At 44.1% G+C, this 72089-nt stretch overlaps 2 protein-coding genes across 2 annotated transcripts; both read right to left on the reverse strand.

Moving 5' to 3' along the window:
• Window positions 1-20605: 20605 nt before the first annotated feature.
• LOC137318129 (probable G-protein coupled receptor 139) lies at window positions 20606-22043 on the reverse strand. The gene is made up of 2 exons (XM_067981102.1): window positions 21974-22043; window positions 20606-21525 (listed from the first exon to the last, which is right to left on the reverse strand). The coding sequence occupies exons 1-2, from the start codon at window positions 22041-22043 to the stop codon at window positions 20606-20608; spliced, it is 990 nt and encodes a 329-aa protein (XP_067837203.1).
• Window positions 22044-34405: 12362 nt separating this feature from the next.
• Window positions 34406-35395, reverse strand: LOC137318130 (probable G-protein coupled receptor 139). Its single transcript, XM_067981103.1, has one exon. It carries the CDS (start codon window positions 35393-35395, stop codon window positions 34406-34408), a length of 990 nt encoding a protein of 329 aa, XP_067837204.1.
• Between the last annotated feature and the right edge of the window lie 36694 nt (window positions 35396-72089).

Raw genomic sequence — 72089 nt, forward strand, 5'->3', positions numbered from 1 at the left:
AGCTGCCAAAGGCAGTAGTAGTGTCGGGTACAATTTTGTCTTTTAAAAAGCATTTGGACAGTTACATGGGAAAGATGGGTATCGAGGGATATGGGCCAAGTGCAGGCAATTGGGACTAGCTTAGTGGTATAATCTGGGCGACATGGACATGTTGGGCCGAAGGGCCTGTTTCCATGTTGTAACTTCTATGATTCCATGCAATCAGTCGGGACCAGGTGACTTACCTACTTTAAGTACAGCTAGCCTTTGTAGCACCAACTCTTTATCAATTTTTAGCCCATCCAGTTTCTCAACGAACCCCTCTTTTACTGTAACTTTGGCAGCATCTTCTCCTTGGTAAGGACAGATGCAAAGTACTCATTTAGTACCTCAGCCATTCCCTCTGCCTCCATGTGGTGATCTCCTTTTTGGTCTTAATTGGCCGGACACCTTCTCCGACTACCCGTTTACTGTTTAAATGCCCGTAGAAGGCTTTTGGATTCACTTTTATGTTAGCCGCCAGTCTATTCTCAGAATCTCTCTTTGCCCCTCTTATTTCCATTTTCACTTCTCCTCTGAACTTTCTGTATTCAGCCTGGTTCTCACTTGTATTATCAACCTGACATCTGTCATACGCTCCCTTTTTTTAGCTTCATCTTACTCTCGATCTCTTTCATCATCCAGGGAGCTCCGGATTTAGTTGCCGTACCATTCCCCCTCTTGGGAATGTACATAGACTGGACCCGAACCAACTCCTCTTTAAGGGCTGCCCATTGTTCGATTACAGATTTGCCTGCCAATCTTTGATTCCAATTTACCCGGGCCAGATTCCTTCTCAAGCCACTGAATTTTGCCCTCCTCCAATTAAGTATTTTTACTCCAGATTGGTCCTTTTCCTTTTCCGTAGCGACTCTAAATCTTATGATACTATGTTCACTGCTCCCTAAATGTTCCCCCACTGACACTTCCTCCACTTGACCGCTCTCATTCCCCAGAACCAGATCCAGCAATGCCTCCTTCCTCGTTGGGCCGGAAAGAGTGGGTAACCAGACGACACATGAGAAATTTACGCAGAGAATTGTAATGATCTGGAATGCACTGGATGAAAGGGTGGTGAAAACAGCTTCAATGGTAACTTTCAAAAGGGAATTGGAAAATACTTGCAGGCAACATTGTGCAGGGGTATGGGGAAAGAGCCGGGGAATGAGACTTATTGGATAGATCTTTCAAAGAACCGGCACGACGGGCAGAACGGCATCAACCTGTGCTGTACAATACGATGAATCTGCGATACTATGATTTTAATGTTAGGAAGATATGGTGGGCTGTCTTCCCCCTCAAGATTAAAATGGTTAAAAATGGAGGGGGAAATGTTTGTATTTATCACCTGGTCTTTAAGCCTCGACGGGGCGGAGCGCAGTCTGAAAAATTTTACGATATATTAAAGGGAAGAAAATCAGTGCCCAGCGCTGACGTCCAGCAGTCTGATAAAAGCTAAAATAATTAAATAGTAAATATTTTTTAAGCGATTTATTTGTTATCTTTGAACTGTAAAATTAAAATCAAACTGCTGAACAAACAAACTTCAGGGAGTGAAAGATGCACGAGCTCCTGAATAGAATTGGTGACGCGTCACAGAATCCCTGAACTTTGCACCAATTAGGATAAATCGGGAAACAGTTTCATCCGAGACACAGTAACTGGCGGGCGGAAAAATTGCCAATTAATTGGCACAAGTCTTCATCTGATACCTTTGCACCGAGCAACGCTCTCAAACCCCGGTCTGCAGTGTTACCGGTCGGAACTCCGAATACACAGCCTCGCACTGGGATGCCCAAACAACACCATTGATAAAAGGGCAGGGGGTATTACATGTTACACTCTGTGCATCAATACACAGAGCGGATTATTCCATTCCAATATACGAGAGCATTGATTGCAGAACGATGCATCACATTTCCTGATTATGAATGTTATTTTACATTCTTGGTTCTTACATTATTTTATCAGTTTTACCGAGTCGCTGATTCAGATTAGTAACAGTCAGATACATTTAGTAACAACAGGTAAAGACTTTATTTTTAATGTTGCTGGACAGCCTTCAAATATTCCTCATTAATCGAAATTTCAGAAAAAGCAGATCAAACAAGGCAACAACTGTTAACATTCAAAAATGGTGAAACCTCGCAGCACTGCGAATGATACAGCCGCTCCGCTCCTAATTCCCAGGAGAAGGGATGAAGCGGCCGGTGCAGCTGACGTCAGTCCAGGCACCGAGTTCATCAAACCTCCGAGAAAAAGTAAATTCAGCAGGAATTTTAAACAATCGAATCTTTACCTAAAACTGATGTATCTTCATGCCAATTACACGGTAGAATTGCATTACATTCCTTGCACAGTGATATTAAACTCGTTGATTAAATATTCTATTCCACTATTAACGTTCACTTCATCACTGACACTTTTCATACTTAATGGGGACTGTTCTTATTTGTCAGGAGTCACTCGACCAATCAACTGCAGAAACCCGCGGTCAAAGTTAGCGCTAGATTCTATAAAGTGCAGGAAATATAGTCGCGTACCTGTGAGTTTTTACAAGAAAGATCATTATGGATCTGTGAGGAGAGGGAACCCCAGTCTAAGATAGAATCGGTGCTAAAACTGAATCCTAATGTTCGAAAGGGAGGTCTAGTTCGGAGTTCGTGTTCTAACCAATCTTAGAATCAGTGTCCAGGGAGATTTCAGCAGCTTCTTCAGTTCTTCTCTGAACTTCCTCTGGGTAGCTGCATAAATACACGTGTTTGGGCAGGAACTCAAATGCTTCAGCACAGCTCCGGCTTCGGTGGCGATATATCCTGGGTTTGTGCGGTCACCTCGGTAATAATTGGAGTTTGTCAGTCCGGTACTTACATAACTCACGAAAGCTGTCAGCCACAACAGCATAAAACTGCCCGACACAGTGAAGAGTAAAATGATGGATTTCCTTCGGTTCTCCATCTCTGGATCACACTGATTCACACTGCTGTGACCCCGCAGACTCCTGCGCTTTCCATTAGCCACTAAAATCCGTCTGATGGTCAAAGAATTAAACAAGGCAATCAATGTAAAAGGAAGACAAATGAGCGAGATGAGGTGAAACCAGGCGTACGTTGCACCTTGAGGGGAGGAGAAAAAGGCCACTCTTGACCGGCAGCCCCACTGCACTTTGTTAATTATTTGGTGAGGCTCAAATGCAAAAAAAAACGGGGATGTCCTTTAAAAAGATCAGAATAGAGACGCCTGTTGGAACCGCGGCCGCAGTTCTCTCGGTGCAATACTTGTTTTTAAACTTCTGGCAGCAGAGAGCAACAAAACGGTCAAATGTGAAGGAGACGGTGAACCAAACAGACAAATTGAGTGCGACAACAGTCATGTATAAAATGAACGTACAAACGGGAGTGAGTGAGAGGAATGAAAGTGGGAAGTGATAACTGAAAATATGATAAACTATAATATTGATGATCATGACCAGTAGATCCCCTGTTGCCATGGCCACCATGTAGACAGAGATACACTTGGAAAGGCCGCAGTTTTCTCGGGAGAGAATCACAACTGTCATCAAGTTCGCTGTAAGAAAGAGAGAGGAGAGAAATAATATTCCACTGTTTGATATACATATGGAGATACCTGTTGAGAGCATTTTGCTCCATTCCGTGTGATTATCAACACGGAGCAGTGTGAGAACAGGATTAATATTCGAGTCACGACCCGGGAAACCGACCCACACAGTGGAATGAGCTGCTGCAGCGCTCACTGCACGGGGTGACGAAATGGTTCGTAAATCCAATGAAACGCTTACGTTGGAGCTTCAGAAACATTGTAACAACGTGAATATTAACGGATCAACGGAATCGTAGAAAGTGCAGACCCGCGGTTCACGGCATGTTCCTGGGTAATGCTGACATCTGGGAAACACGTTACCTTATCGATCATGCAGTAAGAACAGTGATAGAGTTAACACAGATGAACAAGGAACAGGTCACAACGGCTCACCTGGGACACCGACGGCTGCGAGAATCGGGTAGTAAATCTGTTTTATCAGCAGAATAGTTGGTTGCCCCATTTTCTGTGAGAATGGATAAATTCTCGAGGACCTGACACGACTCTGAGCAGTGCATGTCTGAGGAAATGGAAGGGATTCCAACATTTATGCACACATCAATTGTCCAGGGAGTCAATCATGTTGCACCATAACTAGCATTAGTTACAGTCATTTAACAAATAGACTCGGGGAAGTTGTTTTTTTTTGCATGAGACTTCGAATTCAGAGAAATAGTTGAATTAGTTATTGGACAGTTTAAGAAATCACACAATTTAAACATTCTTGACAAATGGAAAGTGGAATCTCCCAGTAACGGTCCTGACCCGATAACTACAGGACTGGTGGAGGCAGATACCCTTGAACTGATCGCCCTGACCCTGCCTTTGACTCACTCCGAGTGCCCCAACTCGATCAGTGCAGTTGCGGAAAATAATCCTGCAATTTTGGTGATGACCCCAGTCTTGCAGCATTAGACCTAAGCGGGCGTGTCTGGTACTAGTGGCACCCGTACACTTACATTCGAGGCAACTGTGCTCCGCCACATATAGTGATGCCCTATAGTTACATTAGATGTGACGGTGCTCCTCCGGTTCATGTGATACCCCATATTTACATTAGATGTGACTGTGCTCCTCCAATACTAAGGATAACCTACACTTACATTAGATGTGACTGTGCTCCTCCAGTACTAAGGATAACCTACACTTACATTAGATGTGACTGTGCTCCTCCAGTACTAAGGATAACCTACACTTACATTAGATGTGACTGTGCTCCTCCAATACTAAGGATAACCTACACTTACATTAGATGTGACTGTGCTCCTCCAGTACTAAGGATAACCTACACTTACATTAGATGTGACTGTGCTCCTCCAATACTAAGGATAACCTACACTTACATTAGATGTGACTGTGCTCCTCCAGTACTAAGGATAACCTACACTTACATTAGTTGTGACCGTGCTCCTCCAATACTAAGGATAACCTACACTTACATTAGATGTGACTGTGCTCCTCCAGTACTAAGGATAACCTACACTTACATTAGATGTGACTGTGCTCCTCCAATACTAAGGATAACCTACACTTACATTAGTTGTGACCGTGCTCCTCCAGTACTCCTGATATCCTGCAATTATATTAGATGTGACCTTGCTCCTCCAGTACTAGTGAAACCCGACATTTACATCAGTTGTGACCGTGCTCCTCCGGTAATAGTGACACCCTACACTTACATTAGATGTGACCGTGCTCCTCCGGTACTAGTGATACCCCATACAAACATTGGATGTGACCGTGCTCTTCCAGTAGCAGTGATACCCTTTACTTGCATGAGATGTGACCGTGCTCCTCCGGTACCAGTGATATCCTACACTTACATTAGTTGTGGCCGTGCTCCTCCGGTACCAGTGATACCCTACACTTACATTAGTTGTGGCCGTGCTCCTCCGGTACTAGTGATACCCTACACTTACAGTAGTTGTGGCCGTGCTCCGCCAGTAGCAGTGATAACCTATACTTGCATGAGATGTGAACTTGCTCCTCCAGTACTAGTGATACCCTACATTTACATTAGATGTGACCGTGCTCCTCCGCTACTAGTGACACCCTACACTTAGATTAGTTGTAAGGAATCTTACAACACCAGGTTATAGTCCAACAATTTAATTTTAAAATAAAATTGTTGGACTATAACCTGGTGTTGTAAGATTCCTTACATTTGTCCACCCCAGTCCATCACCGGCATCTCCACATAATTACATTAGTTGTGACCGTGCTCCTCCGGTACGAGTGATACCCTACACTGGCATTAGTTGTGTATGTGCTCCTCCAGTACTAGTAATACCCTACACTTACAGTAGATGTTACCTTGCTCCTCCGGTACGACTGGTACCCTAACTTACATTAAATGTGACCGTGCTCCTCCGGTACTAGTGATACCCTATACTTACATTAAATGTGACCGTGCTCCTCCGTTACTACTGGTGCCCTATACTTACAATAGTTATGACGTTGCGCCTTTGTTGATACCCCACACTAATGCTAGAATTTGCCGTACTCCTCTGGCACTCGTGGTGCCCCAACACTTACACTACAGATAACTGTGCTCCTCCGGTGCTAGTGGTATCCTACACGTACCCTATAAATTATTGTGCTTTATATTACTTGTGGTATACTACAATTACACAAGAGAATGCTGTGCTTTGCATTACTTGTGGTATACTACATTTACACTCGAGATATCCGTGCTTTACATTACTTGTAATATACTACACTTACCTTGGAGATAACTGTGCTTTACAGTACTTGTGGCAGACTACACTTAAACTAGAGATAACTGTGCTTCACATTACTTAAGGATATCCTACAATGACACTGGAAATAACTGTGCTTTACATTACTTGTGATATCCTACACTTACACTGGAGATAACTGTGCTTTAGATTAATTGTAATATACTACACTTACCTTGGAGATAACAGTGCTTTACAGTACTTGTGGTATACTATAATTACACTGGAGATTATTGTGCTTTAGATTACATGTGACACAATACATTTTCAGTGGAGATAACTGTGCTTTGCATTATTTGTGGCATCCTACAGTTAAACTGGAGATAACTGTGCTTTGCATTACCTGTGGTATCCTACACTTGCACTGGAGATAATTGTGCTTTGCATTACCTGTGGTATCCTACACTTACACTGGAGATAACTGTGCTTTGCAGTACCTGTGGTGTCCTACACTTACACTGGAGATAACTGTCCTTTACGTTACTTGTGGTGTACTACACTTACACTAGAGATGAAGTCCCCCACAGGAGACTGGTCAAGAAGGTACGAGCCCATGGAATCCAGGGTGCCTTGGCACTTTGGATACAAAACTGGCTTAGTGGCAGAAGGCAGAGGGTGATGGTCGAAGGTTGTTTTTGTGACTGGAAGCCTGTGGCCAGTGGGGTACCACAGGGATCGGTGCTGGGTCCCTTGCTGTTTGTGGTCTACATTAATGACTTGGATATGAATGTAAAAGGTATGATCAGTAAGTTCGCTGATGATACAAAAATTGGTAGGGTGGTAAATAGCGAGGAGGATAGCCTCAGTCTGCAGGACGATATAGATGGGTTGGTCAGATGGGCGGAACAGTGGCAAATTTAACCCGGAAAAGTGCGAGGTGATGCACTTTGGAGGGACTAACAAGGCAAGGGAATACACAATGAATGGGAGGACCCTAGGCAAGACAGAGGGTCAGAGGGATCTTGGTGTGCAAGTTCACAGATCCCTGAAGGCGGCGGAACAGGTAGATAAGGTGGTAAAGAAGGCATATGGGATGCTTGCCTTTATTAGCCGAGGCATAGAATATAAGAGCAAGGAGGTTATGATGGAGCTGTATAAAACACTGGTTAGGCCACAGCTGGAGTACTGTGTGCAGTTCTGGTCGCCACACTACAGGAAGGATGTGATCGCTTTGGAGAGGGTGCAGAGGAGATTCACCAGGATGTTACCAGGGTTGGAGCGCTTCAGCTATGAAGAGAGACTGGGAAGATTGGGTTTGTTTTCCTTTGAGCAGTGGAGGCTGAGGGGGGACATGATTGAGTTGTACAAAATTATGAGGGGCACAGATAGGATGGATACTAAGCAGCTTTTTCCCTTCGTTGAGGGTTCTATAACAAGGGGACATAGATTCAAGGTAAAAGGCGGGAGGTTTAGAGGGGATTTGAGAAAGAACTTTTTCACCCAGAGGGTGGTTGGAGTCTGGAACTCACTGCCTGAAAGGGTTGTGAAGGCAAGAACCCTCACAACATTCAAGAAGCATTTGGATGAGCACTTGAAATGCCATAGCATACAAGGCTACGGACCAAATGCTGGAATATGGGATTTGAGCAGAGAGGGCTTGATGGCCGGCGCGGACACGATGGGCCGAAGGCCCTCCATCCGTGCTGTATGACTCTATGACTCTATGACTTTACAGTACTTGTGGTATACTACATTCAAACAAGAGATAACTGTCCTTTACGTTACTTGTGGTGTACTACACTTACACTGGAGATAACTGTACTTTAAAATACTTGTGGTATACTACATTTAAACTTGAGAAAACTGTGCTTTGCATTACTTGTAGTATACTACATTTACATTGGAGAATGCTGTGCTTCTCCAGTACTTGTGGCATGCTGCACTTACACTTGAGATAACCGTGCTCCTCCGGTACTAGTAGTACTCTACACTTACACTAGAGGTGTCACAGTATCATGTTGTCATGGTAGATGCAGCATAGGATGATTCCATTCTGTGCATCGTACGTATGCCAGTTCTCCGAAAGGGCGACCCAATTACTCCCATTCCCCTGCTCTTTCACCATAGCAATGTAATTTTCCACTTCAACTACTTTTTCCAATTCCCTTCTGAATGTTAATATTGAACTTGCTTCCACCACCCTTTCAGGCAGTGAATCCCAGATCATAACAACTCACTGCGGAAGAAAATGTTTCCTCACACTGCTTCTGCCTCTTTTGCCGATCACCTTCTGGTTCTCGACCCTTCTATCATTGGAAAGATTTGCTCCTTATTTAATCTATCAAAACTGTTCATGATTTTGAACACCGCTATCAAATCACCCCTTCATTTTCTCTGCTCCACGGAGAATAACCCCAGCTTCTCCAATCTCTCCACATAACTGAAGTCCCTCATCCCTGGTACCATTCTAGTTAATCTCTTCTCCATTCTCTCGAAGGCCTTGACATCCTTCCTAAAATGTGGTGCCCAGAATTGGACGCAATACTCCAGCTGAGGCTTAACCAAAGTTTTATTAAGGTTTAACATAACTTCCTTTCTTTTGTACCCAAGACTCTATTAATAAAGCCCAGCTTCCCATTTACTTTTTAAACTGCCTTCTCAACTTGTCCGACCATCATGAAGCTTGATATATGTGTAACCCCAGGTCTCTATGTTCCCGCACCCCCTTTCAAATAGTGTCATTTAGTATATATTGCCGCTCCTCCTTCTTCCTACCAACATGTATCACTGCAAACTTCTCTGCTGTAAATTTCATCTGCAGTTCACCAGTCTATCTATTTCCTTCTGAAGTCTGTTCCTATCCTCCACATTTCATCCGACATTTCCGAGTTTAGTTTCATCTGCAAACTTAGAAATTCTGTTCTCTATACTCAAGACTGGGCCATTAATATATATCAAAATGAGCAGTGATCCTAATACCGACCCCTGGGGAACACCACTGTACACGTCCCTCCAGTCTGAAAGCAACCATTCACCACTATTCTCTGCTTTCTGTCCCCTAACCAATGTTGTATCCATGCTGCCACTGCTCCTGTAATTCCACGGGCTTCAATTTTGCTAACAAGTCGATTATGTGGTGTTTTCCAAATGCCTTTCAAAAGTCCAGCACACATCAACCGCACTACCCTCATCAACTATCTACGCTATTTCATCAAAGAACTCAATCAAGTTAATCAAACGCGATTTAGCGATAATAAATCCGTGATGACTTTCATTTATTATTCCAAAATTTTCCAAGCTCTAATTAATTTTGACCCGGGTTATTGACGCTGAAGCATTCCCCACCACCAACGTTAGGCTGGCTGGCCTGTAAATGACAGGATTAGCCCTTTTGGGAGGTGTAACATTTGCAATCGTCCGGTCCTCCGGCACCATCCCCATATTGAAAGAGGATTGGAAGATTTGGCGCAGACCCGTCCCAATTTCCATCCTTACTTCCCTTAGAAAACCGAGGATGCATCCCATCTGGACCGGGTGACTTTTCTACATTGACTCCTGCCAATCTTTTAAGTACCTCCTCTTTGTCTATTTTTATCATATCCAATATCGCTAGTCCTTCCCCCTTTACTGCTACAATGGCAGCATCCTCTTCTCCAGCGAAGACGGATCCGAATTGTTCATTTCGTTCCTCAGCCATGCCTTCTGCCACCACAAGATGATCGCCTTTTGTTTGTCCCTAATCGGCCCCACCCTTCCTTTGACTAGCCTTCACCATTTATATGTTTATAATGGACTATTGGTTTCCCTTTTTTTTAGCCGCTGATGTATTCTCATGCTCTCTCCTTTTTTGATCTTCTCTGTGCTTTCCATATTCAGCCTGGTTCTCAACTGCAATATTATCCTTACATTCGTCATAAGCCTCATTTCTCTGTTTCATTTTCGTCCCCATATTTTTCGTCATCCAGGAAGCTGTAGCTTTCGATAACCTTCCTTCCACCCACCCCATGCATCAACCCACTCCCCCGCCCCCACTACTGTAGAAATGTGCCTGCTCTGTACCCGAACTAACTCTTACATGATTGTTGATTTACTGTTCTGCCAATTTTTGATTCCAATCCACCTGGGGAAGGATCATTTTTAACTTACTGAAATTAACCTCCTAGAGTTAAGTATATTTACGCCTGATTGTTTCATGTCCTTTTCCCTAACTATTCTCAACCTAATTATATTATGATCAATGATCCCCAAATACTCCCCCACTGAAACATACTCCACCGGCTCCGCTTCATTACACAGAACTAGATCCAGCACCGTCCCCTTCCTGGTTGGGCTGTAAGCGCACTGTTCCAGTTCGTTCCCGAGGTGACCATGCTTCTTCGGTACTAGTGCTGTCCCTAGACTTCCACTAGAGTTGAGCATTCTCCTCCGGTACAAATGGCAAGCTACAATGACACTAGGGGTGACCTTGTTCCTCTGTTCTTTTGGTACCTCTGCACTTCCAGTAGAGGTGAGCGTGCTCCTCCAGTTCTAGTGGTAGCCTGTACTTACACAAGGTGTGACTTTGCTCCTCCTATATAAGTGGCAGCCTGCACTTACACTAGATGTGACTGTGCTCCTCCTGTACTAGTGGTAGCCTGCACTTACATTAGAGGTGACCTTGCTCCTCCGGTACTAGTGGTACAATACACTTACACTGGAGGTGTGTGTTCTCACCTGTTAGTAGTGATACCCTACAGTTATACTCGAGCTGACCTTTCTCCGGTTCTAGTGATAACCTAGACTTACAGGAGAGGTGTCCGTGCTCCTCCAGATCGAGTGATGCACTAAAGTTACTCTGAAGGTGACCGTGCTTCACCGATAATAGTGGTACCCTACATTATAGTAGAGGTGACAAATGCTCCTCCGGTACTAGTGGTATCCTGCACTTACACTGGAGGTGAATGTTCTGCTCTGGTACTATCTGTACTGTACACTTACGCTGGAGATGACCGTGTTGCTCTGGTATTAGTGCTACCCTGCACTTGCACCAGAGGTCACAAAGCTCCAACTGCGCAAGTGCTGATCCTATTCCTACAGTGCTCTTCGAGGCACTACACTTACTGCACTGCCGATGTCTCAACTCCTCTGGTACAGGCGATGAGTCCACGGTTGGAGAACTGCTGATATACCTAGTACTGGGCACTAGTGCTTACTTTTGCAGGACTGGACGAATAGCTACTGCTTTGACACCAGTGCTGACACTACATGTGCAGCACTCGTGGTATATGTACTGCTGGGGCCCCAGGGCTGACCCTACTTTTGCCGCACTGATGGTATACCTATTGCTGTGACACCAGTGCTCCGTCTACTTTTGCAGCACTGGTGATATACCTCGGCTGTGACAACCATGCTGCTCCTACATTTGTTGCACTAATGTTATACAATTGCTGGGACACCAGTGATCAATCTACTAGTGTCATACTAATATTATACCTGCTGCTGTGACACCAGTGATCACTCTACCAGTGTCGCATTAATGTTCTATATACGGCTGTGACACTAATGATCATTCTCCTCGTTGCAAATGCGATCGGATGTACAACGGGCGACCAACCAATTACTGCCATTGTGCGCCCGGCCGAAGTTGAATTTTAGAAAATTATCTTTCTTAAACGTCATTGTAATATTGAAAGTGTTCTTGAAATTACATAGAATTCACAGCACAAAAACAGGCCATTCGGCCCAAACAGTGTCTAAGGTCATTGAATGGTGGACCAGGCTCGAGGGGCTGTATGACCAACTCCTCTTCCGATACGAATAATAATATACAGTGTTTATTAATTATGCTCTTATTGATACCAATCATAACGTTTGACGTCCAGTAATTATAAACACAATCTCACACAGTCTTATACTCACCCCAGTTTCTGCATTTTACAGTCTGGGTTCCTCAGAACCGCAGACAGTAGTTTCACTCCTGAATCTCCCAGTTTATGATAATCCAGGTTCAGTTCAGTAACCGAGGATGCATCGCATCAGGACCGGGTGACTTTTTTTACTTTGAGTGCTGCCAATCTTTTAATTACCACCTCTTTATCTATTTTTATCATATCCAACTTTTCTACTACCTCCTCCTTTACTGCTGCAATGGCAGCATCCTCTTCTCCAGTGAAGACAGATGTGAAATATTCATTTCGTGCCTCAGCCACGCCCTCTGCCTCCACAAGAAGATCTCCTGTTTTGTTCCTAATCGGCCCCACGCCTCCTTTAACCCTTTTACTGTTTATGTGTTTATAAAAGAATTTTGGGTTCCTTTTATGTTAGCAGCTAATTTATTCTCATACTCTCTCTTTGCCCCTCTTATTCCCTTTACTGGAACTCCTCTGAACTTTCGATATTCAGCCTAGTTCTCGACCGTATTATGCACCTTACATGCATCATAAGCCTCCTTTTTCTGTTTCATTTTAATGTCTGTATCTTTCGTCAACTAGGGAGCGCTATCTTTGGATGCCCTTCCTTTGCCCTTCGTAAGAATGTTGTCTACTCATTGCCAGAATCAACCCCTCTTTGAAGGCCTCCCACTGTTCAATTACTGTTTTGCCGACCAATCTTTGATTCCAATTCACCTGGGCAAGATCCCTTTTTAACTCACTGAAATTTGCCCTGCTCAAGTTTTAGATTTAATTGTTCCTTATCCTTTTCTATTACTATTCTAAACCTAATGAGATTATGATCACTGTTCCCCAAATGCTCTCCCACTGAAGCATGCTCCACCTGGCCCACTTCGTTTCCCCAGAACTAGATCCAGCGCTGTTTCCTTCCTCGTTAGGCTGGAAACAAACTGTTACCGAATATGATCTTGAACACATTTTAAGAATTCCTCCCCCTTTTTGCCTTTTACACTGTTACTGTCCCAGTCAATATTAGGATACGTGAAGTCCCCCATTATCATTGCTCTATATTTCTTGCATTTTTCTGTAATTTGCCTGTAAATGTTCTCCTCTATTTCCTCCCCACTATTTGGTGGCCTATAGAATAAACCCCGATGTGTAATAGCTCCTCTATTATTTGTCAATTCTAAGCAAATGGATTCTGTCTTTGACCCCTCAACTACATTATTCCTACCCGGAGATATAAAGGTTTCTTTGATCAATACTGCCATCCCCATCCTTGCTTTCCTTCCCTATCTTTCTTGAATACCTTGTAGCCAGGAATATTAAGTACCCAATCCTCCCCTTCTTTGAGCTAGCTCTCTGTTTTTGCCACTACACTATAGTATGTGGCGACTTGAGCCTGCAGCTCACTAACCTTATTTACCACGCGATGTGTATTTACACACATGCACTTCAATCTCATCTTAGACTGCCTCGCAATTTCCCCCTGCCTGATCCCTCCTATTTCTGAACTAATCTTTACTCTAACGCTACTTGTTCCTCCCAATCCTCTGTGCAACTTGCTTCTCCTTTTTAAAGTTTCATCCCGGAGTCCATCCTCCTGCCAAATTAGTTTAAACCCTCCCCCACAGCACCAGTTAACCTCCCCGCCAGGAGATTGGTCCCAGCTCTGTTGAGGTGCAACCCGTTCATCTTGAACAGATCCCTCCTTCCCCAGAACAGATCCCAATGCCCTAGGAATCTGAATCCGTCCCTCCTGCACAATTTCTCCAGCCGCTCATTAACCTCTCTTAACCTAATATTCCTAAACTCACTAGCCCGTGGCACTGGGAGTAATCCAGAGATTACTACATTTGAGGTCTCGTTTTTTGCTTCCTCCCTTGCTCCTGAAACTCTGACTGCAGGACCTCGACCCTTTTCCTTCCATATCATTGGTTCCCACAGGAACCACAACTTCTGGCTGTTAAACTTGCCGCCTCAAAATGTTCTGCACCCACTTGGTGATACCTTTCATCCTGGCATCAGGGAGGCAACACACCACGCGGGAATCACGTCAGCGGTTGTAGAAACGCCTGTCTATCTCCCTGACTATCAAATTCGCTAAGAACTGCATCTATAGCGTGGTCTATCCAAGATTCTTTACAAGTTTCACATAATTTTCCTGCTTTTCAATTGTATTCCTCTCGAAAAGAACCCCAGAGCTTTATTTGAATTTCATAGTCTGAGTTTTCTCTGTTTTCTGATTTGTAGCCAGCTTGCTACCGTTCTGCTACTTGCCCCCTGAATCCGCATGCTCCGACTTAAATCCTGAGTGTACTAAGGGGTACTTTATCGAAGCATTTTTGAAAATACAGGTGTATTTTATCCACTGGATTACCCCACATACTCTTTCTGTTACTTCTTCAAAAAATTCAATTAGGTTGGTAAAGTACGACCTTCCCTTTTGAAATCCGTGCTGATTATCCTTCATTATATCTTCGGTTTCCAGATGTTTTTCTATTACATTTACCGACGTGAAGGTCACTGGTCTGTAATTCCCTGGATTGCTTCTATTTCCGTTTCTAAATCTGAATAACATCAGCTGATCTCCAGCCATCTCGCACTATTCCCTTTTCTGCTGTCTCTTCTCTAGATTCTTTTATTATGCATGGATACAATCCACCCAGACCCGACGTTTTATCCTCTCTCAGTTTGTTTATTTTATCAACGATCTCCCCCATTCCTGCATTGGTGCCAAAGTCCCACGACATGGAATCCCTCTTTCCCAGACCACTCTTTCAACCACGCATTCACCGTTCTAATCTCGATATCCCCATGCCAATTGGCGCATCTCTCGGGTAGTAGTCCTGAGATTACCACCCTTGGGGTCCTACGTTTCTGATATTCCCTCCTGATGCTCCCTTAGCAGGACCGCCTCCTTGTTCTTCCCTCTTTCATTGGTCCCGATATGGGACACAAAAACTGAATCTTCCCCCTCCCTTTCTTAGTTTCTCACCAGTTCCATCAAGATATCATTTACCCTTGCATCGGGTAGGCGACCCCCCTCGACTCTGGGTGGTGGCAGTAGAGCGTGCAATCTAACCCCCTACGCATCGAATGTCCTATGACCACAACCTTTCTTTTCTGCTCCTCCTCCCTCCACCCACCACCCCCCGCCCCTACACCCCACCCCCACCCGTCCCCTTGGACTGCCTCCTACACCACGGTGCCTTGTTTGGGATTCTGGTCATTCTCCCTGCAGCCTTTATCCTTATTCTCACAGGTAGCAATTACATCGTGCCTGTTGGATAGCGCACGTTTCTGTCGTACTTCCTTCTCTACCAACCCTAAGCCCCCACCCCATACCTGCTGATTGACAGTCACACTCTCCCCTTCATACACCTTGTTTTTACTATCAGGTGTGACTGTACTTTGGAGTAAACTATCCAGATATTCCTTCCCCTCCCCTATATGACTCTCACTAGCACTGCAGCTCAATGACTCTGAGCCATAGTTTCTCAAGGCAGAGGGGTTACCCACAGGTGTGGACAACCGGCTCAGTCTCGCTGTCTACAAATTCCCACATACTGCAGTCCCGACACACTACCTGTGCTATCGGTTCATACTGCAGTCCCCACACACTGCCTGTACTATCAGTTCGGACTGCAGTCCCCACACACTGCCTGTACTATCAGTTCGGACTGCAGTCCCCACACATTGTCTGTGCTATCAGTTCATACTGCAGTCCCCACACACTGCCTGTACTATCAGTTCGGACTGCAGTCCCCACACATTGCTTGTGCTATCAGTTCATACTGCATTCCCCACACACTGCCTCTACTATCAGTTCATACTGCAGTCAACACACACTGCCTGTACTATCAGTTCGGACTGCAGTCCCCACACATTGCTTGTGCTATCAGTTCATACTGCAGTCCCGACACACTACCTGTGCTATCAGTTCATACTGAAGTCCCCACACACTGCCTGTGCTATCGGTTCATACTGCAGTCCCCACACAGTGCCTGTGCTATCAGTTCGTACTGCAGTCCCCACATATTGCTTGTGCTATCTGTTCATACTGCAGTCCCCACACACTGCCTGTGCTTTCAGTTCATTCTGCAGTCCCGACACACTACCTGTGCTATCAGTTCATACTGAAGTCCCCACACACTGCCTGTGCTATCGGTTCATACTGCAGTCCCCACACAGTGCCTGTGCTATCAGTTCGTACTGCAGTCCCCACATATTGCTTGTGCTATCTGTTCATACTGCAGTCCCCACACACTGCCTGTGCTTTCAGTTCATTCTGCAGTCTCGACACACTACCTGTGCTATCAGTTCATACTGAAGTCCCCACACACTGCCTGTGCTATCGGTTCATACTGCAGTTCCCATACAGTGCCTGTGCTATCAGTTCGTACTGCAGTCCCCACATATTGCTTGTGCTATCTGTTCATACTGCAGTCCCCACACACTGCCTGTGCTTTCAGTTCATTCTGCAGTCTCGACACACTACCTGTGCTATCAGTTCATACTGCAGTCCCCACATATTGCTTGTGCTATCTGTTCATACTGCAGTCCCCACACACTGCCTGTGCTTTCAGTTCATTCTGCAGTCCCGACACACTACCTGTGCTATCAGTTCATACTGAAGTCCCCACACACTGCCTGTGCTATCGGTTCATACTGCAGTCCCCACACAGTGCCTGTGCTATCAGTTCGTACTGCAGTCCCCACATATTGCTTGTGCTATCTGTTCATACTGCAGTCCCCACACACTGCCTGTGCTTTCAGTTCATTCTGCAGTCTCGACACACTACCTGTGCTATCAGTTCATACTGCAGTCCCCACATATTGCTTGTGCTATCTGTTCATACTGCAGTCCCCACACACTGCCTGTGCTTTCAGTTCATTCTGCAGTCCCGACACACTACCTGTGCTATCAGTTCATACTGAAGTCCCCACACACTGCCTGTGCTATCGGTTCATACTGCAGTCCCCACACAGTGCCTGTGCTATCAGTTCGTACTGCAGTCCCCACATATTGCTTGTGCTATCTGTTCATACTGCAGTCCCCACACACTGCCTGTGCTTTCAGTTCATTCTGCAGTCTCGACACACTACCTGTGCTATCAGTTCATACTGAAGTCCCCACACACTGCCTGTGCTATCGGTTCATACTGCAGTCCCCACACAGTGCCTGTGCTATCAGTTCGTACTGCAGTCCCCACATATTGCTTGTGCTATCTGTTCATACTGCAGTCCCCACACACTGCCTGTGCTTTCAGTTCATTCTGCAGTCTCGACACACTACCTGTGCTATCAGTTCATACTGAAGTCCCCACACACTGCCTGTGCTATCGGTTCATACTGCAGTCCCCATACAGTGCCTGTGCTATCAGTTCGTACTGCAGTCCCCACATATTGCTTGTGCTATCAGTTCATACTGCAGTCCCCACACACTGCCTGTGCTATCAGATCATACTGCAGTCCTCACACACTGCCTGTGCTATCAGTTCATACTGCAGTCCCCACACACTGCCTGTGCTATCAGTCCATACTTAATCGAAACATTTACTGAGCTTTCCTCTGTTGATCAATGGATCGTTAACACTGTTGAAAGTTAATGGCCAATGTTATGAGAATTTTATATCTTAATAAATGGACACAAATTTGAAAAATACAGAAAATAAATAATCCTAAGAAATGTTATCACTTCATCTCTATTGATGGAATTGTGACGATAATCGCTAGGAACATGAGAAGATTTTCCACTTTGCGGGGTTGCGGTATGTCATTAACTTTCGCAACCCTAGCCTGTGACATTGGGCAGCTGAATATCGACACTCCAAGATATTCCCGTAACTCCGCTGTCTGGGCCTTAAGTGTGCAGCCGCTGCCTGGGGTCGTCAGTGATGCGGCTAATGGAAATGGTTAACAGAAAGGAACTTTTCAACTGCGAAATAAATGCTGGAAATCCCCGCGTTTGTAGAACGTTTTCCTTCATTTCTCCCAGTCTCCCTCTTTCTCTCTGCATTTCCGAGACTAACGTCGATTCTGATTCATGCTTCTGCAGATTGAAATGGAACAAGCGATAAATAGTCTCAGCACAGTCACAATTTTAACAGAAAAGGTAGACGATGGAATGATGCATTTTTAAAAGCTGGGGAGAGGATCTGTGAATGTTTATTATTAACTCTGTGGTGATCTTTTTCTCCTCTCCTGTGAAAAATAAGCGAAATAATATACCACAGCTTAAGTGAATGAGCAAAAATTGTTACCCTGTCTCTGATCTCTCAATACCTGGGCAGCTGCTCATTCCCAGTCACTGACATGCTGCACACGTGTAGAGCTTTTACAACCCGCACCTTTAAAAAGCATGAGATGAAATTATCTGTGGAGCCTTTTTCAGAGACCTGGTGTTCTGACCCTTCCCAGTGCTCCTGTCAGGTGGAAGGAAAGGTGAAGCGAGTGTAATTTCCTTTCACAGTCATCAGGGGGCGCTGTATATCTGGTGAGCTGCGGCTTCGCATTGCTGAGTCGATGAGACTCAGCCTGATTTTACCGTTAGGTTTTTGCCCCGTAATAAACCAAATATACATTGGGCCGGATTTTGCTGTGAATGACGCCAGCCTTTCGTTCGACTTGCTCTTAGTTAAAGGCTTTATCTGGGGTTTTGACGGCAAGTTGCTGTCAACGGGGCAGCCAAATGGCGTGGCCCCCTCTAATGGACATCTTGGAGCTTTGTGAACAGCGCAAGCAACTGCGTATCTCCATAATCAATCAGATTGAAGAATCGTTGATGATGAGCAGAACAGAGTCTCGACCAGGAAGTGTCAGTTGGAATAATGAATTCAATATCAAATTAGGTGCAGTGAGTGAAGTAAAGAGAGGGATAGAAAAAGTTTTAGAAAAATGATTCAAAATACTTTTTAAATGTCCGACAATAATTAGAAGCTGAAGGAAAGAGACTCCATACTTGTAAATTAAATTTTCATGGCCAGAGAGGTTGTTTGGCAGTCATTAAGACTTACCACGCTGTTAAAAAAAGAACTTACACTGGAATGGACAAGCCCGAACGTTTTGTGACGAGTTTAGTCCCTATCTATGAGGTAAGTATCGGAATTTCACGCTGTTTATCTGTCCAGTCGATGGAATGCATCTCGCTAAAATTATAAACCGGCTGACCAAAATAAAACACATGTATGTCAATAAATTTTAAAGGAAATTTGAAACAACACAGCAATCAATATTTGCGGTGCCCATCAATCACAGAGTTTGTAAAGATCGAACAAAGCGCTGTCTGTGTGCCATGTGCAACCGGGTGTACTGAATAGAACAATGGAAGCAGTCAGAGACATCTCCTCCGATGATCTCACACATGCTGCAGTGTGAGCGGTGGATTTGACCAGTCCCAGGGGCAGCCTCTCCTCGACATCTTCCAATCTGTAACCCCTATACTGCAGGAGAAATTCGGAAACAGTTTCATCCGAGGCACAAAAACTGGCGGGAGGACAAAGTTTTAGTTAATTGCCTCAGGTCGCCATCTGATGCCTTTGCACCGAGCAACGCTCTCAAACCCCGGTCTGCAGTGTTACCGGACTGAACTCCGATGCTCAGCCTTGGTAAAAGCGGAGGGGGCATTAGATGCTACTGTCTCTGCACCAACACACACAGTGGATTAATCCTTCTCAATATCTGAAAGTATTGATTGCCTCAAATGTCCTGATTGTTATAAATTCCTACTTCTCACGTTACTTTATCATTTTTACTGGGTCGTTGATTAAGATTAATAGCATTCAGGATCCCTGTGTTACATTTAATAACAACAAATAAAAATGTTATGTTTAATGTTGCCAGACAGACTTCAAGTATTTCTAATTAATCGAGATCTCAGAAAAAACCAGGTAAAACAAGGCAACAACTGTTAACATTCAAAAATGCTGAAACCTCGCCAGACTGCGAGCGAGACAGCGGCTCCTCTCCTTATTCCCTGGAGAGGGGATGAGACGGTCGGTGCAGCTGACATCAGTCCGAGAAATATTTTCATCAGACTTCCCGGAAAAAGTAAATTCTCCGGGAGTTCGAAACGACCGCATCTTTACCGAAAACTGGTGGATTTTCCTGTCAATTACACGGCAGAATTTAATTACCGTCCTCGCACAGTGATATTAAACTCGGTGATCAAACATTCTATTCCACTATTAAAGTTCACTTCATCACTGAGACGTTTCATACTTAACGGCGGATGTCCTTATATTTTAGGAATCACTCGGCCAATGAACTTTAGAAACGCTCTGTCAAAGCTAGCATGAAATGGAATTGAAATCACATCTGTAATCGCGGACCAGTGGGTTTTTATAAGAACCATGTTTATGTAGCGGTAAGGAGAGGGAACCTCAGTCTAAACTGGAATAGGGGCTGAAAGTAAAATCTTGTATCACGATGGGAGCTCTAGTTCGCATTTCTTTCATTTTTAACCAATCTTAGAATCAGTGTCCAGGGAGATTTCAGCAGCTTCTTCAGCTCTTCTCTGAATTTCCTCTGGGTAGCTGCATAAATACACGTGTTTGGACAACAACTCAAATACTTCAGCATCGCTCCGGTTTCTGCGGCGATATATGTTGGGTTTGTGCGGTCCCCTCGGTAATAATTGGTGTTTGTCAGTCTGGTAGTTACAAAACTCACAGAAGTTGTCAGCCATAACAGTATAAAACTGCCCGATATAGTGAACAGTAAAATGATGGATTTCCTTCGGTTCCCTATTTCTGGATCACTCTGATTCTCACTGCTGTGATCCCGGAGTCTCCTGCGGGTTCTATTCGCCATTGCAATCCGTCTGATGGTCAAAGAATTAAACAAGGCAATTAAAGTAAAAGGAAGCCAAATGAGCGAGATGCCGTGAAACCAGCCGTACGGTATTGCTGGAGGTGAGGAGAGAAAAGCCTCACTGGACCGGCAGCCCCACTGAACTTTGTTAATTATTTGTTCATATGAATATACAAACAAAATGGGGATGTCCTTTAAAAAAATAAGGACAGAGACCGTTGTTATAACCGCGGACGCAGTTCTCTCGGTGCAATAATTGGTTTTAAACTTCCGGCAGCAGAGAGCTACAAAACGGTCAAATGTGAAAGAGACGGTGAACCAAACAGACAAATCGAGGGTGACAGTGGCCATGTATAAAATGAACCTACACACGGGAGTGTGGGAGAGGAATGAAAGTGGGAAGTGATAACTGAAAATATAATACACGATTATATTGATGATCATGACCAGGAGATCCGCTGTTGCCATGGCCACCATGTAGACAGAGATACAATTCGAAAGGCCGCAGTTTCCTCTTGAGCGAATCACAATTGTCATCAAGTTCGCTGTAAGAAAGAGAGAGGAGAGAAATAATATTCCAGTGTCTGATTGCAAATATATTTGCAGATGCCTGTTGAAAGCATTTTGTTCCATTCAGTGTGATTATCAACACGGAGCAGTGTGAGAGCAGGATTAATATTCGAGTCACTACTTGGGAAAGCGACCCACACAGTGTAATGAGCTGCTGCAGCGCTCACTCTGCACGGGGTGAAGAAACGGTCCGTAATTCCGCTAAAACGCTTGTGTTGGAGCTTCAAAGAATATTGTAACATCAGTGAAATGATCAGATGAAGGGGAACGCAGAAATTGCAGACCCATGGTTCACGAGTTGGTTCCGGTAACGACTGACTGTGTAATGCTGACATCTGGGAAATACGTTACCTTATCCAACATGCGGTAAGAACAGTGATACAATTAACAGCGATTAACAACTAACAGGTTAAAATACCTCACCTGGGACACCGACGGCTGCGAGAATCGGGTAGTAAATCTCTTTTATCAGCAGTGTAGTTATTTGCCCCATTTTCTGTGAGAATGGATGAATTCTGTCGGAGCTGAATGTCTCTGACTAGTGCCTGGCTGAGACGGGAGAAGGGATCACTATATTTATACCCATATCAATTCAGCAGGGAGTCAATCAGGTTACATCATAATTAACATTACTCACAGTCAAATAGACTAAGGGAAGTTCTTTTTTGGTCTGAGACATCGAATTCAGAGAAATAGTTGGAATTATTAGTGGACAGTTTAAAAAATCACACATTTAAAACATTCTTTACAAATGGAAAGTGGAATCTCCCAGTACTCGTCCTGACCCTATAACTACAGGACTGGTGGAGGCAGCTACATTTGAAGTAATCGCCCTGACCTTGCCTTAGACTCACTCCCGGTGACCCAACTCCACCAGCAACAGGTGCGGAACCTAATCCTGCAATACTGGTGATGACCTCAGTCTTGCAGCATTAAACCTGATCACTCTTCTCCGGTACTAGTGGTGCCCCTACACTTAGAATAGATGTGACCGTGCTCCTCCTGTACTAGTGGTGCCCCTACACTTAGAATAGAGGTGACCGTGCTCCTCCTGTACTAGTGGGTCCCCTACACTTACAATAGAGGTGACCGTGCTCCTCCTGTACTAGTGGTGCCCCTACACTTACGATAGAGGTGACCGTGCTCCTCCTGTACTAGTGGTGCCCCTACACTTACGATAGAGGTGACCGTGCTCCTCCTGTACTAGTGGGTCCCCTACACTTACGATAGAGGTGACCGTGCTCCTCCTGTACTAGTGGGTCCCCTACACTTACAATAGAGGTGACCGTGCTCCTCCTGTACTAGTGGTGCCCCAACACTTACAATAGATGTGACCGTGCTCCTCCTGTACTAATGGTGCCCCAACACTTACAATAGATGTGACCGTGCTCCTCCTGTACTAATGGTGCCCCAACACTTACAATAGAGGTGACCGTGCTCCTCCTGTACTAGTGGTGCCCCTACACTTACATTAGATGTGACCGTGCTCCTCCTGTACTTGTGGTAATCCTTACACTAGAGATATCCGCGTGTCTCAGATACTCATGGTATACCACACTTACACTCGAGATAACCGCGATCCTCAGGTACTCATGGTATACCACACAAACACTAGTGATAACTGTGCTCCTCGTGTACTCATGGTATACAACAATAAACTCGAGATAACCGCGCTCCTCAGGTACTCATGGTATACCATGCTTACACGAGAGATAACCGCGCTCCTCAGGTACTCATGGTATACCATGCTTACACGAGAGATATCCGCGCTCCTCAGGTACTCATGGTATACCACACTTACACCAGATAACTGTGCTCCTCTGAGACTCATGGAATAACACACATACACTCGAGAAAACCTCGCTCCACCGTTACTGGTGGCACCCTACAATTACACTAGATGCATTTTAGTGACATATTGTGATAGTAGGTACAGAACAGGAGGATGCCATTCGGCCCATTGTAGTATACATGAATTTTCAAAAGACATTCGATAAGGTGCCTCACAACGGGTAGTTACACAAGGTAATGGCTCATGGGGTTGGGGGTAATATATTAGCATGGATAGAGGATTGATTAAAGGAGAGAAAATAGAGAGTAGGAATAAACGGGTCATTCTCAGGTTGGCAGGCTGTAACTAATGGGTGGCTGCAGGGATCAGTGCTTGGGCCTCAGCTATTTACAATTTATATTAATAGCTCAGATAAAGGGACCGAGAGTAATGTATCCAAGTTTACTGACGATATAAAGCTAGCTGAGAAAGTAAGCTTTGAGGAGGACTGCAAATGGTCTGCAAAGGGATATCGGCAGGTTAAGTGAGTGGGCAAGAAGTTGGCAGATGGAGTATAATGTGGAGAAATGTGAGGTTATTCATTTTGGTAGTAAGAACAGAAAAACTGAATATTTGTTAAATGGTGGAAAAGTATTAAATGTTGGTGTTGAGCGGGATTTGGGTGTCCTGGTACAAGAAACACAGAAATTTAACATGCAGGTACAGCAAGCAATTAGGAAGGCAAATGGTATGTGGGCTTTTATTGCAAGGGGTTTGGAGTACAATAGTAAGGAGGTCTTGCTGCAATTGTACAAGGCTTTGTTGAGACCACACCTATAGTATTGTAGTCAGTTTTAGTTTCCTTACCTAAGGAAGGATAGAAGCCTTATAGGCGGTGCAGCGAAGGTTCACTCGATTAATTCCTGGGATGAGAGTGTTGTCCTATGAAGAAAGATTGACTCGATTTGGCCTATACTCTCTGGGGTTTAGAAGAATGATCTCTTTGAAACGTATAATATTTTAAGAGAGCTTGACAGGGTAGACAGAATGATTCCCCTGGCTGGAGAGTCCAGAACGAGAGGGCATAGTCTCAAGATAAGGGGTGGGACGTTTAGGACTGAGATGTGGAGCAATTTCTTCACTCAGAGGATCGAGAACATTTGGAATTTTATACCACAGAGGGCTGTGGATGCTCACTCGTTGCGGATATTCAAGGCTGAGCGAGATAGATTTTTGGACTCTAGCGGAATCAAGGGATATGGAGATCGAGCGGGAAAGTGGAGTTGAGGTCGAAGATTAGCCATGATCTTACTGAATTGTGGAGCAGGCTTGAGGGGCCGTATGGTCTACTCCTGCTCCTATTTATTATGTTGCTATGTTCTTATGTAATATTAATGGGGCACTTCAATTATCCAACTATAGACTGGGACAATAAAAGTGTAAAGGGCGAAGAGGGGGAGGAATTCCTGAAATGTGTACAAGAGAAACTTCCGGATCAATATGTCTCCAGCCATACCTGGAAGGAAAAAATGCTGGGTCCACTTCTGGAGAAGGAAGTTGAACAGTTGGCGCATGTTTCAGTGGGGGAGCATTTGGGGAACAGTGATCGTAATATCCTTAGGTTTAGAATAGTTATGGAAAAGGACAAGGAACAATCAAATCTAAAAAAAAACTTAACTGCAGGAAGGCAAATTTCAGTGAGTTGAAAAGCGATCTCGTTGATGTGGATTGGAATCACAAATTGGTAGGCAAAGCAGCAATTGAACAAAGGGCTGCCTTCAAGGAGGAATGGATTGGGATACAGAGTAGATAGGTTCCTACGAAGTGAAAATCAAGAGCTCCCATAAGGTGCAGGAGCAGAGAGAACGGGGAATAAATATCTTTGAACGCGGCAGGACAAGTTGAGAAGGTTGTTAAAAAGCATACGGGATCCTGGACGTTAACAACAGAGGCATAGAGTACAAAAGCAGGGAAGTTATGTTAAACCTCTATAAAACACTGGTTAGGCCTCAGCTGGAGTATTGTGTTAAATTTTGGGTACCACACTTTAGGAAAGATGTCAGGCCTTGGAATGGGTATAGAAGAGATTTACAAGAAAGGTTCCAGGGATGAGGGACTTCATTTATGAGGGGAGACTGGAGAATCTGTGGTTGCTCACCTTACAGCAGGGAAGGTTAGGGGATATTTGGTAGAGGTGTTCAAAATCATGAACGGTTTAGATTAAATAAATAAAGTGTAACTGTTTCCAGTGGCAGAAGGTTAGGAAACAGAGGACACGGCTATAAGGTGATCAGTGAAAGAGCCAGAGGCGAAATGAGGATATTTTTTGCAGGAAGTTGTAATGATCTGGAATGCATTGTCAGAAAGAGTGCTGGAAACAGATTCAGAAGTAACTTTTAAAAGGGAATTGGATAAATACTTGAATGGAAAAAAATACGGAGCTGTGGGGAAAGATCAGAGGGATGGGATTAATTGGATAGCTTTTTCAAAGCGTCAGCACAGGGAAGAAGGGCTGAATGACCTCCTTCTGTGCTGGACCTACTATGACATTATGATACCATGAGCACTTTTCGCCAGAATATGTTACAAATAGTAATGGTTTTGAGGATCTGGAGTTCATGGGGTGACGGGGGTTGGCGAGGACATCTTTGTCTCAATCGAGCAAGCAAGTAATAAAGGCATTTATGTGTTTTTTAGCAGCGGACGCTTGAGGTACCAGGTGTTGAAACTTGTATCATAATCAGCAGCAGTAATGTCATTACGAATATAGTGGGAATACGGAATAATCAGCAGCAATGTGAGAAAGCAATAATAACAGTAATGTTTGAAGAACGTCACCACCAGTGAAGTTAATATAGGGTCACCACCAGTGAAGTTAGTATAGGGTCACCACCAGTGAAGTTAGTATAGGGTCACCACCAGTGAAGTTAGTATACGGTCACCACCAGTGAAGAGAGTATCGGGACACCACCAATGAAGTTAGTATACGGTCACCACCAGTGAAGAGAGTATCGGGACACCACCAGTGAAGAGAGTATCGGGACACCACCAGTGAAGTTAGTATACGGTCACCACCAGTGAAGAGAGTATCGGGTCACCACCAGTGAAGAGAGTATCGGGACACCACCAGTGAAGTTAGTATACGGTCACCACCAGTGAAGAGAGTATCGGTTCACCACCAGTGAAGTTAGTATAGGGTCACCACCAGTGAAGACAGTATCGGGACACCACCAGTGAAGAGCGTATCGGGTCACCACCAGTGAAGTTAGTATAGGGTCACCACCAGTGAAGACAGTATCGGGACACCACCAGTGAAGTTAGTATACGTTCACCACCAGTGAAGAGAGTATCGGTTCACCACCAGTGAAGTTAGTATAGGGTCACCAGCAGTGAAGACAGTATCGGGACACCACCAGTGAAGAGCGTATCGGGTCACCACCAGTGAAGACAGTATCGGGATACCACCAGTGAAGAGCGTATCGGGTCACCACCAGTGAAGAGAGTATCGGGACACCACCAGTGAAGTTAGTATACGGTCACCACCAGTGAAGGGAGTATCGGGTCACCACCAGTGAAGTTACTATAGGGTCACCACCAGTGAAGACAGTATCGGGACACCACCAGTGAAGTTAGTATACGGTCACCACCAGTGAAGACAGTATCGGGACACCACCAGTGAAGAGCGTATCGGGTCAACACCAGTGAAGAGAGTATCGGGTCACCACCAGTGAAGAGAGTATCGGGACACCACCAGTGAAGACAGTATCGGGACACCACCAGTGAAGACAGTATCGGGACACCACCAGTGAAGACAGTATCGGGACACCACCAGTGAAGTTACTATAGGGTCACCACCAGTGAAGTTAGTATAGGGTCACCACCAGTGAAGACAGTATCGGGACACCACCAGTGAAGAGCGTATCGGGTCACCACCAGTGAAGAGAGTATCGGGTCACCACCAGTGAAGAGAGTATCGGGTCACCACCAGTGAAGAGAGTATCGGGTCACCACCAGTGAATTTAGTGCAGGGTCATCACAAGTGAATTGAGTATAGGGCCACCAGCACTGAATTGAGTATAGGGCCACCAGCACTGAATTGAGTATAGGGTTACCACCAGTGAATTTGGTACAGTGCCCCCAACAGTGAAGATAGTATAGGGCCCCTAACAGTGAATTTAGTACAGAGTCACCACCAGTGAAGTTGGGCTGGGGTGACCACCAGTGAATTTAATATTGGATCTCCACCAGTGACTTTAGTATAGTTTCACCACCAATGTATTGAGTATAACGTCACCACCAGTGAATTTAGTGTGGTGATAACATCAGTGAAGTTAATGTAGGGTTACCATATGGAAGTTAGTATAGGATCACCACCAGGGAAGTTCGTTGGAGTCAACACCAGTGAAGTTAGAATAGGGTCACCACCAGTGAAGTTAGTGTAAGGTCACCAGTGAAGACAGTATAGGGTCACCACTAGTGAAGTTAGTGTAAGGTCACCAGTGAAGATAGTATAGGGTCACCACTAGTGAAGTTAGTGTAAGGTCACCAGTGAAGATAGTATGGGGTCACCACTAGTGAAGTTAGTATAGCGCCCCTAACAGTGAAGTTAGTATATGACCCCAACAGTGAATTTTGTATGGAGTCACCACCAGTGAAGTTGCTATTGGGTCATCACCAATGAAGTTAGTATAGGGCCACCAACAGTGAAGTTAGTATATGACCCCAACAGTAAATTTAGTATAGTCACCACCATTGAAGTTGATATAGGGTCACCACCAATGAAGTTAGTATAGGGCCCCTAACAGCGAATTTAGTATAGGGTCACCACCAATGAAGTTAGTATAGGGCCCCTAACAGCGAACTTAGTATAGGGTCATCACCAATGAAGTTAGTATGGGGCCACTAACTGTGAAGTTAGTATCGCGTCACCACCAGTGAAGTTACTATAGGGGGCATTTGTTACTTCTTTTGCGGAGGGTTGAAACTAGTATTAGCAGGGGGATGGGAACCAAAGCCAGGTAATAATAGGACAAACTCAGAACAGTAGAAAAACAGTTAGTGACGTCGTCAGCGACTCAGAAAGGCCGAGGAAGCAAAGTTTAAATTGTGTTCAGCACAGGAATTCGACGGGGTTAAAGGGTATATACTTCGATGCAATGAGTATTACAAACAAAGCAGTCGAGCTAAGGGCACAGATCGACACGTGGCAGCATGATATCATTGCTATAACCTGGTTTAAAGAGGGGGATAATTGGCAGCTCAATATCTGTGGATATCGAGTTTTCAGGCAGGATAGAGTGGGTATTAAAAAGGAGGGGTGGCAGCATTATTGGTAAAATATTCAATTACAGTTGTGAGAAGGGTTGATATGCGAAATGGATCATCAATCAAGGCCGTATGGGTTGAACTTAGAAATAAGAAAGGTTGCAGTCACACCACTAGGAGTGTGCTATAAACCCCCGAATAGCGAAAGGGAGATAGAAAAACAAATATATAGGCAAATTACTGAGTTCAAAAATAAGAGGGCAATAATAGTAGGGGACTTCAACTACCCTAACATCAATTGGGATTCAAACAGTATGAGGGGCACAGAGGGCCCAAAATTCTTTATCGGTGTCCAGGAGAACTTTTTTTAGCCACTACGTGACAAGCCCAACAAGAGGGGATGTAATTCTAGATTGAATCCTGTGAAATGAAGATAGGCAAGTGGGTGAAGTGATACTGGGTGACCATATTGGGGATAGTGATGAAAATTCAGTTAGTTTTAGCATTATTATGGAAAAGGACAGAGTTAAATTAGAAGCAAACGTTTTAAATTGGGGGGAAGGCAAATTTTGCAGAACTAAGAGGTGATTTGGCAGAAGTGGACTGGACACAACTACTTGAGGAGAACTCAGTGGCAAGCCGGTGGCTGGCACGAAAAAGTGAAATTCTACGGGTACAATGCAGACACGTCCCCTCAAAGGAAAAGGGTGGCACTGCCAAATTTAGAGCCGTGTCGTTGTCTGGAAGCATACGGGGCAAGATAAAGCAGAAAAAAGAAAGCTTATGACAGCTTCATACTGCGGAAAGCCTAGAGGAGCATAGAAAATACAGGGATGACGTAAAAATGGAAATAAGGAATGCAAAGAGAGGGCATGAACAAATATTAGCTAGTAAGATTAAAGAAAAGCCAAAGATGTTGTATTAGTGTATTACGAACAAGAGGATAGCTAAGGAAAAGGTGGAACTTATCAGGGATGATAAGGGTAACGTATGTGCAGACGCAGAAGATGTGAGCAGGGTTTTAAATGAATATTTTGTCTCCGTATTCACAAAAGAAAGGGATGATCCGGACGTAGAAGTTAAAGAGGAGAGGTATGAAACATTGGATAAGGTAAACATAACGAGAGAGAAAGCACGAGAGGGACTGGAATCCTTGCAAGTTGATAAGTCACTAGGTCCGGGTGCATTGTTTCATAGGCTATTGAAGGAAACCAGGCAGGAAATAAAAGATGCTCTGAGCATCATTTTCCAATCCTCACTATATACAGGGTAAGTACCGGAGGACTGGAAGACTGCAAACGTAGTACCATTGTTTAAAAAGGGTACAAGGTAAAGGCCAAACAATTATAGGCCGGTCAGTCTTACCTCGGTGGTGGTCAAACCATTAGATTCAATACTGAGAGATAGGTTAAACTGTCACTTGGAAAGGCATGGTTTAATCAGGGATAGTCAGCAAGGATTTGTTCAGGGAAAGTCATGCCTTACAAACCTGATTGAATTATTTGAGGAAGTGACAAGGAGCATTGATGACGGTAGTGTAGTGGATATTGTCCACATGGATTTTAGTAAGGCATTTCACAAGGTTCCACATGGCAGACTGGTCAGAAAGGTAAAAGCCCATGGGATACAGGGAAACGAGGCAAATTGGTTTGCAAAATTAGCTCAGTAACAGGAAACAAAGGGTAAAAGTCGATGGATGTCTTTGCGAATGGAAATCCGTTTCCAGTGGTGTGCCACGGGGCTCAGTTTTGTGTTCCTTGCTGTTTGTGGTATATATTAATTAATTGGGTTTGAATATAGGGGACACGGTTGGAATATTGGCAGAAGACACAAAAAATGGCGTTGCAGTTGATAGTGAAGAGGATAGCTGTAGAATCCAAGAAGATATTAATGGGTTGGTGGAGTGGGTGGAAAAGTGGCAAATGGAGTTCAACCCGGAGAAGTGTGAGGTAATGCACTTAGGGAGGGCAAACAGTAAAAGGAATACGCAGTAAACAGGAATATATTGAGACGGTTAGAGGAAGTGAGAGGCCTTGGAGTGCACGTGCAGTATGTCCTAGAGGCAACAAGGGGGCAAGCCATACTAGATTTAGTAATGAGTAATGAACCAAATTTAGTTAACGGCTTAACTGTACGCGAACATCTATCCAATAGCGATCATACCATGATCGAGTTCAAGGTAGTGTTTTAAAGGGAAAAAAGTGAATCAGCTGCTCAGATTCTAGACTTGGGTAAGGCCGATTTCAATGGGATGAGACAGAGACTGTCCACAGTAAACTGGGCAAATCTGTTAATGGGTAAAACGACCAATGATCAGTGGGAAATGTTTAAAGACACATTTAACGTGATACAGAATCGGTTTATACCCCTGAGGGGCAAGAACTCTACTTGCCAAAATAAAACAGCCATGGGCAACTAAAGAGGTGAGGGACAGTATAAGACATAAGGAAAGGGCATATAAAAGGCAAAAAATAGCACAGATCCTGGCGATTGGGAAAGATACAAAGATCAACAAAGGGTCACAAAACAGATGGTAAGAGCTGCAAAAAGAGAGTATGAAAAGAAACTTGCAAGTGATATCAAACCAAAACAAAGAACCTTTATAGTTAAATTTTGAAAAAGAGGGTGGTCAGGAGCAGTTTTGGCCCCTTAAAAATTGAAAGTGGGGATATTGTCATTGACAATGGGGAAATAGCAGACATGATGAATAATTACTTTGCATCAGTATTTAGAGTAGAAAAAGAGGATAGCATGCCGGAAATCCCAACAAAACTTATATTGAATCGGGGAGACGGACTCGATAAAATTAACATAAGTAAAGCAACAGAAATGAAGAAAATAATATCACTAAAGAGTGACAAATCCCCAGGACCAGATGATTTCCACCCCAGGGTTTTAAAGGGAATTGGTGAGCAGATTGAAGATGTCCTAACTATAATCTTTCAAAGTTCTCTAGATTCAGGAAATGTCCCTCTAGATTGGAAAATTGTGTATGTCACTCCGCTTTTTAAGAAAGGAGAGAGAGGCAAAACAGGGAATTATAGACCAGTTAGCCTAACATCTGTTGTGGGGAAAATGCCGGAGTTGAAAATTAAGGATAGGGCGACTGAGCACCTCGAGAATTTTCAGTTAATCAGAGGGAGCCAGCATGGATTTGTGAAATGTATATCGTGCCTGACAAACCTGATTGAATTTTTTGAAGAGGTGACTAAAGTAGTGGACAGGGGAATGTCAATGGATGTAATTTGTATGCACTTCCAGAAGGCATTTGATATGGTCCCACGTAAGAGACTGTTAGCTAAGATTGAAGCCCATGAAATCGAAGGGAAAGTACAGACTTGGTTCTTAATTAACATAAGAACATAAGAACATAAGAAATTGGAGCAGGAGTAGGCCAATCGGCCGCTCGAGCCTGCTCCGCCATTCAATAAGATCATGGCTGATCTGATCCCAACCACAAATCTAAAGAACACAAGAAGTCGGAGCAGGACCCGGCCACATAGCCCCTGGGCCCTCTCCGCCACCCACAGGGCATTGACCGATCCGAACTCAGCTTCATGTCCAATTTCCTGCCCGCACACCTCCTCTTACTACCCGTTTGATGTTTACATGCCGATAGAAGTCTTTTGGATTCACTTTTATGTTAGCCGCCAGTCTATTGTCATAATCTCTCTTTGCCCCTCTTATTTCCATTTTCACTTCTCCTCTGAACTTTCTATATTCAGCCTGGTTCTCACTTGTATTATCAACCTGACATCTGTCATACGCCCACTTTTTTCAGCTTCATCTTACTCTCGACCTCATTCATCCTCCAGGAAGCTCCGGATTTAGTTGCCCTAACTTTCTCCCCTCGTGGGAATGTACTTAGACTACCTGAATCATCTCCTCTTTAAGGGCCGCCCATTGTTCGATTACACATTTGCCTGCCAATCTTTGATTCCAATTTACCCGGGCCAGGTTCCTTCTCAAGCCACTGAATTTTGCCCTCCTCCAATTAAGTATTTTTTCTCCAGATTGGTCCTTTTCCTTTTCCATAACTATTCTAAACCTTATGATACTATGATCACTGTTCCCTAAATGTCCCTCACTGACACTTGCTCCACTTGACCCATCTCATTCCCCAGAACCCGATCCAGCAATGCCTCCTTCCTCGTTGGGCCTGAAAGGGTGGGTAACCAGACGACACATGAGAAATTTACGCAGAGAATTGCAATGATCTGGAATGCACTGGATGAAAGGGTGGTGAAAACAGCTTCAATGGTAACTTTCAAAAGGGAATTGGATAAATACTTGCAGGGAACATTGTGCAGGGGTATGGGGAAAGAGCCGGGGAATGAGACTTATTGGATAGCTCTTTCAAAGAACCGGCACGATGGGCCGAACGGCATCCACCTGTGCTGTACAATACGATGATTCTACGATACTATGATTTTAATGTTAGGAAGATATGGTGGGCAGTCTTCCCCCAAAATATTAAAATGGTTAAAAATGGAGGGGGAAATGTTTGTATTTATCACCTGGTCTTTAAACCTCGCCTGGGCGGAGAGCAGTCTGGAAAATTTGACGTTATATTAAAGGGAAGAAATTCAGTGCCCAGCGCTGACGTCCAGCAGACTAATAAAAGCTAAAATAATTAAATAGTAAATATCAATATTAGCGATTTATTTGTTATCTTTGAACTGTAAAATTAAAATCAATCTGCTGAACAAACAAACTTCAGGGAGTGAAAGATGCACGAGCTCCTGAATAGAATTGGTGACGCGTCACAGAATCCCTGAAATTTGCAACAATTAGGATAAATCGGGAAACAGTTTCATCCGAGACACAGAAACTGGCGGGCGGACAAATTGCCAGTTAATTGGCACAAGGCTCAATCTGATACCTTTGCACCGAGCAACGCTCTCAAACCCCGGTCTGCAGTGTGACCGGTCGGAACTCCGAATACACAGCCTCGCACTGGGATGCCCAAACAACACCATTTGATCCAAGGGCAGGGGATATTACATGTGCATCTGTGCATCAACACACAGAGCGGATTATTCCATTCCAATATATGAGAACATTGATTGTAGAACGATGCAACAAATTACCTGATTATGAAGGTTATTTTACATTCTTGGTTCTTACATTATTTTACCAGTTTTACCGGGTCGCTGATTCAGATTAGTAACAGTCAGATACATTTAGTAACAACAGGTAAAGACTTTATTTTTAATGTTGCTGGACAGCCTTCAAATATTTCTCATTAATCGAGATTTCAGAAAAAGCAGATCGAACAAGGCAACAACTGTTAACATTCAAAAATGGTGAAACCTCGCAGCACTGCGAACGAGACAGCGGCTCCGCTCCTTATTCCCTGGAGAAGGGATGAAGCGGCCGGTGCAGCTGACGTCAGTCCACGCACCGTGTTCATCAAACCTCCGAGAAAAAGTAAATTCACCAGGATTTCGAAACGATCGAATCTTTACCTAAAACTGATGTATCTTCCTGTCAATTACACGGTAGAATTGAATTACATTCCTCGCACAGTGATATTAAACTCGTTGTTCAAATATTCTATTCCACTAATAAAGTTCACTACATCACTGACTCTTTTCATACTTAAGGGGGACTGTCCTTATTTGTCAGGAGTCAGTCGGCCAATGAACTGTCGAAACCCGCGGTCAAAGTTGGTGCTAGATTCTATAAAGTGCAGGAAATATAATCGCGTACCTGTGAGTTTTTATAAGAACCGTCATTAAATAATCTTTGAGGAGAGGGAACCCCAGTCTAAGATAGAATCGGTGCTAAAACTGAATTCTAATGTTCCAAAGGGAGGTCTAGTTCGGAGTTCGTGTTCTAACCAATCTTAGAATCAGTGTCCAGGGAGATTTCAGCAGCTTCTTCAGCTCTTCTCTGAATTTCCTCTGGGTAGCTGCATAAATACAGGTGTTTGGACAGGAACTCAAATGCTTCAGCATAGCTCCGGCTTCGGTGGCGATATATCCTGGGTTTGTGCGGTCACCTCGGTAATAATTGGAGTTTGTCAGTCCGGTGCTTACAAAAGTCACTAGAGCTGTCAGCCACAACAGCATAAAACTGCCCGACACAGTGAAGAGTAAAATGATGGATTTCCTTCGGTTCTCCATCTCTGGATCACACTGATTCTCACTGCTGTGTCCCCGCAGACCCCTGCGCTTTCTATTAGCCACTAAAATCCGTCTGATGGTCAAAGAATTAAACAAGGCAATCAATGTAAAAGGAAGACAAATGAGAGAGATGACGTGAAACCAGACGTACGTTGCACCTTGAGGGGAGGAGAAAAAGGCCACTCTTGACCGGCAGCCCCACTGCACTTTGTTAATTATGTGGTGAGGCTCAAATGCAAAAAAAACGGGGATGTCCTTTAAAACGATCAGAAACGAGACCGTTGTTATAACCGCGGCCGCAGTTCTCTCGTTGCAATACTTGTTTTTAAACTTCTGCCAGCAGAGAGCAACAAAACGGTCAAATGTGAAGGTGACGGTGAACCAAACAGACAAATCGAGGGCGATAACAGTCATGTATAGAATGAACCTACACACGGGAGTGTTGGAGAGGAATGAAAGTGGGAAGTGATAACTGAAAATATAATAAACAATAATATTGATGATCATGACCAGTAGATCTCCTGTTGCCATGGCCACCATGTAGACAGAGATACACTTGGAAAGGCCGCAGTTTTCTCGGGAGAGAATCACAATTGTCATCAAGTTCGCTGTAAGAAAGAGAGAAGAGAGAAATAATATTCCACTGTTTGAAATATATGTGGAGATACCTGTTGAAAACATTTTGCTCCATTCGGTGTGATTATCAACACAGACCAGTGTGAGAGCAGGACTAATATTCGAGTCACGACCTGGGAAACCGACCCATACATTATAATGAGCTGCTGCAGCGCTCACTCTGCACGGGGACACAAGACGGTCACGAAATCCACTGAAACGCTGACGTTTGGGAAAAACGTTACCTTATCGATCATGCAATAAGAACAGTGATACAGTTAACACAGATTAATCTGTTTTATCAGCAGAATAGTTGGTTGCCCCATTTTCTGTGAGAATAGATAAATTATCCAGGACCTGACACGACTCTGACCAGTGTACAGCTAAGGCAATGGAAGGGATTCCTACATTTATACACACATCAATCGTCCAGGGAGTCAATCATGTTGCACCATAACTAGCATTAGTTACAGTCATTTAACAAATAGTCTCAGGGAAGTTGTTTTTTTGGTCTGAGACATTGAATTCAGAGAAATAGTTGAAACGGTTATTGGACATTTTAAGAAATCACACAATTAAAACATTCTTTACAAATGGAAAGTGGAATCTCCCAGTAACGGTCCTGACCTTATAACTACAGGACTGGTGGAGGCAGCTACCCTTGAAGTAATCACGCTGACGCTGCATTTGACTCACACCGAGTGCACCAACTCTCCCAGTGCAGTTGCGGAAACTAATCCTGCAATGTTGGACATGACCGCAGTCTTGCAGCATTAGACCTGAGCGCGCGTCTCTGGTACTCGTGGCATCTCTACACTTAAATTTGAGGTAACTGTGCTCTGCTGGTACTAGTGATACCCTATACTTACATTAGATGTGACCGTGCTCCTCCGGTACTAATGATACCCTATACTTACATTAGATGTGACCGTGCTCCTCCGGTACTATTGATACCCTATACTTATATTAGATGTGACCGTGCTCTCCGATACTCGTGGTGCCCTATACTTACATTAGTTATGACATTGCTCCTTTGGTGACACCCTACACTAATGCTGGAATTTGCCGTACTCCTCTGGCTCTCGTGGTGCCCCAACACTTACACTAAAGATAACTGTGCTCCTCCGGTACTCGTGGTACCCTACACGTACACTAGAAATGACTGTGCTTTACATTACTAGTGGTATACTACACTTACACTAGAGATATCCTGGCTTCACAGTACTTGTGGCCGACTACACTTGAACTAGAGATAACTGTGCTTTACATTATTTGTGGTACACTCCACTTACAATTTAAGTAACTGTGCTTTACATCACTTGTGGTGTACTACATTTACATTGGAGATAACTGTGCTTTACATCACTTGTGGTATACTACAATTACATTGGAGATAACTGCTTTACATTTCTTTTGGTGTACTGCAATTACACTGTAGATAACTGTGCTTTTCATCAATTGAGGTACACTACACTTACACTAGTAATAACTGTGCTTTACAGTACTTGTGGTATACTACACTTAAACTAGGGATAAATGTGCTTTACTTTACTTGAGCTATACTACACTTACACTGGAGATAACTGCTTTACATTACTTGTGGTATACTACACTTACACTGGAGATAATTGTGCTTTCCGGTGCTTGTGGTGTACTACACTTACACTGGAGGTAACTGCTTTACAGTACTTGTGGTATACTACACTTAAACTAGAGATAACTGTGCTTTACATTAGTTGTGGTGAACTACACTTAAACTAGAGAAAACTGTGCTTCTCCAGTACTTGTGGCATGCTGCACTTACAGTAGAGATAATCGTGCTCCTCCGGTACTAGTAGCACTCTACACTTACACTAGAGGTATCACAGTATCATATTATCATGGTAGGTACTGTAAAGGATGATTTCATTCTGTGCATCGTACGTATGCCATCTCTCCGAAAGGGCTACCCAATTACTCCCATTCCCCTGCTCTTTCACCAGAGCAATGTAATTTTCCACTTCAAGTATTTTTCCAATTCCCTTCTGAATGTTACTATTGAACTTGCTTCCACCACCCTTTCAGGCAGTGAATCCCAGATCATAACAACTCACTGGGTAAGAAAATGATTCCTCACACTGCTTCTGCTCTTTTGCCGATCACCTTCTGGCTACCGACCCTTCTACCACTGGAAAGATTTGCTCCTTCTTTAATCTATTAAAACCGTTCATGATTTTGAACACCGCTATCAAATCTCCCCTTCATTTTCTCTGCTCCACGGAGAATAACCCCAGCTTCTCCATTCTCTCCACATAACTGAAGTCCCTCATCCCTGGTACAATTCTAGCAAATCTCTTCTGCACCCTCTCGAAGGCCGAGACATCCTTTCTAAATTGTGGTGCCCAGAATTGGACACAATACTCCAGCTGAGGCTTAACCAACGTTTTATTAATGTTTACCATAACTTCCTTGCTTTTTTACGCTATTAATAAAGCCGAGCGTCCCATTTACTTTTTAAACTGCCTTCTCAACTTGTCCTGCCATCATGAAGCTTGATATATGTGTAACCCCAGGTCTCTCTGTTCCTGCACCCTCAATCAAATAGTGCCATTTAGTATGTATTGCTTCTCATCCTCCTTCCTACCAAAATGTATCACTCCACACTTCTCTGCTGTAAATTTCATCTGCCATGTTTCTGTGCAGTCCACCAGTCTGTTTATTTCCTTCTGAAGTCTGTTCCTATCCTCCACATTGTTTACTACATTTCCGAATTTTGTGTCATCTGCAAACTTACAAATTATGTACTCTATACTCAAGACTAGGCCATTAATATATATCAAAATGAGCAGTGATCCTATTACCGAACCCTGGGGAACACCACTGTACACGTCCCTCCAGTCTGAAAGTAACCATTCACCACAATTCTCTGCTTTCTGTCCCCTAGCCAATGTTGCATCCGTGCTGCCACTGTTCCTGTAATCCCACGGGCTTCAATTTTGCTAACAATTCGATAATGTTGTATTTTCCAGGTGCTTTTTAAAAGTCCAGCACACAACATCAAACGCACAACCCTCATCAACTATCTCCGTTATTTCATGAAAGAACTCATTCAATTTAATCAAACGCGATTGAGCTATTATAAATCCGTGATGACTTTCATTTATTAGCCCAACATTTTCCAAGCTCTAATTCATTTTGTCCCGTGTTATTGACGCTAAAACATTCCCCACCACCAACGTTAGGCTGACTGGCCTGTAAATGACGGGATTAGCCCTCTCCCCTTTGTAAACGGGGGTGTAACATTCACAATCGTCCGGTCCTCCGGCAGCATCTCATATTTAAGGAGGATTGGAAGATTTTGCCCAGACACGTCGCAATTTCCACCGTCACTTCCCTTAGAAACCCAGGATGCATCCCATCTGGACCGGGTGACTTTTCTACTTTGAGTGCCAATCATTTAAGGATCTCCCCTTTGTCTATTTTTATCGCATCCAATATCGCTACTAACCCCCTCCCCCCGCGCCCCCCAACATTTAATGCTACAATGGCAGCATCCTCTTCTCCATTGAAGACGGATGCGAATTGTCCATTTTTATTCCTCAACCATGCCCTCAGCCACTACAATAATATCGCCTTTTTGTCCCAAATCGGCCGCACCCTTCCTTTGACTAGCCTTCACCATTTATATGATTATAAAGCACTTTTGGTTTCCCTTTTATGTTAGCCGCTAATGTATTCTCATCCTCTCTCCTTGGCCCTCTTATTCCCTTTTTTTGATCTTCTCTGTGCTTTCTGTATTCAGCCAGGTTCTCAACTGCAATATTATCCTTACATTCGTCATAAGCCTCATTTTTCTGTTTCTTTTCATCTCCATATCTTTAGAAATCCAGGGAGCTGTAGTTTTCGATGTCCTTCTTTCGACCCACCCCATCCACCAACACCCAGCCCCCTCGCCACCACCACCACCACCGTGAGAATGTGTCTACTCTGTACCCGAACGAACTCTTACATGATTGCTGATTTACTGTTCTGCCAATTTTTGATTCCAATCCACCTGGGGATGAATCCTTTTTAACTCACTGAAATTAACCTCCTGCAGTTAAGTATATTTACGCCTGATTGTTTCTTGTCCTTCACCATAACTATTCTCAACCTAATTATATTATGATCACTGATCCCTAAATACTCCCCCACTGAAACATACTCCACCGGCCCCGCTTCATTCCACAGAACTAGATCCAGCATCGTCTCCTTCCTGGTTGGGCTGGAAACGCACTGTTCCAGTTAGTTCCCGAGTTGACCATGCTGCATCGGTACCAGTGCTGCCCCTGGACTTAAACTAGAGGTGAGCATTTTCCTCCGGTATTAGTGGAAAGCTACAATTACACTAGGGATGACCTTGTTCCTCTGTTCCAGCGGTAACTCTGCACGTCCGATAGAGGTACCGTGCTCCTCTGGTACTGGCGGTACCCCAAACTTACACTAGATGTGAGTGTGCTCCTCCTGTACTAGTGTAGCATGCATTTAGATTATAGGTGACCATGCTCCTCCGATACTGGTGGTACCCCACATTTACACTAGATGTGAGTGTGCTCCTCCGGTACTCGTGGGAGCCTGCACTTACACTATATGTGGCTGCGCTCCTCCTGTACTAGTGGGAGCCTGCACTTACACTAGATGTGGCTGCGCTCCTCCTGTACTACTGGTAGCCTGCACTTACACTAGATGTGGCTGCGCTCCTACTATACTATTGGGAGCCTGCACTTACACTAGATGTGGCTGCGCTCCTCCTGTACTAGTGGTAGCCTGCACTTACACTAGATTTGACTGCGTTCCTCCTATACTACTGGTAGCCTGCACTTACACTAGATGTGGCTGCGCTCCTCCTGTACTATTGGTAGCCTGCACTTACACTAGATTTGACTGCGTTCCTCCTATACTACTGGTAGCCTGCACTTACACTAGATGTGACTGCGCTCCTCCTATTCTAGTGGTATCCTGCACTTACACTAGATGTGACTGTGCTCCTCCTGTACTAGTGGTAGCCTGCACTTACACTAGAGGTGACTGCGCTCCTCCTGTACTCATGGTACAATGCTCTTGCATTCGAGGTGTCTGTTCTCGCCTGTTGTTAGTAGTACCCTACAGTCATACTAGAGCTGATCTTTCTCCGGTTTGAGTGATACCCTAGACTTACAGGAGAGTTGTCCGTGCTCCTCCAGAACTAGTGATGCAATAAAGTTACACTGAAGGTGAACGTTCTTCACCGACAATAGTGATACCCTACATTATAGTAGAGGTGATCAATGCTCCTGCGGTGCTAGTGCTATCCTACACTTACATTAGAGGTTACTGTGCTGCTCTGGGACCAGTGGTATCCTACACTTACGCTCGATGTGACCCTGCTCCTCCGGCACTCGTGTTACTTCTATATTCACAACAGGGCTGACTGTGCTCCTCTGGTACTAGCTGTACCGTACACTTACGCTGGAGATGACCGTGTTGCTCCGGTATTAGTGCTACCCTGCACTTGCACCAGAGGTCACAAAGCTCTAACTGCGAAAGTGCTGATCCTATTGCAACAATGCTCTTCGATGCGCTACACTTACTGCACTGCCGATGTCTCAACCCCTCTGGTACAGGCGATGAGGCTACAGTTGGAGAACTGCTGATATACCGAGTACTGGGCACTCGTGCTTACTCTACTTTTGCAGGACTGGAGGAATAGCTACTGCTTTGAAACCAGTGCTGATACTACATGTACAGCACTCGTGATATATCTACTGCTGGCGCCCCAGGGCTGACCCTACTTTTGATGCACTGGTTGTATACCTACTGCTGTAACACCAGTGATAACTCTACCAGTGTCGCACTAATGTTATACCTACTGCTGTTACACCAGTGATAACTCTACTAGTGTCGTACTAATGTTTTACCTACTGCTGTGACACCAATGATCACTCTACTAGTGTCGCATTAATGTTATACCTACTGCTGTAACACCAATGATCACTCTACTAGTGTCGCATTAATGTTATACCTACTGCTGTAACACCAATGATCACTCTACCAGTGTCGCACTAATGTTATACCTATTGCTGTAACACCAATGATCACTCTACCAGTGTCGCATTAATGTTATACCTATTGCTGTGACACTCGTGATCACTCTACTAGTGTCGCACTAATGTTATACCTACTGCTGTGACATCAGTGATAACTCTACTAGTGTCGCACTAACGTTATACCTGCTGCTGTGACACGAGTGATTACTCGACTAGTGTCGCACTAATATTATACCTGCTGCTGTGACACGATTGATCACTCTACTAGTGTCGCACTAATGTTATACCGGCTGCTGTGACACGATTGATCACTCTACTAGTGTCGCACTAATGTTATACCTACTGCTGCGACAGCAGTTATCAATCTGCTCGTGTCACACTGATGTTACACCTACTGCTGTGATACCAGTGATCACTCTACTCGTGTCGCACTAATGTTATACCGACTGCTGTGACAACAATGACCAATCTACTAGTGTCGCACTAATGTTATACCTACTGCTGCGACAGCATTGATCAATATGCTAGTGTCACACTGATGTTATACCTACTGCTGTGACACTAGTGATCACTCTACTAGTGTCGCACTAAAGTTAAACCTACTGCTGTGACATCAATGATAAATCTACTAGTGTTGCATTAATGATATACCTGATGCTGTGACACCAGTGATCACTCTACTAGTGTCGCACTAATGTTATACCTGCTGCTGTGACACGAGTGATTACTCGACTAGTGTCGCACTAATATTATACCTGCTGCTGTGACACCAATGATCACTCTACTCGTGTCGCATTAATGATATACCTGCTGCTGTGACACGATTGATCAATCTACCAGTGTCGCACTAATGTTATACCGGCTGATGTGACACTATTGATCACTCCACTAGTGTCGCACTAATGTTAAATCTACTGCTGCGACAGCAGTGATCTATCTGCTAGTGTCACACTGATGTTATACCGACTGCTGTGACACTAGTCATCACTCAACTATTGTCGCACTAATGTTATACCTACTGCTGTTACACCAGTGATCAATCTACTAGTGTGGCACTAATGTTATACCAACTGCTGTGACAGTAATGATCAACCTACTAGTGTCGCACTAACGTTATACCTGCTGCTGTGCACGAGTGATTACTCGACTAGTGTGGCACTAATATTATACCTGCTGCTGTGACACGATTGATCACTCTACTAGCGTCGCACTAATGTTATCCCGGCTGCTGTGACACGATTGATCAATCTACTAGTGTCGCACTAATGTTATACCGGCTGCTGTGACACGATTGATCACTCCACTAGTGTCACACTAATGTTATACCTACTGCTACGACAGCAGTGATCAATCTGCTCGTGTCACACTGATGTTATACCTACTGCTGTGACACCAATGATCACTCTACTAGTGTCGCATTAATGATATACCTACTGCTGTGACACCAGTGATCACTCTACTAATGTCGCACTAATGTTATACCTGCTGCTGTGACACGATTGATCAATCTACCAGTGTCGCACTAATGTTATACTGGCTGATGTGACACGATTGATCACTCCACTCGTGTCGCACTAATGTTATACCTACTGCTGCGACAGCAGTGATCAATCTGCCAGTGTCACACTGATGTTATACCTTCTGCTGTGATACCAGTGCTGACTCTACTTTTGCAGCAATGTAGTTCTAGCTGCTGTTGGTACTCCAGTGCTGACTCTGCTTTTGTCGCACTGATGTTATACCTACTACTGTGACACAAGTGCTGACGCTACTGTGGACTGGAAGTCTTATATTTAAAGTAATTTGCAAAAGAACCAGAGAGGTGATACAAAGCTTTATTTTACGCAACGAGTTGTTATTTTCTGGAATGCACTGCCTGAAAGGGCGGTGGAAGAAGATACAATGACAACTCTCAAAAGGAAATTGGATAAATACTTGAAAAAAATGTAGGGCTCTGAAGGAAGAGCAGAGGAGTGGGACTAATTGGAGAGATCGTTCAACGAGCCGGCACAGCCATGATGGGTCTTCTACTGTACTGTAAGTTTCTGTGTTTCTGTGATTTTATGAACAGTCTCCGGCCAAAAATGAAATTAAATTGCAGTCAAACATATGTCCAATTCTTTACCTCTGATCACTGATTCTCTGCCAGGCCGATCGAATGTATTCAATTTTACAAATCGGAAGGAAGCCATTTTGCCCATCAACCCTGTGCCGCCTCATTGGAGGAGCCATCCATTCATTCCGAGCCCTCTGATTTATTGAATTATAACTCATTGAGCTGCAGGCTCTGATCTTCCACGCTCGGACACAAAATATCACATGGGTAGAGCGCATATTGCAAAATCGAGCGGGAATGAACACATGCCTGGAAGTGAACCCGGAGCCCGCCTGAAAAGGTTCTGCTGCCTTCTTCTGGACTCCCCCACCAGAGGAAATAGTTTCTCTCTACCTACCCTGTCAAATCATTTAATCATCTTAAACAACTCAAGTAGATCACATTAATCTTCTATATTCAAGGCAATTCAAGCCTAGTCTATATAACCGGTACTCATAATTTAACCCTTTAAATCCCGCTATCATTCTGTTGAATCTGCACTGCGCCTCCTCCAAGACCAATATAGCCTTCCTAAGCTGCAGTGCCTTGAACTGAATGCAATACTCCAGATGGGGTCTAACCAGAGCTCTATACGAGAGCTATAGCATAACTTGCATCACTTGGTATTGCAGCCCTCTTGAGATAAAGGCCACCATTCTATTCGCCGTTTTAATTATTTTTATCTGTGCTTGTCCATTATTTTTAAGTGATTTCTGTACGTGTGCCTCTAAATCTCTCTGCTCATCCACAGTTCCTCGCTTCTTGCCATGTTAAAAATACTCTGCTCTTTCTTTCTTAGGTCCAAAGTGGATGACCTCACACTTTCCTACCCTGAATTCCATCTGCCACCATTTTGCCCACTCATTTAATGTATCAATGTCCCTTTGCAACGTACTGCTCCCATCCACACTGTTTAATGTGGCACCTAACGTAGTGTTGTCAACAAACTTAGATACACGGTTTGCTATTCCTTCATCGAAGTAATTTATAAATATAATGGAAAGCTAAGGTTCCATTACAGATCCCTGGGCGACAACAATAGCCATCTCTTGCCAATTTGAGCACATACCCATTGTCCCTAATCTCTGCCTCCTACCATCTATCCAATTCCCAATCCAGCGAATAAATTGACTACAATTTCACGCACTCTCATTATTGTTAACAGTCTGTTATGTTGTGCGTTGCCAAATGCCTTCTGTAAGTCCATAGAAATAACATTCATATTCACTCCCTTTTGTACCACATTTGTTACCTCCTCAAAAATTCAGCTAGGTTTGTTAGACATGACTTACCTTTTACAAGTCCACGTTGTCTCTCTCTGATCCGCTCATATTTGTCTAAATCCTCAGTCACTCCTTCCCGAATGCCAGATTCGAGTGACTGCTCCACAACTGACGTTTGATTAATAGGCCTGTAATTTCGTCATTTAGCTCTCCTACCCTACTTAAATAATGGAGTGGCATTGGCAGTTTTCCAATCCATGGGGACAATTCTTGAATCGAGAACATCAATAATTTCCTCGCCTACTTCTTTTAATACGTAGGGTCCAGGAGATTTGTCTATCTTTAATCACATTAGTTTCTCCATCACCATTGTTGAACTTATATTGGATCTAGTAATTTCCTCCCGTTGATTTATTTTCCATTTTCCTTGTATCGTTGATCCTATATTCCCAATTACATTATCACCTGCGTCTGTCATTATGGGCCATATTACTACTCGCCGCCCTCTTTCTCTTAATAGATTTGTAAAAACAGTTATTGTTTTCCTTGATATCCCTCGCAAGCTTTATCTTGCATTCCCTTTTTGCAAACCTTACCACTTTCCTTGTATCCCTTTGCTGTTCTTTATATGTCTCTCAGTCCACGGGATGATTATTGTGCTTTGCGTTCATGTAAGCCCTTACTTTTAGTTTCATTACATATCTCACTTCCTCTGCTGACCAAAATTGTTTAATTGCACATGTAGAGCTGTTGCCCCTGACGGGGGTGTACAGGTTTTGTATTCTAGCAAATGCAAATTCTTCCACTTTTCATCCATAGTTTTCTCCGTTAATAGTTTTGCCCAGTCTATTGTGTTCAATTCCAGCTTCATCTCTCCAAATTCAGCCTCACCAAAATGGATCACCTTAGTTCGTGACTCACCTTTCTTCTTTTCATGCCTAATATCGAATTAGATCATATAAAGGTCAGTGTTAGCGAGGTGTTCCCTTACCGTAAGATTATTGACTCATTCAGGTTTATTTATAATCTCTGATCTGAATCTGGCCCGTTTTGTTGTTGGTTCAAGAACATATTGTTCCAGCAAACTGTCGCAAAAGTGAAGCTTCATAATTTATTCAAAAATCATAATGAAAGTGAAAAGACGAAACCTGAATAATTATTCACAAATATAAACATTGGGAAAAGTGCAAACACGCCACCCTAACATCTATTCAGAAGTGTTAATAAACAAGGAAATTACACAATTATTCAAAGATTTTAATGTTGGAAAAGTGCAAACAAGAAAATCGAAAAATTTTCAAAAAAACTCTGTCAGCTGCCTCCGCAACCCAACTCCCCTCTCCCTCCGTGGATGACAAGGAAGAGAAAGTGGAGTTAATAGAGACAGAAATGATATTCATAAGAACATAAGAAATAGGAGCAGGAGCAGGCCAATCGGCCCTTCGAGCCTGCTCCGCCATTCAATAAGATCATGGCTGATCTGATTCTAACCTCAAATCTAAATTTATGTCCAATTTCCCGCCCGCTCCCCGTAACCCCTAATTCCCTTTACTTCCAGGAAACTATCAATTTCTGTTTTAAATTTATTTAATGATGTAGCTTCCACAGCTTCCTGGGGAAGCAAATTCCACAGACCCTTTGAGTGAAGAAGTTTCTCCTCATCTCATTTTTGAAAGAGCAGCCCCTTATTCTAAGATTATGCCCCCAAGTTCTAGTTTCACCCATCCTTGGGAACATCGTTACCGCATTCACCCGATCAAGCCCCTTCACAATCTTATATGTTTCAATAAGATCGCCTCTCATTCTTCTGAACTCCAATGAGTAGAGTCCCAATCTACTCAACCTCTCCTCATATGTCCGCCCCCTCATCGCCGGGATTAACCGATTGAACCTTCTTTGTACTACCTCGAGAGCAAGTATGTATTTTCTTAAGTATGGAGACCAAAACTGTATGCAGTATTCCAGGTGCGGTCTCACCAATGCCTTAAATAACTGCAGCAATACCTCCCTGTTTTCATATTCTATCCACCTGGCAATAAAAGCCAACATTCCGTTGGCCTTCTTGATCACCTGCTGAACCTGCATAATAACTTTTGATTTTCTTGCACTAGAACCCCCAGATCCCTTTGTGCTGCAGTACTTTCCAGTTTCTTGCCGTTAAGATAATAACTTGCTCTCTGATTTTTCCTGCCAATGTTGATAACCTCACATTTTCCAATATTGTATTGCATCTGGCAAATCTCCGCCCACTCACCCAGCCTGTCGAGATCCCCTTGTAGGTTTTTTATGTCCTCCCCACTCTCCACTGTCCCTCCCATCTTTGTATCATCTACAAACATTGATATGTTACACTCTGTCCCATCCTCCAAATCGTTAATATAGATTGTAAAGAGTTCGGGACCCAGCACCGACCCCTGCGGAACACCACTGGCTACTGGTTGCCAGTCCGAGAATGAACCATTTATCCCAACTCTCTGCTTCCTGTGAGAGAACCAATCCTGCACCCATGCCAGAATATTACCCCCAATCCAATGATTCTTTATCTTGAGCAATAATCTTTTATGTGACACCTTGTCGAATGTAATCTGGAAGTATAAATACACCACGTCCACTGGTTCCCCTTGATCCACACTGTACGTTATGTCCTCAAAGAACTCAAGCAAATTTATCAGACATGACTTTCCCTTCGTGAAGCCATGCTGACTTTGTCCTATTAAATTATGTTTATTCAAATGTTCTGCTACTGTCTCCTTAATAATAGACTCCTAAATTTTACTCACCACAGATGTTAGGCTAACTGGTCTATAAATTATGGCCTTCTGCCTACTACCCTTTCTAAATAAGGGTGTTACATTAGCAGTTTTCCAATTTGCCGGGACATTTGCCGAGTCCAGAGAATTTTGGAAAATTATGACCAAAGCATCCACAATCCCGACTGCCACTTCCCTCAAGACCCTCGGATGTAAGCCATCATGTCCAGGGAATTTATCCGCCTTTAGTCCCATTAATTTACTGAGTACCAATTCCTTAGTGATTTTAATCGTATTTAGCTCCTCCCCCCCAGAGCCCCCTGTTTGTCCAGTGTTGGGATATTCTTAGTGTCCTCCGTCATAAAGACTGAAACAAAATATTTGTTCAGCATTTTTGCCATCTCCATGTTTCCCACCATTAATTTCCCGATCTCATCCTCTCAGAGACCTACGTTTGCCTTAGCCAACCTTTTTCCTACTATATATCTGTGGAAACTCTTGCTATCTGTTTCTTTATTTTTTGCTATTTTTGTTTCAAAATCTATCTTCCCTTTCTTAATCAATCCTTCAGGTACTTTTTGCTGTCTTTTGAAGACTTCCCAATCTTCTATCCTCCCACTAAGTTTGGCTACCTTTTATGTCCTTGTTTTTAGCCGGATACTATCCTTAATTTCTTAACGTAGCCACGGATGTCTGTCATTTATTCTACACCCTTTTTTCCTCAGTGGAATATATATTTTTTGAAAGTTGTAAAATAACTCCTGAAATGAACACCACTGTTCATGTACCGTCTTACACTTTAATCGATTTTCCCAGTCCACTTTAATCAATTCCGCTCTCATCCCATCATAGTCTCATTTATTCAAGCTCAGTATGCTTGTTTGAGAACCACCCTTCTCGCCCTCCATATGGATATGGAATGTAACCATGTTATGTTCACTCATTCCTAGGGGATCCTTAATTAGGACATTATTAATTAATCCTGGCTCATTACACAGGACCAGGTCCAAGGTTGCTTGACCCCTTGTAGGATCAGCTACATACTGCTCAAGAAATCCATCCCTAATAGACTCAATAAACTCTTCCTCAAGGCTGCCGTGCCCAATTTAATTTGTCCAGTTAATATGATAGTTAAAATCCTCCATAATTATAGCTGTTCCCTTATGACATGCCCCGACTATTTCCTGATTAATACTTCTTCCAGCAGAATTGCAACTATTAGGAGGCATATATACTACGCCCACTAGTGCTTTTTCCCCTTATTATTACTTATCTCTACCCAAACTGTTTCATTATCCTGATCCTTTGTCCCAATATCATTTCTCTGTATTACAGTGATTCCTTCCTTTATTAACATAGCCACCCCACCTCCCCTTCCTTCTTGCCTGTCCTTCCTGATTGTTAAATACGCTGGCATATTTAATTCCCAGTCGTTGTCACCCTGCAGCCATGTTTCTGTAATGGCCACAAGATCATACCCATACGTAGTTATTTGTGTCGCTAACTCGTCCATTTTGTTACGAATGCTACTTGCATTCAAGCAAAGAACTTTCAAATATTTTTTGTGAGACTTTGTTCCTGCTTTTTCCTTTTTTAACACTTTACCTTTTACTCCATACCTTCTGTCCCTTCCTGACACGCTTACCTCTGTCTCCCTGCTCAGGTTCCCAATCCTCTGCCACAGCTTTGATGCTGGGTTCATCGCCTTACGACTTCTTGTTTTTATTTTATCTGTCGTGCCAAAAGTATACTTTATTTCCGCTGCTCTACGCTTTTCCCTTTCACTTGTTCCTGAACAACTGTTTGTACTATTTGTCTTGTAGATTTCCCCTGGGTCTTCCTCTCTCTTGCTGCTCTCAACTTTATTCCCTTCTGATTCCTCGCTCAGGTTCCCATCCCCCTGCCACTCTAGTTTTAACCTTCCCCAATAGCACTAGTAAACACCCCCGCGAGGACATTGGTCCCGGTCCTGCTCGGGTGTAACCCGTCACGCTTGTACAAGCCCCACCTTCCCCAGAACCGGTCCTAATGTCCCAGGAATCTAAATCCCTCCCTCCTACACCATCCGTGCAGCCATGCATTCATCCTATCTGTTCTCCTGTTCCTATACTCACTATCATGTGGCACCGGTAGTAATCCTGAGATCACTACCTTTGAAGTCCTGCATTTTAATTTATCTTCTAACTCCTTAAATTCACCTTGCAGGACCCCATCCCTTTTTTAAATATGTCGTTGGTACCAATATGGACCACGACTACTGGCTGTTCACCCTCCCCCTCCAGAATGCCCTGCAGCCGCTCCGTGACATCCTTGACCCTCGCACCAGGGAGACAACATACCATCCTGGAGTCACGTTTGCGGCCGCAGAAACGCCTATCTGTTCCCCTTACAATTGAATCCCCCATCACTATAGCCCTGCCACTCTTCTTCCTCCCCTCCTGTGCAGCAGAGCCACCCGTGGTGCCACGACCTTGGCTCTTGCTGCTTTTCCCTGATAAGCCATCTCCCCCAACAGTATCCAAAGCAGAATATCTGTTTGAGAGGGAGATGGCCCCTGGAGACTCCTGCTCTACCTGCCTAGTCCTTTTACTCTGCCTGGCGGTCACCCATTTCCTTTCTGCCTGCGTAGTCATTACCTGCGGTGTGACCACCTCACTGAACGTGCTATCCACGATAGTCTCAACATCGCGGATGCTCCACAGTGAATCCACCCGCAGCTCCAGCTCCTACTCTCTCAAGGCACCCCACTTTCCCCCGTGCCCTGATGAACTCTTCTATCTGCTTCCCCCTGCACTGTCTGCCAGTCGCTGTGGATTGCACGTCTACCAGCGGTGTGCTGGAGGAATGTAGGTCTGATGAGCCTTTGGCCTGTGACTTGCCGACTCTTATGGCCATCTGTCTCTGGAGCAGGGATGCTTCTGCCTGCATTCTAGGATTGAGATCCTAAGCTGCTTCGTGCAGTGTTCCGTGTGTAGCTGACAACATGCCTGCTGCTGTAAAGATGTGTGATATTTACTCGGCAGCTGATTCAATATCGCGCATTCTGCACTATTGCCCACAGATAGACTTAACCCCTGTGAACTGCAAAAAGAATATCATTGGGAATCCGTCAACGCTTCAAACATGCAGCAACAACAGTGAGATTGTCTATGGTGGGTCTTGAAGCGCAACCCTTTTATCGAACTGGAGCACTCAGTAATAAATTCAGCTTTTATAATATCCGGCATTAGTTCCAGTCTATTAACCAGGAAGTAGCGATATTCCAGTTCAGCGCAATACTGGACCGCAAATGGGGCAATGACGCACCTCAGCCCATGAAATTTGTCCATTCAAGTTAAGGAATGGGAAATCAGATCGAACATTATGCATTCTGGGCTCTCCCGGGACCACTGAAGTGAACATCCTCCCCACTCATTTTGTAATTCTGTGGAATATTTCTAAAGATTCAAACATTGTTTGCAACGTGAAAATTGTATTCGTGTATCCCGGCTGTTGACCCTACTCGAGTATTTTGGTGGTGATCCTGCACTACCGTTATCGGCACAGATCCTTCTCGAAAATTACTGATCTTCACAAAACGCTTGCATTTCTGCAAGGCGATCTTCATACTGCAGTACTGCTGATGACCACATACTTGCAGTGGAGCTCCGAGCGATGTTCTTTAATGAACTGGTGGTGATCCTCCTCTTGTATTGTTGGTGGTGATTCGACTCCTGCGGTCCTGGCGGTGATCCTACTCTTGTATTTTGGTGGTGATGCGACTCCTGGAGTACTGGCGGTGGCTGCCGTCTGACATTAATAATAAAGGTTTTATTCTGACAGCCTTTGCCGGTCACAATACTCTGATAGAAGCTCTAATAATCTCCTCTTGCATGATTTGTGTTCAGATTACTCTTTCATTGGTCGTGGTGAAGATAACGTCACAGTTCTGTTGCAGTATTATTGACGACCCTATTCTTACAGTAAAGGTGGTGCCTCCAATCTCGCTGTCGCTGTGGTCACTGTACTCTTCCAATCTTAGTGATAACCTTGCTTTTACAGTGTGGGCGGTGAGCCCAACTTACAACACTCTCGGTCGCCTTATTTTTGCAAACTGCTGTTGATTCTATTAATACAGGTGGTATCAGTACACATGCACCATTGGTGGGGACCCTAACATTGCAGTACTGATGGCAAATGAAATTTGCAGTATCCTTGGTGACAACATACTTGCAGCATTGATAGAGACCCAACGGTGAAATTAATTGTGCTCACCCTATTCTTACAGTAATAATACCCACACTACTGCAAAGGTAACGGCAGTGACCCTGCTCCAGAGATAAAAGTGGTGATCTTACGTTCGCAGCGCAGCTGGTGACTCGACTCCCAGTCATGTCTTATCATGTCCAGCTTGCAGCCATGTCCCGATTTGCAGTCTGGTGCTCAGCTATAATTGGAATAAAATGTCCGCATTGTCCAGTTAAGTTTTGAAACTACATTTAACGACCATCTTTTCTGACTCATTTAATCGTGCGGCCGCATAAATAACATGGGGGAATCTCTCTTGGTGCTTCCCAAGCCTAACTCCATTGGGGTTACTGCAGCCCCTGTGCCTGGCACGGCTTACTGTCACTTGCTGAGCGGTTTGGACTTTCAGTTCAATTCCCACAATGCCCGAGTGATTCAGGCTTTGCACTCAAGGCCACATCTGCAACCAGTGTCTGTTCTACCAGCCTCGATGTACATCAGGAGTGAATATCTGAGAAACACTGACTCGGCCTGATTCCTCCCAGTATCGACGTTGGAAGCTGACTTGGGAAATGGCTCGGGTCACGTTTCTTCATTTTTTGTTCATTTCTTCATTTATTCGAAACGTCTCTTGATCATCAGGAATTCGTACAATTAAGGTTCCGTGACGTTGAAGCTGAACGAACAGTCTGATATATATATGGAACCTTCCCTTCCATTGAAGCACATGGGATTAAAGGGACAGTGGTTTTTGGGACCACTGTTCTTTCTGATTTATATTAATGACCTGGACTTGGGTGTCGAGGGCATAATTTCAAAGTTTGCAGATGACACAGATGAGGATAACCTCAGTCTGCAGGACGATATGGATGGGTTGGTCAGATGGGTGGAACAGTGGCAAATGGAATTTAACCCGGAAAAGTGCGAGGTGATGCACTTTGGAGGGACTAACAAGGCAAGGGAATACACAATGAATGGGAGGACCCTAGGCAAGACAGAGGGTCAGAGGGATCTTGGTGTGCAAGTTCACAGATCCCTGAAGGCGGCGGAACAGGTAGATAAGGTGGTAAAGAAGGCATATGGGATACTTGCCTTTATTAGCCGAGGCATAGAATATAAGAGCAAGGAGGTTATGATGGAGCTGTTTAAAACACTGGTTAGGCCACAGCTGGAGTACTGTGTGCAGTTCTGGTCGCCGCACTACAGGAAGGATGTGATCGCTTTGGAGAGGGTGCAGAGGAGATTCACCAGGATGTTACCAGGGCTGGAGCGCTTCAACTATGAAGAGAGACTGGGAAGATTGGGTTTGTTTTCCTTGGAGCAGAGGAGGCTGAGGGGGGACATGATTGAGGTGTACAAAATTATGAGGGGCACAGATAGGATGGATACTAAGGAGCTTTTTCCCTTCGTTGAGGGTTCTATAACAAGGGGGCATAGATTCAAGGTAAAAGGCGGGAGGTTCAGAGGGGATTGAGAAATAACTTTTTCACCCAGAGGGTGGTTGGAGTCTGGAACTCACTGCCTGAAAGGGTTGTGGAGGCAGGAACCCTCACAACATTCAAGAAGCATTTGGATGAGCACTTGAAATGCCATAGCATACAAGGCTACGGACCAAATGCTGGAATATGGGATTAGATTAGACTGGGCTTGATGGCCGTCGCGGACACGATGGGCCGAAGGGCCTCTATCCGTGCTGTATAACTCTATGACTCTATGACTCTATGACACGAAAATCGGAAATGCAGCAAACATTCAGGAGGACAGTAAAAGCCTTCAGGAGGATGTAGACAGATTGTTGAAATGGGCAGACACATGGCAGATGAAATTTAAGGTATGGAAGTGTGAAGTGATTCACTTTGGTAGGAAGAATGAGGAGAGGCAATATAAACTAAGTTTTACACTCTTAATGGTGCCGCAACAACAGACAGATCTGGGGTGTACGTACAAATGTCCTTGAAGGGGGCAGGAGAAGATTTTTTTTTATTTGTTCATGGGATGTGGGCGTCGCTGGCAAGGCCATCATTTATTGCAAATAACTAATTGCCCTTGAGAAGGTGGTGGTGAGCCGCCTTCTTGAACCGCTGCAGCCCGTATGGTGAAGGTTCTCCCACAGTGCTGTTAGGAAGGGAGTTCCAGGATTTTGATCCAGCGACGATTAAGGAACGACGATATATTTCCAAGTAGGGATGGTGTGTGACTTGGAGGTGAACGTGCAGGTGGTGTTATTCCCATGTGCTTGCTGCCCTTCACCTTCTAGGTGTAGAGGTCGCGGGTTTGGGAGGTGTTGTCGAAGAAGCCTTGGCCAGTTGCTGGATTGCATCCTGTGGATGGTACACACTGCAGCCACAGTGCGCCGGTGGTGAAGGGAGTGAATGTTTAGTGTGGTGAATTGGGTGTCAATCAAGCGGGCTGCTTTGCCCTGGATGGTGTCGAGCATTTTGAGTGTTGTTGGAGATGAACTCATCCAGGCAAATGGAGAGTATTCTATCACACTCCTGACTTGCGCCTTGTTGATGGTGGAAAGGCTTTGGGGAGTCAGGAGGTGAGTCACTCGCCACAGTATACCCAGCCTCTGACCTGCTCTTTTAGCCACAGTTATTATCTGGCTGGTCCAGTTAAGTTTTTGGTCAAAGGTGACCCCTAGGATGTTGATGGTGGGGAATTCGGCGATGGTAACGCCATTGAATGTCAAATGGAGATGGTCATTGCCTGGCATTTGTCTGGCGCAAATGTTACTTGCCACTTAACAGCCCAAGCCTGGATGTTGTCCAGATCGAGCTGCATGAGGCCACGGACTGCTTCATTAACTGAGGGGTTGTGAATGGAACTGAACACTATGCGATCATCAGCGAACGTCCCCATTTCTGACCTTATGATGGAGGGACGTTCATTGATGAAGCAGGTGACGATGGTTGGGCCTATGACACTACCCTGAGGAGATCCTGCAGCAATGCCCTTTGGCTGAGATGATTGGCCTCCAACAACCACTATTATCTTCCTTTGTGGTAGGTATGACTCCAGCTATTGGAGAGTTTTCCCCCTGATTCTCATTGACTTCAATTATACCAGGGCTCCTTGGTGCCGCAATCGGTCAAATGCTTCCTTGATGTCAAGGGCAGTCGCTCTCACCTCACCTCTGGAATTCAGCCCTTTTGTCCATGTTTGGACCAAGGCTGTAATGAGGTCTGGAGTCCAGTGGTCCTGACACCCCATAGCCTTTCCAACATCTCCAATGCACAAGTTTGGAATGAGATGGATTACTCTCCTTTTGCCTGAGTGAGTGCATTTCTAGCAACTCTGAAGAAGCTCTGCACCATCCAGGACAAAGCAGCCCTCTCGATTGTCACCCCACGCACCACCCTGAATATTTACTTCCTTCACCAGCAGCGCACCATGGCTGCAGTGTGTACCACCTACTGGATGCACTGCAGCAACTCGCCAAGACTCCTTCCACAGCACCTCCCAAACCCTCGACCTCTACCACCTAGAAGGACAACGGTAGCAGGCACATGGGAACAAAACCAACTGCAAGTTCCCGTCCAAGTCACACACCATCCCGACTTGGAAATATAGATCCATTCCTTCATTGTCACTGGGTCAAAATCCTGGAACTCCCTACCTAACAGCACTGTGGGAGAAACTTCACCACACGGAATGCAGTGGTTCAAGAAGGCGGCTCACCACCACCTTCTCAAGGTCAATTAGAGATGAGCAATAAATGCCGGCCTTGCCAGCGACGCCCACATCCTATCAAGAAATAAAAAATAAATAAAAATGAACAAGTGGCTCGGGTAGTCATCCCGAGATTATCGCCCGTTTGGTCCTAGCTCCTGATGCTCCCTTACCTGGACCTCCTCCCTGTTCTTTCCTCTGTCATTGGTCCCGACATGCCCCACAGCAACTGGATCTTATCCTTTCCTTTCCAAGTTCCTCTCCAGTTGCAGTGAGGTATCGTTTACCCTGGCACCAGGGAGGGAACACACCTCATGGTGTCTCGGTCATGACTGCAGAGGATGCTATCTAGACCCCTAATTATCCAATCCTCTATTGCTGAACGTTACAAATTCTATTTTGAACACCACCACTCGCCACACCGCCCCCCACCCCGCCCGCCTCACCGCCCTGTACTGCCTCCTGCTCCACGTTGCCATGGTTAGCATTCAGCGCATCCTTCCTGCAACCTTCATCCTTATCCTCACAGGCAGAAAGTTCGTTGTACCTGTTAGAAAGAACCAGTGTCTGCTGGACTTGCTTCTCTACCTCCGCTAGATTCCCCCTACCCTGCTGACTGACAGTCACACTCACCCCTCCCTACACCTGTACTTTCCACAGAGCTGTGACCGAACTGTGGAGAAAACTATCCAGAAATTCCTTCACCTTCCATACGTGTCAGAGTATCTCTAACTCGCAGTCCAGCTCAATGATTCTGAGCTGGAGTGTTTCAAGGCAGAGATATCACAGTCAGGAGTAGTTGTCCGGTACAGTCTCCCTGTTCACAATTTCCCACAATCTGCAGTTCCGACATATGGCCTGTGCTGTTATTTCTAATCGTTATTTATTTATTCATTGTTAGCCATCATTTATTTCTAGAGCTAATAGATTCATTTGAGATCGAGATTATAATTAGTCGATGAATGTACTTTGATTTCACATTGGTTAGTAATCAATTACACTGGTTATTAATTAATTATTTGCTTAACATTGCTTAAGATATTTAATCAAGGATAAGCAACTATATAGTTAAAGTAGATTGCGGATGATAAATTAACAGTTCGCTGAAATTAATTGGGCTCCGCCGCTCCTTCCGTTGAATTCACTAGGACGTCAATTTTCTCGAATATGTGAAGGGTATGGGCCGCACCAGTGATGCTACTCTCGGAATTAGAAATAGAGGGCAGGCAAATTAAGGGAACACAGTAAATGTATGATTAGAAATTGTATGTAGGGGAATACAGTAACTGTTTAATTAGAAATAGAGGGCAGTCAAATTAAGGGAACACAGTAACTGTTCAATTAGCAATAGAGGACAGGATAATATAAGGGGAACACAGTAACTGTTTAATTAGAATTAGAGGACAGGATAATATAAGCGGAAAACAGCAACTCATTAACTTGAAATAGAGGATAGCAGAAGAATATAAGAGGAACACAGCAAATGTTTAGTTTGAAGTAGAGGTTTGGACCACATAAGGAGAAGAGAGTAACTGTTTAATTAGATATAGAGGATAGAATAATATAAGACGAACACAGTAACTCTTTAATTTGAAGTAGAGGATAGGATAATATAACGGTTCACAATTCTTTAATTAGAAATAGAGGAAAGGCTAATATAAGGGGAGCACAGTAACTCTTTAATTTGAAATAGAGGACACGATAATATAAGGAGAACAGAGTAACTCCTTAATTTGAAATAGATTAATTGTGAATTAATGTGAATACATCAACTGTGTAATCAAAAATAGAAGACAAGGCAATTCAGGGGAACACACTAACTCTTTAATTCGAAATTGAGGACAGGAGAATTTAGAGGAACACAATATCTGTTTAATTAGAAATAGTTAACGGGGTAATTTCAGGGAACACAGTAACATTTCAATTAGAAATAGAGAAGAGGGGAAATTAGAGGAACAATACAACTGATAAATAAAAAATAGAGGACAGGAAAATTGAAGAAAATATAGTAACTGTTTAATTACAAACAAGGAGCCGCGAAAGGCAGTAATCATTAACTTAGGAGTCAGGGGAAGGCTTTGCTTTCTATTTTATCGTCGGTTCCTTACACATCGCTTTCTCACGATGATAACTCGTTGCAGATGCATCGCTGACTGATGGAATTTAAATCTCAGCCTGATGCCTGACTCCTGTCTTCAATATTGTTGGCTGTCAGAATGCAGTTAAATAAGAATGTGCCTATTACACAGAAGTGCCCGCAACTCATCACCACTTCCTCCAAAAGCTGGACGCCAGCCGGATTGGCAGAGCCTGGGATGCACGGGGACCTGCAATTATGTGAAGTTTGGCTTTTGGAGAAACTCAGATGATTGTCGAAGGTGAGATAGTGACGGATAAAGTGGGCACCTAGTCACAATTAATAAATTAAGCCCAATATAATTAAAGTATAAAGGTTATTGTTAGTGTAAGGCTTTAGACAAGGCTCTTTCAAATTGAAGTGAGGTGTCATAGGTTTATTGAACACAGAGAACATTCAATAGTGCTTAAACCTACACTTAAAACATAGTGATTAGAAACACACCTGTTGGTTGGGGCATCAAACGTGTTCCAGTTCTGAGCTTATTCTCTTAGGTCTTTATGAATACGAATTTTCATCACACCTTGCCACTTTTTGCACATTTTCTAACTCCCTGTCCGTGTCAATCCACACAATTCTCCATTACATAGTCATATAACTGTTACAATACAAATCCACATATGGAGAATTGAATTGACTTTTCCTTTATCCTCTACCTAAACTTTTCCGCCTTCTACCAATCTCTCCTCCTTTAAGACGCTCCTTCAAACCTACATCTTTGATCAAGCTTTTGCTCACCTGTCCTAATACCTCCTAATGTGACTCGGTGATAATATTTGTTTGCGAACGCTCCTGTGAAGCGCCTTCTGCCGTTTTATTACATTAAAGGCGCGATGTAATTGCAAGTTGTTGCTGATGTTTTTGAAGTTGTTTTTCAAGAACGATATTTTCCCTTACCTAACAACCTCTTTCCCAGTTCGGCTCACACCGAAAATTCACTTAGTTCGTTATCTTATCAACAACTTCACTCTTGATCTATTTAATTGCAATTCGACCAAGTGAAATCTATAAATATAAGTCTGCCTTTCTTTCTGTATCATTTGTGCGAATTAAAATGCATGAACAATGTCCAGAATCTTTCCTTTTGCAGAACTACCTGCTTTCCCACACTGTTATCAAATCATTAATGTTCTCTGAAACTGATCAATCAGCATGTAATTGCATGTCTTTAATTAAATCTCTGACTACTTCATCCTGAAACTGACCATTGCTGCAGGGTCAGCCCTGGCCCAACAGCCCAGTGGGACTTGAAATTGACTTATACTTCGATGTTTAACAGGCAAAGGCTAATATTAAGATTACTACGATATTAATTTAATCCAATACAGTAAAACATTATCAGATCTCATGACAGTCTGATTCACCTTTTCATAGAGCACCCCCTTTGTTGGCATTCGAGTATTTAAGGTCAACAGTGAACAATATCTCATCACCATTATTTATCCATCTCGATCTATTGTATTGCGCAGGTCTCTGCCCACTGATTTTACATATGTGTCCAGAGCCTCATTACCCATTTCAAGTAGTGTTGTTATCAGGAGACTGACCATGCCTTGGGTCCGTTCTTCAGTGCATTTTCATCATGCATGTCGAAAGCTGGTTGTTTCATGTGTAACACGTCACTTCGGTAACCACAGCGATATCCCAGGATCATGCAGCACGAGACATCCGATACAAGCCATTCCTGCCCTTTCTGGCACTCTCTTAATAGATCGTGGGGTCTGGAGGTGTTTGATTAGAATGTCCCCCTGCACGGTCCCGATGTTTCGGGTAGTGGTCAAACATCAAATACATTCTTCCCATATAAGCAAGGACTCAACTATCTCGAAGAGAAATATATCAATTAACTATCTTAAATCCACTTTCCTGACTTTCACTGGACTGCATATTGATAACAGATTGATATCTATTAGCGAGTCGTGCCCGTGTGATTTCGGTTAAGAAAGGATGCTACAGCATTGATAGAAACAGACTGCTTCCATCAGTTGAGGGATCAAGAACTAACGGCCAAAGATGAAAGAATACATTGAAGAGATTTAGAACTGAGGGTAGGAGAAACATCGACATGGAGATTTGGGAGGTTGCCGAATTCATGGAAGCAGAAATTAGATCAATATTCAAGATTAAATTGGACAGATAGATCAGGAAAAATAGGTTGAAGGGGTGTTGAGGTAGAGTGGGTAAAGTAATTGGAACTATTTACTCAGTTGGAAGGTAAACGCCAACACGGCATTTATGTCTTGCTTTTCATGACCTCAGGACGTCCCAAAGCACAGGCACGATGGGTCGTATTGCCTCCTACTGTCCTTTAAGATTCCACGTTTCTGTGATTACAAGGACAATGGCAATCTTCGAGAGGGCATTGACAGACTGGTGAAATGGGCAGACACGTGACCGATAGAATTTAATGCAGAGACGTCTGAGGTGATGTATTTTGGAAGGAAGAATGAGGGGAGGCAATATAAACTGAATGGGACAATTTTAAAGGGCGTGCAGGAAAAGAGATAACTGGGGCTTTACGTACAGAAATCTTTGAAGGTGGCGGGACAAGTTGATGAGGCTGTTAATAAATTACTCGGGACATTGGACTTCATAAAAAGAGGCATAGATTACAAAAACAAGGAAGTTATGCAAAGCCTTTATAAATATATCGTTAGGCCTCAGCTGGGGTATTCTGTTCAGTTCTGGGCACCACACTATAGGAAGGATGGCATGGCCTTAGAGAAGGTGCAGAGGCGATTCACTTGAATGGTACCAGGGATGAGGGACTTCAGTTATGTGGGGATACTGGAGAAGCTGGGATTGTTCTACTTCGAACAGAGAAGGATAAGGCGGGATTTAATAGAGGTGTTCAAAATGATGATGGATTTGAAAGAGTTTATTGGCAGAAACTGGATATATTAGGAGAAGGATTCTTAACCAGAGGACACCGATTTAAGAACATTTGTAAAAGAAACAGTTGGAAGATGAGGATTTTTTGAAGCAGCGAGTTGTTCTGATCTGGAATGCACTGCCTGAAAGGGTGGCGGATGGAGATTCAATCTTAGCTTTCAAAGGGCATTTGGATAAATACTTGGAAAGTGAAAAAATGCAGAGAAATTGGGAAAGAACATAAGAGTGGAACTAATTGGATCGGTCTTTCAAGAACAAGCAGAGTCATGATGGATTGCAAGATTCTATAATTCTATATTTGAGCTTTAGTTAGGAGAGGAAGCTTAGGTTAGATTTTTCATTCATTTCACCAGTATCAGAATAAACGTCCAAGGAAATGTCATCACCTTCTTCAGTTCTTCCCTGAATTTCGTTTGGGTAGCTGCATAAATACACGTGTTTGTACAGGAACTCAAATACATGAGCAGATATCCGGTTTCAGTGCTGATAAACGCAAGGGTTTCATAATCGCCTAGATAATGCACGGTGTTTGTCAGTTTGGTAGCTATAAAGCTCACTGCAGCTGTCAGCCACAGCAGTATAAAACAGCCCGAAACCGTGAAGAGTAAAACTATGGATTTCCTTCGGTTCTCCATTTCTGGATCGCTCGGATTCTGCGTGCTGTGGCCGCGGATTCCCCTCCGGGCTCTACTGACTACGACAATACGTCTGACTGTCAAACAATTGAACAGTAATATCAAAGCAAAAGGAAGCCATGGAATTAAAATACTTTGTAACCAAGAGTAGACGACGCCTGCAGGCTTTGAAAAAAAGTCCACTCTGGAGCGGCAACCCCAGTGAACATTGTTAATGATTCGTTCAGGTTCATATGCAAAGCAAAAGGGGATGTTCTTTAAACAGAACAGGGCAGTGACGGTTGTTAAAACCGCAGCCGCAGTTCTCACTGTGCAATATTTTGTTTTAAACTTATGATAACATATAGCTACAAATCGGTCAAATATGAACACGACTGTAAACCATACCGACATATCCAGAGTAGCAAGATTCATGTAATTAATGAACTTACAAACGGCAGTGTAGGACAGGAATGAATATGGAAAGTGATAACTGAAAATGTGATATACTATTACATTGACGATGATGACCAGCAGATCTGCTGTTGCCATGGCTACCATGTAGACAGAAATACATTTGGAAAGGCCGCAATTTCCTCTGGAGAGAATCACGATTGTCACCAGGTTCGCTGTAAGAAAGAGGAACAAGAGGAAATTACCGGGAACACTCAGATATATGTCAGAGCATATTGTGGAGAAATATTTAGATGTGTCCCTGCGTGGGTTATGTGCACGGATTCTTTTTTTAATATAGGCGAACAGTGACAACAGTTTGTTTAAAAGGAATATATCATGGAACAATAGAGGGACCAAAAACCCGCCGCCCTTCCAGTATCCTTCAGTCAGACATCGTCAAGTACTAAATATCATTTCATATCAATTAATGGAAAGATATGAATTCAAATAAAACATTCAGCTGAGGCAAAGTCATTCAATTCAGGTCGAGACTGAGTTTTTTCTATTCATATTCGGCCCAAGGGAGCTGCTCGGTACCAGAGCGGGAGCTGGTGGAACCGCGAAGGTTTTTTTTGCAGCCGAGGGGAGGAGAGCAGCTCCCTGAACGGCAATTATTTCTGAAATTATCTTTCAAAGGCCCTTGTTGAGTGCAGGTAGCTGCAGACCGATGAATTATCAACTTAAAGTGAGCCGGGAACAAAGGTACAAATAAATCGATGTCCATGGACATTAAACAACACGTTCTTTAATGATCCATGTATTGTTAATGGGGCCGGGGTATCAGTCTCGCCCTCCCTCGGTATGATGAAGAAAGTTGATCGCTCGTTGCCCACAATCTATCGACCAGAGCAGAGCCTCACCTGCCTTGAACACCGGTAAAATTCCTATTGATATTCACCAACTTATCCAGGTGGATAAGTGACTACAATGAGAACAATCTCTGAATCTCTTTCATTAACAGTGAGATAGTCAACAGCTATTAAACAACAGGACTCATTGACTCACCGGGAACACCAAAAGCCGCGAGAATAGGGTAATAGGTATCCTTTATCTGTAAAATTATTGGAAGTTCCATTTTTTTGAATAATGGATGACTTCTGTTCGGCTTCACGGTTCCGATTGGATTGTATCTGAGATCCGGAAATATTCCCCCTTTATAGAACAATCGGTGTCAGGTGAGAAAATCAGATTGCACAATAATTGGCGTTAGTTACAGTCACTTAACAAACAAGGCACGATTTTCGCTTCTGTGCGTTGGGAAGTCAATGGGGAAATTGCACATCTCCGTCTGTGAAACTCCGTCGAATAAAATCAATGAGCAGAAAGGAATCCCAGATCAAATGCCCTGTGCGCATGCTCAGTGAAACCAAAATGGAGCATTCGTCCCAGACTCGACGTTCGGTTCTTGAGGCATCCAATAATTCGGTGAAGCCTTCGATCATTCATTGCATATTGCAATTTGTTTTGTACTGTGATGATGACTGGTGATGATTCGGCACTAACATTGCTGATGGTGATCGTACTGTAACATTACTGATGGTGACCCCACCCTAACATTACTGGTGGTGATCGTACTGTAACATTACTGATGGTGACCCCACCCTAACATTACTGGTGGTGATCGTACTGTAACATTACTGATGGTGACCCCACCCTAACATTACTGGTGGTGATCGTCCTGTAACATTACTGATGGTGACTCCACCCTAACATTACTGAAGGTGATCGTACTGTAACATTACTGATAGTGACCCCACCCTAACATTACTGGTGGTGATCGTCCTGTAACATTACTGATGGTGACCCCACCCTAACATTACTGAAGGTGATCGTACTGTAACATTACTGATGGTGACCCCACCCTAACATTACTGGTGGTGATCGTCCTGTAACATTACTGATGGTGACCCCACCCTAACATTACTGATGGTGTTCCTATCCAAAAAATTACTGATGGTGATCCAAACCTAACATTACGGATGGTGACCCGACAATAACATTACTGGTAATGACCCGACACTAACATAACTGGTTATGACTCTGCTCTAACGTCACTGATAGTGATCCTACCCTAACATTGCTGATAGTGACCCGACCCTAACATTACTGATGGTGATCCTACCCAAAAAAATACTGATGGTGACCCTACCCTAACATTAATAATGGCGACCCGACAATAACATTACTGGTGGACACTCCACTCGAAAGTGACTGGTGGTGACACTACATTACTGATGGTGACCCCACTCTGACATTACTGATGGTGACTCCACCCTAACATTACTGATGGTGACCCTACTCTGACATTACTGATGGTGACCCGACCCTAACATTACTGTTGGCCACTCCACTCGAAAGTGACCGGTGGTGACCCTACCCTAACATTACTGGTGGTGACCCAACTCGAACATTACTGATGGTGACTCCACTCTAACATTACTGATGGTGACCCTACAATAACATTACTGATGGAGACCCTACCCTATCAACAATGATGGTGGCCCTAGTCTGACATTACTGATGGTGACTCCACCCTAACATTACTGATGGTGACCCTACAATAGCATTATTGATGGTGGCCCTACCATAACACCGCTGATGGTGGCCCTACTCTAACATTACTCATGGTGACCCTACAACAACATTATTGTTGGACACTCCACTCGAACGTGACTGGTTATGACCCTACTCTAACATTACTGGTGGTGACCATACTCGAAGAATACTGGTGATGAACATACTCTAACATTAATAGTGGTGACGCTCGTCCAACTTTGCTCATACATCATACGAACATACGAATTAGGAGAAGGAGTCGACCATTCGGCCCCTCGAGCCTGCTCTGTCATTTGATATATTAAATGGGAGACCCCTAATTTTTAAACTGTGGCCACTAGTTCTAGTCTCTCCCACAAGGGCAAACATCCTCTCAGCATTTATCCCTACATGTCCCCTCACGATTTTATATGTTTCATTGAGATCACCTCTCATTCTTCTAAACTCCAGTGTACACAGGCCCAACTTGTCCAACCTTTAATCATAAGATAACCCCCTCGTCCCAGGAATCAGTCCATTGAACCTTCCCTGAGCCACCTCCAAAGCAATTATGTGCTTTCTTAAATAAGGAGACAAAACTGCACAGAGTATTCTAGAATGTGGTCTCACCAATGTCCTGTAGCAAAAGATCTCTACTTTTTATTCCATTCCCCTTGCAATAAATGACAACATTCCATTTGTCTTCCTAATCACTTGCTGTACCTGCATACTAACTTGTTGTGATTCATGTACTAGGGCACCCAGATCCCTCTGTACCTCAGAGTTCTGCAATCTCTCTCCATTTAAATAATATGCTGCTTTTCTATTCCTCCTGCAAAGTGGAACAGTTCACGTTTTCCCACATTATACTCCATCTGTCAAATTCTTGCCACTGACTTAACCTATCGATATCCCTTTGCACACTCTTTATGTCCCCTTCACAAATTACTTTCCTACCTACATTTTGTCATCAGCAAATTTAGCAACCATACATTCGGTCCCTTCATCCAAGTCATTGATATCGATCGTACGTAGTTGAGGCCCAAGCACTGATCCCTGTGGCACTCCACTAGTTACATCTTACCAACCTGAAAATGACCCATTTGTGCCGACAACCTGTTTCGTTTTATCTAACCAATCATTTATCCATGCTAATATATTTCGCCCTGCACCATGAACTCTTATTTTGTGTTGATTTGGAGATGCCGGTGATGGACTGGGATTGACAATTGTAAACAATTTTACAACACCAAGTTATAGTCCAGCAATTTTATTTTAAATTCACAAGCTTTCGGAGGCTTCCTCCTTCCTCAGGTGAACGTTGTTGGAACAACGTTTTCCAACAACGTTCACCTGAGGAAGGAGGAAGCCTCCGAAAGCTTGTGAATTTAAAATAAAATTGCTGGACTTAACTTATTTTGTGTAGTGGACTTTGATGTGGCACCTTGTCAAAAGCCTTTCGGAAATCCAAGTATGCTGCAGCCAAAGGATCCCCTTTATCCACGTTGTTTGTTACTTCCTCAACGAACTCTAATAAATTGGCCAAACACGATTTCCTTTTCACAAACCCGTGTTGGCTCGGCCCCATTGCATTGAGATTTTCTCAGTGCCCTGCAATAACATCCTGAATAATAGATTCTAGCATTTTCGCCATGACAGATGTTACGTTAACTGGCTCATAGTTTTCTGCTTTCTGTCTCCCTCCTTTCTTGAATAGAGGAGTTACATTCGCTATTTTCCAAACTGATGGGACCATTCCAGAATCTAGGGAATTTTGGAAAATTAATATCAATCCATCCACTATCTCTGCAGCCACTTCTTTTAAGATGCTGGGGTGAAGTCCGTCAGGACCTGGGGACTTGTCAGTTTTTAGTTCAAATATTTCTTTCAGAACCCTTGCCCTGGTGATTGTAAATGTTTTAAGTTCCGCCCTCATAGAGTCATAGAGTCATAGAGTCATACAGCACGGATAGAGGCCCTTCGGCCCATCGTGTCCGCGCCGGCCATGAGCCCTGTCTACTCTAATCCCATATTCCAGCATTTGGTCCGTAGCCTTGTATGCTATGGCATTTCAAGTGCTCATCCAAATGCTTCTTGAATGTTGTGAGGGTTCCTGCCTCCACAACCCTTTCAGGCAGTGAGTTCCAGACTCCAACCACCCTCTGGGTGAAAAAGTTCTTTCTCAAATCCCCTCTAAACCTCCCGCCTTTTACCTTGAATCTATGTCCCCTTGTTATAGAACCCTCAACGAAGGGAAAAAGCTCCTTAGTATCCATCCTATCTGTGCCCCTCATAATTTTGTACACCTCAATCATGTCCCCCCTCAGCCTCCTCTGCTCCAAGGAAAACAAACCCAATCTTCCCAGTCTCTCTTCATAGCTGAAGCGCTCCAGCCCTGGTAACATCCTGGTGAATCTCCTCTGCACCCTCTCCAAAGCGATCACATCCTTCCTGTAGTGTGGCGACCAGAACTGCACACAGTACTCCAGCTGTGGCCTAACCAGTGTTTTATACAGCTCCATCATAACCTCCTTGCTCTTATATTCTATGCCTCGGCTAATAAAGGCAAGTATCCCATAAGCCTTCTTTACCACCTTATCTACCTGTTCCGCCGCCTTCAGGGATCTGTGAACTTGCACACCAAGATCCCTCTGACCCTCTGTCTTGCCTAGGGTCCTCCCATTCATTGTGTATTCCCTTGCCTTGTTAGTCCCTCCAAAGTGCATCACCTCGCACTTTTCCGGGTTAAATTCCATTTGCCACTGTTGCGCCCATCTGACCAACCCATCTATATCGTCCTGCAGACTGAGGCTATCCTCCTCACTATTTACCACCCTACCAATTTTTGTATCATCAGCGAACTGACTGATCATACCTCTCTTTCAACTCTTGATTGACAATTATTTCTGGCATGTTATTTGTAGCCTCTGCAGGGAAGACGGATGCAAAATATCTGTTCTATTCATCCGCCATTTACTTATTCTCCATTATTAATTCCCCAGACTCACTCTCTGGTGGACCGACGCTCACTTTACTTACTCTTTTCCTTTTAAACTACCTGTCGAAACTCTTACTATCTGTTTTTATATTTCTAGCTAGCTTTCTCTCGTACTCTAATTTCTCCCTCCTTGTTATTCTTTGTCATTCTTGGCTGTTTTTTATATTCTGTCCAATCTTCCGACTTGGCACTAATCTTCGGGGAATTGTATGCTTTTTCTTTCAATTTGATACTATCTTTAACTTCCTTAGTTAGCCACGGGTGGTACGTCCTTCCCCGAGAGTCTTTCTTTCTCACTGGAATGTATTTTTACTGAGTGTTATGAAATATCTCATTAAATATCTGCCACTGCATCTCTATTGACCTATCCCTTAACCCAAATTCCCATTTCACTTTAGCCAGCTCTGTCTTCATGGCCTCATAATTGCCCTTATTTACGTTTAAAACACTAGAATCATATAGAATCATAGAATCATAGAAGTTACAACATGGAAACAGGCCCTTCGGCCCAACATGTCCATGTCGCCCAGTTTATACCACTAAGCTCGTCCCAATTGCCTGCACTTGGCCCATATCCCTCGATACCCATCTTCCCCATGTAACTGTCCAAATGCTTTTTAAAACTAGTCTCAGACTTACTCTTCTCTCCCTCAAATTGAACGTGAAATTCAATCATATTTTGATCTTTGTTTCCGAAAGACTCCTTGACAATGAGGTCATTAATTAATCCTGTCTCATTACACATTACCAGATATACAATAGCTTGCTCTTTTACTGTCTCCAGAACGTGCTGCTCTCAGTTACTTTCCCGAAAGCACTCGATGAACTCATCTTCCAGGCTACCTTTGCCAATCAGATTCTTCCAATCTATATGTAGATTAAAATCACCCATGATTATCGCTGTTCCTTTCTCACAAGACCCCATTATTTCTCCCTGTACACCCTGTACTACAGTGTGGTTACTGTTCGGGGGCCGATAAACCACTCCTACGAGTGACTTCATGCCTTTACTATTTCTTGTCTCCACCCAAACTGATTCTACATCTTGGTCTTTAGAACTAAGGTGATTTTTCTCTATTATACTCACGCCACCCTTAATTAACAGAGCTACCGCTCCACCTTTTCCAAGCTTCGTGCCCTTCCGAAATTTCATGCAACCTTGAATATTTAGGTTTCAGCCTTTGTCATCTTGCAGTCACTTTCTGATGGTGACCTTATTCTCACATTACTGATGGTGACACTACACTTATGTTACTGGTGGTGACCCTAGTCCAACATTACTGGTGGTGACCCTACTCTAACATTACTGGTGGTGACCCTACTCTAACATTACTGGTGGTGACCCTACTCTAACATTACTGGTGGTGACCCTACTCAACATTACTGGTGGTGACCCTACTCTCACATTACTGGTGGTGACCCTACTCAACATTACTGGTGTTGACCCTACTCTAACATTACTGGTGGTGACCCGACTCTAACATTACTGGTAGTAACCCTACTCGAACATTACTGGTGGTGACACTACTCTAAAATCACCGGTAGTGACCCGACTCTAACATTACTGTTTGTGACCCTACTGTAACATGACTGGTGGTGATACGATTCTAACATTATTGGTAGTGACACTACTCTTACATTACTAGTGGTGACGCTTCTCTAACATTACTGGTGGTGACACTATAACATTAATGGTAGTGATCCTACTCTGACATTACTGGTGGTGACCCTACTCTAATATTACTGGTGGGGAACCTACACTATCATTACTGGTGGGGACACGAATCTAATATTACTGGTGGGGACCCGACACTATCATTACTGGTGGGGACCCTACTCTAACATTACTGATGATGACCCTATATTAACTTCACTGGTGGTGACAATATAATAAATTCTCTGGTGGTGACTCTTTATTAACTTCATTGGTGGTGAACCGATACTCAATTCACTGTTGGTGACTCTGCACAAAATTCACTGGTGGTGACTCGATACAAAATTCACTGGTGGTGACCCTATAATAGTTTCACTGGTGGTGATGCTATATTACCTTCAGTGGTGGTGAAGCAAAATCACTTAACTGGTGGGTTTTTTTCATGGCATGTGGGCGTCGCTGGCGAGATTAATTGCCCATCTCTAATTGCCCTTGAGAAGGTGGTGGTGAGCCGCCTTCTTTAACCGCTGCAGTCCGTACGGTGAAGGTCCTCCCACAGTGCTGTTAGGTAGGGAGTTCCAGGAATTTAACCCATCGACAATGAAGGAACGGTGATAAATTTCCAAGTCGGGATGGTGTGTGGCTTGGAGGGGAACGTTCAGGTGGTGTTGTTCCCATATGCCTGCTGTCCTTGTCCTTCTACGTGGTGGAGTTCGCGGGTTTGGGAGGTGCTGTCGAAGAAGCCTTGGCGAGTTACTGCAGTGCATCCTGTAGATGGTACACACTGCGGCGCTGGTGAAGGGACTGAATGTTTTTGGTGGTGGATTGGGGTGCCAATCAAGCGGGCTGCTTTGTACAAGATGGTGCCGAGCTTCTGGAGTGTTGTTGGAACTGCACTCATCCAGACAAGTGGAGAGTATTCCATCAAACTCCTGACTTGTGCCTTGTTGATAGTGGAAAGGCTTTGTGGAGTCAGGAGATGAGTCACTCGACGTGGACAACCCAGCCTCTGACATACTCTTGTAGACACAGTATTTATATGGCTCCACCGGTTTCTGGTCAATTGTGACCCACAGGATGTTGATGGTGGGGGATTCGGCGATGGTAATGCCGTTGAATGTCAAGGGGAGGTGGTTAGACTCTCTCTTTTTGGAGATGGTCATTGCCAGCCAATTGTCTGCTGCGAAAGTTACTAGCCACTTATCATCCCAAGCCTGGATGTTGTCCAGGTCTTATGGATGCGGGCTCGGACTGCTTCGTTATCTGATGGGTTGCGAATGGAACTGAACACTGTAAAATCATCAGCGAACATCCCCATTTCTGACCTTAAGATGGAGGGAAGGTCATTGATGCAGCAGCTGAAGATGGTTGGGCCTAGCACACTGCCCTGAGGAACTCCTGCAGCAATGGCTTGGGGCTGAGATGATTGGCCTCCAACAACCACTAACATCTTCCTTTGTGCTAGGTATGACTCTAGCCACTGGAGAGTTTTCCCCCTGATTCCCATTGACTTCAATATTACTCGGGCTCCTTGGTGCCACAGTGGACCAATTGCTGCCTTGATGTCAAGGGCAGTCACTCTCACCTCACCTTTTTTGGACCAAGGCTGTAATGAGTTCCGGAGCCGAGTGGTCCTGACGGCGCCAAACTGAGCATCGGTGAGCAGGTTATTGGTGAGTAAGTGCCGCTTGATAGCACTGTCGACGAAACCTTCCATCACTTTGCTGATGATTGAGAGTGGACTGATGGGGCGGTAATTGGCCGGATTGTATTTGTCCTGCTTTTTGAGGACAGGGCATACCTGGGCAATTTTCCACATTGTCGGGTAAATGCCAGTGTTTCAGCTGCAATGGAACAGTTTGGCTAGCGGCGCAGCTAGTTCTGGAGCAGAAGTCTTCAGCACTACAGCTGGGATGTTATCGGGGCCCACAGCCTTTGCTGTATCCAGTGAACTCAGCCGTTTCTTGATATTACGTGGAGTGAATCGAATTGGCTGAAGACTGGCTTCTGTGATGGTGGGGATGTCGGGAGGAGGCCGAGATGGATCATCAACTCTGCACTTCTGGCTGAAGATGGTTGCTAACGTTTAAGCCTTTTCTTTTGCACTCATGTGCTGGACTCTGCCATCGTTGAGGATGGGGATGTTTACAGAGTCAACTCCTCCCGTTAGTTGTTTAATTGTCCACCACCATTCACGACTGGATGTGGCAGGACTGCAGAGCTTTGATCTGATCCGTTGGTTGTGGAATCGCTTTGCTATTTCTACAGCATGTTGCTTCCGCTGTTTAGCATGCATGTAGTTCTGTGTTTTAGCTTCACCAGGTTGGCACCTATTTTTTAGGCACGAGTGGTGCTGCTCCTGGCATGCTCTTCTACACTCCTCATTGAGCCAGGGTTGATCCTCTGGCTTGTTGGTAACGGTAGAGTGAGGAATATGCCGGGCAATGAGGTTACAGATTGTGCTGGATTACTATTCTGCTGCTGCTGATGGCCCACGGCGCCTCATGGATGCCCAATTTAGATCTGCAAGATCTGTTCTGAATCTATCTCGTTTAGCACGGTGGTGTGAAGACGGGACTTCGTCTCCACGAGGACTGTGCGGTGGTCACTCCTACCAATACTTTCATGGACCGATCCATTTGCAGATAGGTAGATTGGTGAGGACGAGCTCAAGTAAGCTTTTCCCTCGTGTTGGTTTGCTCACCACCTGCCGCAGGCCCAGTCTATCAGCTATGTCCTTCAGGACTCAGCCAGCTCGGTCAGTAGTGGTGCTCCCGAGCCACCCTTGGTGATGGACATTGAAGTCGCCACCCAGAGTACATTCTGTGCCCTTGCTGCCCTCAGTGCTTCCTCCAAATTGTGTTCAACATGGAGGAGGACTGATTCATCAGCTGAGGGAGGGCGGTAGGTGGTAATCATCAGGAGGTTTCCTTGCCCATGTTTGACCTGATGCCAGGAGATTTCATGAGGTTCAGTGTCAATGTTGAGGACTCTCAGGGCCATTCCCTCCTGACTGCATATCACTGTGCAGCAACCTCTGGTCCATGCCCTTCTCTGGCCACTGTCTGAGGTTGAACCTGACTGTTAACAACCGTGGCGTCCTATTTGACCCTGAGATCAACTTCCGACCACATATCTGCTCCATCACCCAGACCGCCTTCTTCCACCTCTGTAACATCTGCTATCATCTGTTGCTGAAACCCTCAACCTTGCCTTTGTTATGTCCAGTCTGGGCTATACCAATGCTCTCCTGGCTGGCCTCCCATCTTCCACTCCCCCAAAACTTGAACTGATCCAAAACTCTGCTGCCCATATCCTAACTCGCACAAAGTCCCATTCTCCCATTAACTCCTGTGCTCGCTGAGTTACATTGGCTCCCAGTGCGGGAACGCCTCGATTTTTAAATTCTCATTCTTGTTTTCAAATCCTTCCATGATTTGCCCCTCCCTATCTCTGTAACCTC

Source organism: Heptranchias perlo, unplaced genomic scaffold (genome assembly GCF_035084215.1).
Source record: "Heptranchias perlo isolate sHepPer1 unplaced genomic scaffold, sHepPer1.hap1 HAP1_SCAFFOLD_65, whole genome shotgun sequence".
Taxonomy (NCBI): Eukaryota; Metazoa; Chordata; class Chondrichthyes; order Hexanchiformes; family Hexanchidae; genus Heptranchias; species Heptranchias perlo.

Excerpts from the sequence above, each read along its gene's own strand:
- LOC137318129 (XM_067981102.1), bottom strand. The coding sequence starts at position 22,043 with ATGGGGCAAATAACTACACTGCTGATAAAAGAGATTTACTACCCGATT. Across the intron at positions 21,526-21,973 it reads CGCAGCCGTCGGTGTCCCAG|CGAACTTGATGACAATTGTG; the intron begins GTGAGGTATTTT and ends TCTTTCTTACAG.
- LOC137318130 (XM_067981103.1), bottom strand. The coding sequence starts at position 35,395 with ATGTTTTCAACAGGTATCTCCACATATATTTCAAACAGTGGAATATTA.